Raw genomic sequence first — 72089 nt, 5'->3', positions numbered from 1 at the left:
TGCTGGGTTCTGTAGTTTTTTGAGTTTCAATTTGCGGCAAAATGTATATAGATCACTGCGAAAGTTGGGTAGAATGATGTCATTGTTGGGGCAAAAAGAGGGTCCTTATTCAACAATTTAATCTGATCAGGACTTAAAATTTTGGTAGAGATGTTGATCACCAAGTCCATGATTATTTTCTTTTTTGATTTTGCTTATTCTTTCCTCTTCCTTTTTTGGTTTTGGCTTCGTTTTCTGATTCTTCTGGTTTCGGTTTGTTTTGTCCTCTCCCCCACATGGTTCCTCTTCTTCTCCCTCTTTGTCACGTGATAATCTGGACTAATCGCATCTCCCCAAAAAAATCCAGGTTTGAGGTGTTAGGTTCTTCATCCGCTGAGCTTATAACGGAGCTGTCCAATGTTCATGTTGTTTCATAGCCAACACATTTACCCAGCACTGCTCCATTTCTGTACATGTCGTACTGTCTTGCGAATGTGTAAATCCATCACTTGCGTAGTCTATTTTGTCCCTGTTAAATGTATTCGCTTTCCATTTTTCCACTTCTGTTTCATGTTTGTTTATCTTTTTCTCCATTGCCTCTATAAGCTCTTTACTTTCCTGATTTACAGTGTACTTTTCTAGTTTGTCCTCTAGTTCCTTGATTTTTGTGGTTATTTTCTCCAATTTCCTTTCCGCGTGCATGTTCAAAGTTTTCATTATTTTAAAGGAGCACTAGTTTGTATCAGTTTGCCATTGTTTTATTAGTTCTAAATCCAAGTCGTTCAAAGTTGGCATTATCAAAAGTCTTAGACTTCTCGGCACTATTTTGAATTCAATATATTTCTCAAGGGTGGTCTTTTCCCACCATTAGTTACTTCTATTAGACGATTTTGCTGTAATTCTCTAATGTATAAAGAAAAAATATTAAATTGTGTGAGTGTGTGTCTAAATAAAAAAAAAGATATATATATATATATATATATATAGACACACACATATATTGATTATTTTTTCTTTTTTGAAGAGAAATCCCCACCCCACCCCTACCTTGTTTTTAATTTACTCCTAACCTCGCTACACCACTACCCACCCTTAATCCTAAAATGATCTTAGATACCTTTACTAATACCCATCCCATAACCCTAACATTAGCATATCTCTCTTTCCCAATATGCATTCGTGAACTCTAAATTTACCCTTACCTCTCTTTACCACTGCCCACAACTAAACCCTGAAATTACCCTTACCTCCCATTACCTATCCCTGAACCCTAAAATTAACCTTGTCTCCTTTTACCACTGCTCACCCTTGAACCCTAAAATTACCCATACATGCCTTTACCTATCCCACCTCCCTTTAGTGCTGCCCACCACATACACCTAATATTTGCATATCTCCCTTCACCAATACCCATCCTTGAACCCTAAATTTACACTTACCTCTCTTTACCACTGCCCAAAACTAAACCTTATTATCCTTGCCTCCCTTTACCCATCTCTGAACCCTAAAAATAGCCTTGCATCCCTTTACCACTGCCCACCTGTGAACCTTAAAATTACCCATACCTTCCTTTACCTATCTTTGAACCCTAAAATTAGCTTTACCTTCCTTTACCACTACCCACCGTGAGCCCTAAAACAACCTCCTTTTTCAAACTTTTACACAAAAAAAATATAAATACATAAATAACCAAGTGGTGGTTGTCACTGGGTAGTTATAGTCGAGTCAGTGTTTCCACAGGAAATGCCTTTTTTATTTTGCTAATAACTGAAAAGCCATTTAACGAATCTTCATGAAACTTTCCAGAAAGTTTCAGGGAGATCCGTCAAGCAAGGGTGAGAAAAGGGGCAAGGTCCTTAAATGCAAATCCTAATGCATATTCCATACACTTTTTTTATGAAGCTCTACAGCAAAAACAGAATTACACCAAATTTAGCAGGAAGCTAGATCTTGGTCCGGAAAGTGCGCGGTTTGTTATCTGGTGTAAATCCGTTCAGTAGTTATCAAGAAATTAGGTAACAAAAAAAATTGTATATCATGATGGTTGGGTTTGAGGCACTCTCGCAAAAGTCCCTTGAACCCATGGGGCATTTTTTCCCCTTGGGCCAATTGGCTCCCACAGGACACATGCTCCATGGGAGTGAACGCTTGAATTGGCTGTCTGCAAGGTAAATGTTGAAGGAAGCCATTACAGGATTAAGGAGCTTAGTCCCCAGTCCTGTGTTTAATAATAAAATTAATATATATACACATATGTATGGCATGGCAATCTCAGGGGGTTGGGTAGGTATACACTAGACTTTGAAAAGGCCAAAATATATACATATATTTTTTAAAGGTGTGATCCCGCTGGACTTTAAAAAAAAAACAAAACACATGCCAGTGTTTTCAATTAAATAATTTTGATCCCTGGTCAGGGCCAGGGCCTATAACATCCCAAGGGCAAAATGTTTATTAAAGTGGAAGAGGGTATGTTGCCACCCTCCCAAGCCCCAAATCAACCCTGGTGACCCCATACCCTGAGGCCAAATTGACAAAAAAGAGCAGAGGTGACCCCTCTCCCCGAGCCTGTTGGGCCCGGGAGCCATGCTTTCGGGGCAAAAAGGGAGGGAGGGGAGGCCACCCTGCCCCAAACCCTGAAGTGTGATACTACACAGTGTCACTGGGAGCCAACTGTGGTTTCCAGCCCAGGAGATTCCTCTACTTTGGAATATATACCAATGTAGTAGCTCCAAAATGTGAAGGGTATGAGGAATGGACTTAGACCATAAAGTCCTGCAGGACCAAACAAGCAAAATGCTGTTCCCTTCTGTCTTGGCTGTCAAGATCATAGCGTTTCACAAATAACTGCACCGATACACACGTTGCAGCCGGGCAGATATCAAGGACCGGCAGTCTGCGTGCCAACACAATTATAGCAGCCTTAGCCATAAAGGGATGTGCTCACGGTCATACCGGAGGCAGATTTTTGGCCATTGCATAGCAGATCTTAATGCAGAGAACCATCCACCTCAACAACGTCCTCCTCTGTACAGCCTTTCCTTTCTTCATCCCGGAGAACTCAACAAAAAGCTGCTGGTCCTTGGTATGATCAATGTAAAATCCTAAGGACCTCTCTCTTTAGAGGGGTGATGAGGTGCACAGCAAGTTAGTAGAGTGATGGATTGTCCAACGTGGAAAGAGTTCATGACTTTAGACAACAAATGGCCTGCATCCTCAGCACCAGTTTGTATGGAGAGAAGGTGGAGTATGGTGGTTGCACGATAGTGCCTGAAACTCACTCATGCAATGAGCTAAGTGATCACATAAAGGAAGATGGTCTTTAAGGTCAGAAGATGCAACAAGCAGCAATGCAGCACCTCAAAGTGTACACAGGAAAAAACATCAAGACCAAGTAAAGGTCCCACCATGGCATCACAAATGATTTTGGAGGGAACATTTCAAAACTTTCAATATATCGCAACAGGTGATTTGAACAAGTATGGTTGGTCCAATAAACGTAAAAGGGGCAAAAAGGTCACCAATTACCTTTTATAGTGCTCACTGAAAAGAATTGGTGAGCCCAAGACAACAAAAATAATAGGACATCCAAAGGCTTGGCTTGTGAAGGGTCTACCTTGAAAACTCCACGCCAGGCCATCAATTTGTCACAGCACCTGGCATAGATGAACTACGTGGAAGGCATCCTAGTCGCTAGGATGACATCCACCATTCCCGATCAAATGCAGTTAACGGCTGCTGTTCAATCTCCACGCATAAAGGTGTAGATTGTGCAGTTTTGAGTGAAGGACCCTGCCCTGCTGTTGTGACAGGAGATCCTCTTGATGCTCAGGAGGTCCAGCACCAAACTCTCCCAGCTCAATCTGGAGCCACTAGAATGACGTGGACCCTGTTGTTCTTGATCTTCTTCAGAACTCAGGGCAGGAAAGGCAGGGGTTGGAAGATGCAGAGGAGCCAAATGTTTCATTCAAGACAGAATGTGTCTTCTAGCGAATCTTTTCTCAGTAATTCCAGGTCTCCCCACTTCCAGAAGATACTCTGTGCCACCTCAGAATATAGACGCCAATCGTAGCTTGCCAGATGTTGCCGACTGAGGCCATTTGCTCGGACTCTAATGGATCCCACCAGGTGGTTCGCGACCAGGAAAATGCCTGGATGCTCTAGCTAACTACAAAGGCACAACACCTCCTTGCACAGGATTCAGGAACACACTCTGCTCTGCTTGTTGCAGTGCACCATGGCGTTAGTGTTTGCCATGAGAACCTACACTAGCCTCCGCTTGATGGACAGAAGAAAAGTCTTCAACACCAGGTGAATACCTCACAACTCCAACAGACAGATATGGAATCAGGTTCTCTGATCTTTACCTCCCTGATATGACCTCCGAAATCCAGTAGTGATGCATCCGCCACCACCATCAGCTCTGGATGCGGAAGAGAGAGGGGCCTGTTGCCCAACCAATTGCATTTGAACAGCCATCACTGCAGATCGGGGACAGTGCCTTCCAAAATCTGAATGGAATCCATAAGATTAACAAGGTGCTGGGTCCACTGGGACTTCAGATTCCATTGCCAAGCATGCATATGCCAGCTGACATTTTTTTTTTTTTGTATGTTCTTATATAGCGCTCAACTACCCGGAGGCATCTCGGCGCTTGCCTTGGGAACCCGTCCTGGCTTTTCCCTGTGAGATAGCCCCTAACGGGCATCCCCAAGGTGAAAGCCAGGCATCCCGCCGCGGGGGGCCGTTGTGGAGATTAAGCAAGCTTAATGCCCAGAGTTGCAGAGTGTGAACCCATGATTAGGTCAGGCACCGAAGCGAGAATTATCGAGTCCGTGGACATTTGAGCTCAAGACCCTGCCGCGTCGGGAACTGAACCCTGGTCCCGGGTCTGACCGCTGCTTCAGGGTCTGCCTGCTCTAACCAGTGAGCCACACTTCTCCACATTGTTTATTAGGAAAAGGCAGGAGGCTAAGCGGCCAATAAGACTCATAGTGGCTCTCACCAAGATCCAGGACCAAGGCTGAAACATTGGGATTTTAGCTCAAATGTCTTGGACTAGTTGCACTGGAGAGAAGGCAATGAATTGCACTGTGTCCAAGCTAGCCCCAATGAATGGCAACCTCTACAATGGAATTTTATGCCACTTTGACTTATTGATCGTAAACCCACCATCAAGAAGTTTGCAGTCGTCTGCAAGTGGCCTTCAGCTGACTTTGGCAAGCCCACCTTCAATAGTCACTTGTTGAGGCAGGGGGAAGACTTGAACTCCCAACTGCGAAGGTGTGCTGTGACCACCTCCATTACTTTCACGAAGATGCACTGGTGAGGCCAAAGAGGAATACTGCAAACTGAAAATGCAACTGCCCGACCATGAACCTCAGGTAAAACCAATAGTTTTGCAGGACAGGTATAGGAAAATAAGCATCCTGTAGGTTTAAGGAGAGCATCCAGTCTCCTAGGTCCAGGGTGGTTAGAATATCAGCCAGTGTTAGCACTCTGAATTAGTCTCTTCTGAGGAAAGCATTGAGATGCTAAAGGTCCAATATAAGCTGGAGGATTCCACAAGAAAATATTGAGAGCAGCAACACTCCTTTCTGATCCAGGAACTTCTTCATTGCTCCCTTGGAGAGCAACATTCACACCGCCTGCAGCAAAATAGATAGGTGCTCCTCTAAAAATTGACTGGATTGGATGAGGAGGCAGGGTGGAGCAGACAGAGTAGTATGCTGAACAGTTTGAATGAGTCATTTGTTGGACGTAATATATCGCAATCCTGGGAGGTAAAATGTAATCCTGCACCCACAGGATGAGTGTGTGCTGCTAAGAGCGCACCAAAATGGCATAGAGGCAGATGCTACAGGTGAAGGGGAACAGGAGGACTGGTGTAACTGCTGCTCTGCACGATTTCAGCCAGCCCCCGGAACACAACCTAAAAAGGACTGAGGTGATTGCTAGAGTGGTTGGTTTATTAGCGCTGTCTGTACGCCAATCATCTCAAATAGCCCTACATTTCTGAATTTGGTGAAGTAACTGCTTAGCAGAGGTCAACCGTCTCAGAGAGCATGCCACAGCTCTACTATCTTTGAATCGCTCAAGACCGAAATAAGCTATCTCGTCAAAGAGGTGAGAGCCATTGAGTATATCAATGGGCGAACCCTGCCCATCTCCTGAAAAACCTGTACAATGAATGCATCCATGGGTGATAGCGCAGCACAACTAGTGCCAACCACCCTTCCAAAACAGTCAATATCATCAAGGCCATCACAAATCTTGTATTTGGCAGTGTCCTGTCCATTTTATATTGTTTATGCCAGAGGCTTGAAGGTCTTCCAGAGCCTACAGCAAGATGTAGTTGTGTCCCATAGAGTATGCACATATAACAAACAATGTTAACTGATCGCAGTGCCAAATTGGCTGAAGAGAACATTTGTTTTCCAAAACCTTCAATATGTCTGAATTTGTTAACCTGAGGTGTCAAGGGGAAAGAATTTGCATGAACATTGCTAGTAGATACTCGCCACACTAATCTCTCTGGAGTAGAGTGCTTGGTGAGAAGGCTAGGGTCTTCAGGCACCAGCTTATGACAACTGGCCACCTTTCTATTCACTGGAAAACAGGAAAGTGGTTTGGACAAAGTCCCCATCAAAGAGTCTGTAAGGGCATAACTGAAAGAAAGCAAGTACTCAGACACAGCTGGCCCTAGGTCTAAGATGTCTGTAGGGACAATAGGTTTGGTTTCAACAGAGGCCAACTATCAATCCAGCACTTCAGCTACCCTCTGAACTACATCAGCAAATGATGCACTTTCCTCAGTAGGTGGGCTGATTGGCTAATCGATTGCTGTATCCGGGCAGGTATCAAGTCCACTGGTTTCTTGCAAGTCTTTGTAAAAAAATGTCCTCAGTATAATGGAGCGGTAGATCAACATCATCATCTCCTTGTAATGTGTAATGGTCAGAATAAGTACTGAAAAGATAATGGAGTGCCTTGTGGCATGGCTGCATCGGTAGAGGTGCCGGTGCAGAATCAGGCCTATAACGAATTGCGCTTTTGTTTTTTTATATAGCAACATTGGTCAATATATGGCTGAAGTTGGTTCAGGGACAGACATCAGAATCAGGATCAAATTATCTCCTGTTGCTGGACACAATAGCACCAGCGTCATGGGGTTCTGGCCCCGCATGGGTGTAGGTGCTGGGGTAAGGGTCAGTTGTGAATCCAAAATGGGTCCCATGGGGTCAGTTGGTGCCCGGGTAGGAACTGCTGGTAAAAAACCAACTGGAGGCCCCCGAAGGCCATCCAGATGGAATCCCAAAGCACCAAAAATTTGCAGCATGGCTTCTTTGAAGGCTTCCACTTGCCATGGCATTACTGATGGAATGGGGAATTTGGGGTGCTTTGGGATCAAATGGGAGATCAGGTCTGTAATCAGGGACCTCGGAGGAGAAAGGCTAGTATCATAAAGCCCTTACACCCTCTCCTTGGGCACCAGGTGCCGGGATGGGGACGTATCCCGCTACACCTGTGTTTTCTCTTTATTTTGGCCTTTGAAATACTGGATGACTTTGACCATGAGATGGACTTTTTGGGAAACCAACCCTAGGGGTGGGCTCAGGCCGGTAACCTGGATTGGGACCAATGCGGAGGCTTTGACTTCTGGCGCTCAGGGACATACAACTTTGTTTCCCGGTCCCAAATTGCTTTGGAATGCATAAGTGTGCACTTGTCGCACAACACATCATGTGGGTCTGTGACCAACATCGTTTCCTACACTCACAGTATGGCTTGAAGCCGGTCTTATCAGGAGGGGATATTGAGCCCTTACACCCTGATTTCATTGTTTTTTAGAAATTGCTAAAGCCCGCTAAAAGTAGGAGTGAAGTTCTGAATCCAAGGCATGGAAAGAAAATAACTGCTATGCGCATCCAGTGTTAGTAGTGCAGAACTGGCGCTTAACCACACTGTGCCACCTGGTGGCATGCAAGAGCATTGCTGAAAGCTTGCCAGATCCAGCCTGAGTAATATTCTAAAGGTGAGGAAGGTGTGGTTAGACGTATCCATCAGAAAAGCCTCTTCTCCCTCTTATTTAACTTTTATACTCTTTGGAAGGCGTGCCAATTTTATTTGTCCAGATGCTAAATGCTACTTGCAGTAATCCATTCCCAGGTGCTCACAATTCAGGGACCTCTCGCACAGGAATAGTATAACTCAAGGGCAACCGGAACACCGACTAGGCAATCAAAAGTAGCTGCCCTATTCTTGGACTTTGCTAGACAAGGTAGACAGCTCACCCTTTGTAGCAAAGCTTCTCCAGCTATTTTCTGCACCACAGCTCCTACTGCATGAAGGGGATGAAGCATGCCCAGCTCCTATTCACAACCTGAACTCTCCACTACAGGTGTTAGCACCCTAATTTCGGGAATGTCAGGAGCAGATATCACAGACCTGGCCTTTGCTCTATCAGTTGGAAATCTTAACTCCAGCAAAAGGAAAGTGGACCATCGAGTTTAATAGGGTTGAAATTACCTCATCTTTTCGCAGCAACTGAAAGCTCTGCAAATGAACCCGGTTGCCAGAGCATATAAAGAGGCAGAGATTCAGTCCACCGGCAGGCTGGAAAGTTGGGACAGGAAAGCATGTGGGCCCATGGAGAGGTACAGTGTAAGGGAGAGCAGTGCATTCGGCCCAGGTTCAAAGCGGATGAAGATGCAAAGAGCCCTGAAAACAAATTTCACCACTATTAAAGCAGCTCTGCAAAGTAGTAGACGCAGAGAAAGGGAACCTAGCTGAGAAGTGCATCAGGGAAGAGCACAAGGTTGGAGGGGGGCAACGATAGAGGTGGAAAGGCTTAATCACTAAAAGGGTTCAGCAAGACCCACAAGGTAAGTAGAAGATGAGATTAAATACTTGGTTTGAGGATTAGCAGAAGCTATCCAAGTAAAAAAAAAAATTGAAGCAAGAGAAACACGCTCATGTTAGGAAAACAGGAAGCTTTAAGCTGGTCTGAGGAGAGCTCTGGGACAATCTGTTCACCTGGCAGCCCTCTAACCACATCTTTGATTAAAGTTGGACTCAATATTTGTTGATACCTGGAGTGTTCCAGACGACGACTAGCCTTGGCCTCTATTCTAGATTAACAGTGATGCTACTAGTCAAATCAGGAGATGACCCATTAGAACTCGTTTATGTTAGTGCTGGAATAATAGTTGCCCTGTAGATCGGGAATGAGTCATTGACACAGCTTCAAGTGGATCTCTGCAATACCATACCAGGAATTGGAGACTTAAGCATTGTAGCGTCCATCAGATTTGGACTGTGAAAATGTAAGTGCTTACTGTGAGCTGCAGTGAATTTAAAGAGTATGCAGTTCCTATCTGATAGGGGGGACAGGCTTTTGTGGTCATGAATTACAGGTGTAATGGAGGCTCTTCCCATTGGAATTAGGGCCCTCACACACCCGGCTGCGTGTCATGCTTCATCATAGGGCGTGCTCCTCGTCAGGTCGGTGCTACAATGCCGGACGGGCTCCCTATGAGGGGCTCTTTGGCAGAGATCTTTTATTCCAAGTTGCCATTTGGTGCCGTGGGGTAAGGGGCCTTAAACAGTTTAGATGGAGTGAGTGAAGCCCTAATTCCAACAGGAGGAACACCCGTTCCCCCTGTAATTCATGACCACAAAAGCCTGTCCCCCTTATCAGTTAAGAACTGCATACTCGTTGTATTCACTATAGTTTGGGCACATATGCTTGACCTGTTAAAAGCCCTCAGTCCCTCCTTTGTGATTTATTGTGAGCTGCATCCATTTAATTTCCAACGACCATCTAGGTCAGTATTGACATTCTTTGTCTGGACCTTACCCCACCATACTGATCCTGGTTCGAGTGTCGACATTTTTGTGATTCTGTCCTTGTTTGCTCACCTTTCACCTTCCACATGTCCATTGTATTTAGAAATGAGGCTCACCAGCAACACCAAAGCCTCGATCCCAGGAACCATGGTAATATTGAGACAGTTTATTCTGGTCATATTGCTGTCTTAGTAATTCTTTACTTATCTTGTCGTCTAATCAGATGTCCAATCAACCAAGTCTTTTCCTACAGCACCTGGGAACACCTAATGTCAAATAACAACAATGGATATGAGCATTTGAGAATTATGTTGTCGCTATTCATGGAAAACTATTTTCAGCATAAAAGGAAAAAGCACTTTTATTCTGTGTTTTCTCAGAAGCAGGCAAAGGACATTTTGTACAATGTGCCTGAAATAGATACACCAAGAGGGCAGTTTGCAGTATGGGACGATTATAAGCAACCCGAAATTTGTTTGGAAAAAAGCTTCACCAAATAATGTATTGAGTAACATATCTCAAACTTGCGGATACTCACATCTAAGTGCAAATTCGATGACAATGTGGAATATTATTTTAGGCGCCAAATTGTCTTAAACTTATTGCAAAAAGATTCAAGAGAGACTTTTAGCATGTAGAAACCCTACGTTGAGGTTAAGTTCTAGACATTGCTAGAAGAACTGAACGTTCATTTATGTCTGAGAAAGAAAATGCTGTGGAAGAGACTGGACATTCATCTGAAGCGTGCTATAAATGTCAGAGATAAAAATTCTAGACTAACAAAAGAAAATTGTATGTTTCAGGTGTGGGTCAATGTCTAATTTCGGGAATTGTCCCACATGCTCAACAATGTGCTGTATTAGGTGCAAAACGTATGGACACTTCCGAAGTGTATGCAAAGTTATCAAGAATAATACCATACTCCCTTCAGTGGCAGCGAACTGTGAACATTGTGTTTTATTTTACTGCTGTATTTGTACAGAATCTGAGGGTGTTAGATTAAAATTCAATTAAAAAAATGAAAAATAATTAAACCATACTTAGGGTCAATACGGTAGAGGAACTAGAGAAGGAAGTTAGCAATTTAGTTTTGACTGTTGAAGATGCTACTCCCATTCAAACTCTGCATTATAAAGAACCACTAGGTTTGATTCATACTGAATATTGGCCTTAATGTCATGTCATATTCAGGCTCTCCTTTAACAGCTCTTTCGGATAGTACATTTTACCCCCAAAACAAATATCTAACTGGGTCAGATGTTCACCTAAAAGCTTTTGGAGAGCAGGATATTGACATTTCCGCTTATTTCCAAGATAGTTTAAAACTTATGATAGATACACATTTTACAAAGATATATGTTGCTATTGAGGGTCGCACTACAATTGATTGGTGTGATTTAGGCAAACTAGGTATCATTATGAGACTTGGTAGTGCTAACGCTTTTTCTTTAGGTGAGATGCCTGTAGCAGCAGTAGGCATTGTCAGTAACAAACTGTAAGCCATTTTAAACAAATATGCAGAAGAGTTCTAACCTACAGTAGGTTGTGTCAAAGGACTATAACATGGTATTAAAATGAAGGCAGGTGGCTTTCCTGTCAAGAAGAACGTGACTCGTGTTTATCTTAGCAAAAGAGATTAATAAAACAAAATGTGTCAGATTCTATGAATAAAGACGTTGTGATTGAACCACTGGATTCTGCAGAGTGGGTGGCAGCAGAAATCTTGTAATATCCATGCTGATTTGCGCTTGTAAAACAAAACATCATCAAAGACTGACATCCACTGCCACAAATACAGGAAATGTTGACGGCCATTGGAGGTTCAACTTTTTTTTAAATAATAGATGTCAAGTAGATGTCTGATCAGTCAAAAGTCATGACGACTTTCGTCACACTCAGACAACTTTTGAATATTTTAGGCTTTCTTTGGATTGGCATCTGCAGCCAGAGTATTTCAAAATTGCTTAGAGCATCATTTAAAGGTGTCACAGAGGTCCAGGCATTTGAAGGTGACATATATCTTGATATATGCCAAAAACGTACAAGAACATAATGAAATTCAAGAGCAGGTCCTTCATATCGTAATGGACAGAGTCATGACTATGTCTAGAGAGAACCGCAAGTTTAACTTTTCTACTTGGGTTACACAGTATCAGCAGATGGTATCAGACTCAAAGGTAATCTTGTTGATGCGATTAAGTGTGCACCACCAACCGTGGATAAAGATTTACTAAGATCATTTTAGGGTCTGAGCGAATATTACACTAGTGTTGTACAGGAATACACCACTGCTATTGAGCATTTAAGACGCTTTGTGTGTAAGAAAGAGGCATTTTTTGCGGTCAAGAGAACAGAATGATGCCTTGCTGAAGGGTAAAGACAAGATCATATCAGTCTTAGTTCTGCAATGGTTTAATAGTGTGGCGAAGCACTCTTTTACAGTCAAAGCAATTTCCAAAGACTTGGGAGTCGTGTTGGACAGTGGCACAAGGATAAGGAACATACTATCTCATTCATATAACACATGCTCAAAGATGCATATTTTGTTATGTTTCATTCTTTGTTCTTATTTAGAAGGTTCCCTATATATCCTGCAGAGGTGTTTGGAGAGTTCTCGGGTTCTAGGTTTGTCCAGTGTGGGCTCATTCACCCGAGGATGCCTGGACTGTAGCTGGATCTCTCTCTGCACTGTCCCGGGATTTATGTATGAGCAACTTTTCTTGATCATACTCTTCTTCAAATCATCCCACCAGATTCAGCTTATTGAATACGACAGATTCCACAAATATATAGCGACAATGTAGGCAGGAAGTAAACAAAAATATTAATTAATCATAGAGCACTTCAAAGCACTGTATTACAATTTTTCTATCACTCAAATCAATAATATTGATAATAAGGGAGTCAGATGAATAAAATTATGACACAAAAAAGGAGCCACCACTCCACTTGCATTTATACTTATTACTCGCTTGATTCACTTGAGCAGGGCAAATTAATCCACTGAACAACTCTGAAGCGGAAATTAAACACCCCAACTTATACACTCAATTGAATACAATTGGATATGACAGTACTCGAACGACAATTATTTCATGTTGTTGGAGAAATACACTGTCAGCAGAAGAACACATTTAAAGAAATTCAAGGTAAGAGAATTGCCTAAAATTAAGATAAATACAACAATATCAGTATTTATTTGTCTTGGTAAATGACCTGGATGAAAGCACTACATGAGACACCAGTGCATAAACAGACAACAGCAAGCGGCTGCTGCTCATTTTTCGATGTACAGTACCATTCAACAGAATTGACTGCAGAAGCACAATGTCTCATTTTTGTCAAACCTCTTTGGAGGAGTCTATTTACCATGTTCTTCTGACAGGAACAGTTGTTACTTTCTTTTATCTTTCACATTTCCATTAATTCGAGGACTTTTCCAGATCTTTTGTGCCTATTCTAGGCAAGGAAGTCAATTTTCATCCACAACGAAAATATAACTAGGCAGATTTGTGGTCATTGTTTGGAACAGAAAGAAGACGAGCCACCCACAGAGATTGCTTTAATTCCAGAGGTTTGGGTTAGCGGTCTTGCACTGACCTTGCAAATGACCTGCATTCGAGTTTTCTGCAGTCAACATAAACAAAGAAAGTGATCTTCTGATGATGTTAGCAATGGTCTATTTGATCAATGGCAGAAAACTTTACACACATCAAGTTTACTCCTCCAACCATCAGCCCATAAGTCTAACTGATGCAGCAATGGATAAGGTGACATATTGACCAGAGGACTTGCCGGATTCCAACCTTCAAACATCACGTCCTGCTATCACATGACGAGTATCTGCTTTCTAGAACTGAACGGCTTCGCGGACTCGTCCAAAGCTGCCCTATATTCCTCCAGTGTGGTCTGTGTAAAGGCTGGCGGTGTCAGCTTCCCTCGACGAATCAGCTGGCACAGGCTCTCGATCATCTCAATGAGTGCTTCTTTGTCTGCCCATCAAAATAAAAAACATACTTTCGTCTGATTTAGTTTTATATTTTGATTGTGTAGGTACTTGTAGATGGCTGTGTTAATAATTTCACATCCATCTTTGGGATTTCAAATTTTACCAAAGGCAGACTTGTATATGGAGCAATCAAGAGGTGCGGCAGAGTCACATTTCAAGCACCGTGTACAGGAACTCAGTCATTCGACGTTTACACCGTTACACAGTTCATGTGTGTGTTGTGTAAGTGATGACTGCACTGCTGTGTCCCTAGCTGTACCTATGTTGTGTGTGAGGGACACTTGCCCTTTCACTTTCCTCCTGTACTTGTTTTGTGTGTGACAGAGGTTGGAACTAAACTATACTTGTTTCCTGTGAGTGCAAAGCATGCACTGCAACAGTTATGTGTATACACACACAATGCTACCCAGCACTTAATTTTTCAATGACCACTTCTGCTCTTGACAGTTAACCCTGGAATGCATGTGAGGCTTTATGGGGGGGGGGGGGGGGGGTTAGGATGTGTGTGTGTACACTAGCTCCTTTTCTGTGATCTGCTGATACTCCTATTGAGTGTTCATAAGGGAATCTTGCAGAAGTGCTTTTCTTGCTGTAGCTGCTGGGAGGGGAGGGGGTGAGGTATGGGGCTCGAACAGCTGGTGCTCCTATGTACTTTTTTGTGTCTGTTTCTGTGTGTGATGAAAAAGAACTGTTGGCTTTATGGGACCAAATCCACAACAAATGACTTTACTTTCCAACAGCCAGCATCACTCATCACAATTAACAGAAACATTTCTGAAGGAACAAACACTCTAAAAATCAATTTACACATAAGGGGCAATCAAACTGAGGAGTGGTCCTCAAGAAACAGTTAATGTCAAAAACATTCTTGTTTTCTTTTCCATTTTCCATACCTAAAGTGGTACGGCACAGCACTGAATCCTTGGGCGAAGCAAGGGCCCATGGAGGCTTGCGGTTTGCCACTGTATCTATTCAGAACACTACATTTACAACAATGGGGAAGGTAAGCCACATCCAGTATGCTCACTCAGGGTATCACACTCACGGTCAGGGCGCAGTAAGTTAACTCGGAGAATACTATTCATTGCCCGGAGAAGTTAACACCTAACCAGTGTACTCACTCTGAGCATGGTTCTTCTTCCACTGGGTCATCCAGAAGCCTCGCAGGCTGATATCATTGAAGATCAATGCACTCTGTGGAAAGAGTGGGAAGGGGAGACAGTGGGAAGGAGACATTACTCTTTCACTGTAGGCACTGATGTAATTCCAAACGTGAACCATTTTTAGATAAAACTGGAAGACACCCACCCCTACTTTCCATAGAACTGAGGTACAGAATGGCCTATAGAGAAACTGTGTAATATTCTCATTGGCCGTACTCTGAAAGATCTGTTCAGCAGGGACAGAGTCAGCGACATGCAAGTGCCTAATATTTCTCAGCCGTCCTATTGTTTTTCAGTTCCTAAATTCTTGTCATACTGATCTCTGAAATGAGGGTGGAGGTTTTTGGAACTGGTCTTCAGTCAATCTTAGGCTGCCAGACTGAGGTGGAGGTGAGATGAGGTGAGGTGCAGATGAGCTGGATGTGGTGACGCAAATCCAGCAACTCCCCTCGCCTAATGAGTATTTTGAATAAGCTCAAATCCCCTTGCATTTATACATACCACCGGGACAGTGACGGGCTGTTTGGCCATTCCTCCATATGTCACCATTGTGCCCCCTCGCCTGTGGAAAAAAGAGGGCTCAGGGTAACCAGAAAATAAAGAGCTAATTAAGCTCCCCATTGCATTATCTGAATAGTGCTTAACACAAAGAGTGCTGTTGTCTCTGCCACAAATTGTATTTCCACAATTACATCCAAGACCAGATCACAAAAGAAACTTCACTGCCTCTCTTCTAAGACTCTACATCCCACAAAATCATCCGTTGCTCTGCAACACTTAAAAAAGTTGCTCAGTACACTGAATACCTTCACGATGAGAACAAAATACACAATTACTTAGTGTACAGATTGCCCATGCTCAAGAGTAACTCCAACTTCTCTTTTTCTGAAAAGAGAATGCTGCTGACCGGAATTGTTCTGCAGAAAATCTGCCACTGCAACAATCCTCAAGTGCTACTTTTGATCACAATATTTTAAGTGTAGAAGTGATAATTCACATTATGAGTCACAACAGTAGAAGGACTGACAGGGAGCTGTTCAAAATAGTTTTAGACTAAGCATGTCTTCTGCCTCGACCTCCCCCATCAAATGAATCTCAACCAGCCTGTACAAAACATCCAGTTTCTTCATCAATAAACCATAAAAACCTCCTGAAAAGCTAAATGAACAGAAAAAGCCTACAGCAAGTCTCCAAAAATAAAGCCAAACATGATTCAGCAACCATAGAGTACAGTATCCTCTGCTGCGGCAAAATATGACATCGCCAATCAAATGTCTCAGTCACTCAAAAGCCTTTTGCTATTGCTCCTCACTTAGTGATATAATTTCCACTGAACTCTTTTAAAAGTGAGCAGACAACATAGGGCCTCATTTAGGGCTTGGTGGAGTGAGAACACCATAAACTAGCAACCTACCTGCCGTGCCCCGCCAAACCTGCGGTTCGTCTGCCCTATTTACAGTTAGTGAAACTGCTGGGTTACAGTTGGCAGGCCCTCCATTGGCTCCACCAATAATACCCACAGAACCAGCAGACTGTCGACAATGGGGCCATTGGATTATATAACGGTCGCCCCGTCCGATTGAGGGGCAGGCTACTCTCACACAAATTCCCTGCTCGCGTCCAAAATATGAGCCATAGCAGAAATCTATTAAAAGCTCCCTTTCTATTGGGGCCATTTACTTTTTGTTCAAGGTAACAAACCCCCTCTTTAAATAAAAAAAAGCTTACCAAGTGGGTGCTTTAACATGGCGTCCCCTTGGCAAACCTTCAATGCTATAAAGGGAACTGCAGCGTTGGCGGCATAGAGATCTCCAAATATGGCAGATGGTCCTCTGCCAAGGTGCAACAGAATAAAGATCTTCTTGCATTACACTTCAGTCTGCTGCTGGGAATGTGAGGTCAAACTCTGTGGTTCTGTATCGCACATTCAACCATCTTGCCTGGGAGGTGAGGAGTGTAGTCCAGTTGTGCGGGCCTCCCATTTTCTGAAAACTAGATCAGTTGGGACCCACATGGGCTTCCATGCACTGGAAAGGGAAGTGGGCATTATTTCAGAAAACTGGCACCTAACTCGAGACTAAGTGCAATCCCAGATGAAGGCAAGAACAGCCTTTCTGGCGGGTGACTAGAAGAAGGTGGCTACTAAAGGAAATGTAAAAAACTTGCTCGAAGAATTCCATTTGATGCGATTGAAGGCGACTTGATTAATCACATAGTGGTACAACTGCCTTGATGAAGTAGAGTAGAGGAAAGAATCAGACATTTTGAGGAAGTCCAGCCATTAGAGGACCTATGTGACCTTATGGATCGATGAATCTCAAATTTGGGGAGGATGGAACAGGAAAATGTGAAAATATAGACCTCTGTCTTGTATGGGCCTGGGCTAGTCTGTAAATCAAAGATGGGACCTTATATATTTACTCAATAGGATCTCATAAAAGAAGTTACATAGGATACACTGACTGTAAAAATCCATAATTCCCCCAATAAAAGAACCCTCATCAATAAAATAATTTCTACAGGCTCCTTAGCAATTATCTTTGCTCGAAAGACCCTCTTTAATGAAGACAGTGGGAGTATAATTGTGTAAGGGAAGGATCCTCCAGGTGTTCCTTGTGTTGGGGACTGCCAAGAATTGTGAATTTGGGATTCTCTTGGATCCAGTCTTCCCCTTAGAGGTGAAATCAAGTGAGCTGGCAGAAGGTTGGAAATACCGATTTGTAAAAGACATGCCCAGGAAAAATGCCGCTGTGTTGAATTCTGTGAAGTTCCCTGAAATATACTTAAAATTTTTCATGAATAGGGACTAGTTTTGGAAGGTTATTAGAACGTGGTCATATTCCTGGAACTAAAATGTAATAGCCGTCTCTGAAATAATGAACTATGGGGAACATTTGATCGAGGTTTTGGCACTGTCACCTAGTAGAAAGAACTTTAATTTATCCCAACCTCACATGATTACTACAAACTGATTATGCCTTCTAAGGAGTAGGTGCGGGCACCATACCCATGTTACTGTTAAACCACAATACAAACTTTGCTATGATTGCAAGACCCCGTTACATGAATGGAAGTGGGTGGATCTCTATTTATACCCTCCTAGTAGTCCGGGTGATAAGGGTGGAGAACCAGGAATTAGCTCCGGTAGATCTACCCTGACAAGAGGCATCAGGCCTGGATGACCCTTCCCACATCTCATAATTGCACTAGTTATGGAATTATTCGCTTGTGCTATATGGGATAAGAGGGGTATCAGGGACCCCACCTGTGACAAGAATCAGTTTAAGTTTTCACTGGGGACAATATTTTACTCTTGATTGGTACCAATCCAGTGAATGTCAATGGTACTTAAAGAAACTGACTGCCATGGTAACATGGCTGGCCTAAAACCTAAATCAGTGTAAGCGACCGGACAGAAATGGCCCATGGTACGATGAGAAGGCACAAAAGTAGTCAAAAATGAGATTAACTATTTTGAAATATGGTTCCCTGCTAACCTCACTCGACTGTATGATGAATATCATTCTCTTCTCATCAAAATACTCAAAGGTGACCATGAGAGGTCGCACTGCACTAAAATTTCCTGGATGGTAGATATGGTATCATAAATGATTAATATATAGTCGTTTTTCACTTCCCAATGCTCTGGGTGGGTTTCCACTCCCAAATTGGGGATGAATTAAAGTGGGAAATCAGAGTTTACCAGTGGGAAATCAGGAGTTTATTTGGGTAAGAAATGACCATGAAATATTTAAGGATGCTATGCTGACCTTGTTTAGCTGAAAATGGAAGTTCTCCTTTCCTTCAGCTCTCGAGGTCAACTGTAAAAAACCTACACTAGTTTATTACCGTACCAGCCTTCCATTCCCTTACCTCTAGATCCATTTAGCAAAACATTTATTAAACAGTTTTGTTCTGAAGGATTGTTTTTATATGTATGTTTCATAATCCTCTACAGTCATTTGAAATATGTCCACGAGATTAGGACAGAACACGTCATTGGTAGTACTTCTACTCCATATTCAAGTAAAAATTATTAACATGGTGCTATCATTTAAATCAAAATTTTTATTAGGAGTGGAGATGGCCTAACGGCTAAGGCGGTCGACCTCGAATCTGGGGAACAGGGTTCAAATCTCGGTAAGGATGCTGAACATCCTGAGATTCTAGGCAAATCACGTAATCTCCCCGTGCCTAACAAAAATTTGTGTGTTCTCATCTAACGTAACTGGTGCTAGGTAAAACGCGCTGATACCCGATTCGGGTCAAGTTTGCGCTATATAAAACTGTGCCCCCAAAAAAATGTGTGTGCTGTCTTTTTAAAGGAAGGCTCCCATTCTTACATTTGCAGTCCTCAGTATCAGCATTCGTGGTCACATTCTCAGTGTGGGTAGAAAAGCATGACTGCTGATTTTTACTTGATTCTAGGCACAATTCTAGTGAAGTCAGTGTTCTACTCTTACCCAGATATCACCGCAAGTATTGTTGATCGCCATTATTCTACAGATACTCCTGCAACATTTGTGGGCATCAGTTAACAATGATAGTGCAGATACAAAGAATACACAACACAATCAAGACAGCTCCTCTTAGGCAATCCATCTCAGAAAGTCCCAGAACACCATGTCCTACCAAGGCAGCCTGCTTTTCAGGACACTCTGAATAATCACACTAGATTAATTAATCACACTAGATTAATCAACCCTTATGTTAAATTCCTTACAGCATGTACACAACAGGGCTGAATGTACATGCTGTTGCTGTGTGTTCAAAGTGAAGCAAGAGAAGTTTAAGTTCTTCTTTGTCTGTCACACAGAACTTGCTTGCACGTTTGGAAGCCTCAATCCAACTAACAGTGGGATCTTGATACAACTAGAATTTAAAAAAGGCAGATTGCACTCTAAAACTTACTCTAAGTGACGCAACATGTCAGTGGTGCTTTTTCCTCCAACACAATTCAGAGCCAACCGAGGTCTGTGGACACTCTGCAAAAGAATGAGAAAGTGATAGTTCTAAAAACGATTTATCAGATTTAAAAAAGTTTGGAGGACACTCAGCGAGGAGAAAAATAAGGTGATAATTCCAAAAGGGATTTGGGAACAATGCAAAAGAAGGAGGCGATAGCTGAATAAGGAGAGTTTGATGAGGATGTACTAGCTCATGGAAGACTATATGGTAACATTTTTCAAAGGGACAGATTTTAAGTACCTGAAGAAAGTTTGGGGACACTATTCAAAGGAAGAGTTTTTAGACTGAGGACACAATGCAAAAACATTTAAATTAAGCTGTAAGATTAAGCAAAATTAATGTACATAATCTGTACATTAAGAGGAAATGTTAGTTGGGTCACTCTGTCAAGGAAGAGGGTCTGTCAGCTGATTCAGTGGCATTTAGGGGCTTTCTGCAAATGCAGAGGAGCCATTAACTGACCGAATAGGGCTAGGGCTAAACTACATCCCTATCTTAAACCCAACATGGTTTTGTGTAGCAATGTGAGTTTTCATACCAGGGGGGTACGCTGTGTTCCATTCTTCCAGCTCTCCTTTTATAATGGAAAGTTACAGGTAAATAGTGATGTTAGACAACACGCAAGGCTGGCTGAACGTACTCCAACTTATATGTGAACTAAGCCCTTTTTAGGTGTAGAACAGATGTTTTGATGCAAGTTCAACAGCATCTTCCAACCTTAGGAAACAAGTAAAGGGAACATACCTTGAAGAGGTCCTTCATTTCAGGCTTCCTTAGCTGTTCCTCTGGGATGACGTGGTCGGCTCCCATGACAGTCAGTTTATCCACCAAAGTCTGCAAGTCTGGCCTGGGCAGGAAAAACACGCAATGAGGATTGGATGAGCCATTCTAGCCACCTACTATCCCACCAGACCTGACTCGGCAATGGAGACGAGGGGATTTTCTCATTTGAAAGAGGCTTAAGTTAATTTCTTCATAAGCATGAGACCCTCTACAGAACAGCCTGTATTTTCTGAAACTGGCTTTTGCTAATTTTGTATCGCTGAGGGATCCTGGCAACAATGAACATAACAGTGGTGCTGTGACAGGGCAGTACCTCTGGCAACACAGTAGAGCAAAGTTCGTTAAAGCAGGTTATGCTAGCATGACATGGGACTAAACTTCCCAGTCATAACAGATTTTCAGGTGCAACAGCCTGGTGAATTACTCTGGTTTCCTTAATAGGACAAGTCCAAGTTAGGATTTGTGAATGTTGATGTCTGATACATTTGATGTGATCACTTCACTAACACTAGGAGGTAAGGAAAGCAACAGCTCTTTTATCTTGATCCTGCTACAGAGATGGTACAGATAATAGGTCTTCTGCAGCAGTCATCCACTTGACTGTGTTCTGTTATTTATGTGTAAAGTTCATGGTCTGTACATGCATACATCACACATGGAAACATAACATAATCGCATAGTAGCAGGACATCCAATTGTGAGTGCTGGCGACTGCATGAAAGCATACACATAAAAATAGATGGTGAATTTAGAATGCATCTTACAGATGAGAGGGTAACAATGATACTGTACAGACAAGGGCAAATCAATGAACCTGTGAGGTCTGTGTATAAGCAGCATGCAAGAAATGAGTAGATATTATCATTTTGACCTGCTAGTAGTTCCATGTTTTGAAATTAGTACAAGTGTGTAACTGAAGCTGTGACACAAGGTTACCCAACCACAAAATGAACTATTTGTGGGCAATGCTCTGCATTTCAGAGAACCAAGTGGCATGGTGATGAAAAACCAGAAAAAATAAGTATCTAGGAGATGGCAAGAAATCCTGCAGTCTAAGTCTCTGCAGATAGGGTTTTAAATATTCATTTGGATTCCTACCTAAATGGACACATGCTGCCAATCACAGATGTATGACAGTGACGAACAGAAGGCAGACCTGCATGATATGGTGTATGGGTTGGCAAGTGTATGAGATCCACCTTTTCTGTGTGGTCACGCCAAATTCTTTGCCTTTTGCAGGATCCTACATTTTTGCCAGTTTTAGATCTCTATGCACTTTACCCCTGCTAATAAGTAGTAAGGTGCCCGTGCTCCCATTTTAAACATGGTCGAATTGGCATACTCCTAATTTTAATATTGACCTTGCCTGTAAATCAACTGTATATTGCACAAAATGGGTCCAGGGATGGAAGTTAAAAGTGACTAGTTGACTGAAGTACCTATTGTGCCTTCCACTAGAGTGAAAGTACAAATATGGCTTCAAGCCTATCAGTGTAGCCAGACGGTAGAAGTGTAAAAACTTCAATCCGACCTGCCAAAATAAACCCTATTGAAAGTCAAAACCACCCGTTCAAATTTTAATAAGTCAGCCCTATGTAGTCCTTATTGCCCAGAAACCAGGCTGCATGGAATTTAAAAGTAGGACATGTAGGAATGTAATATTACCCAAAAGCTATTTTTCAGCTGTCCTTTGTAGAACACCAGAGTACAGATTAAAATTCTAATATGGTATCTCAGGAATAGGACGAGCTAGAAAAATAATTAAACCATTTTTTAATAGTTATCAAAAATTCAATTCAATGGGGAAGAAAGATTTTTTTTTATAAATAATACGGAAATGTCACTTTTAGAAAGTTAGCTTTTCCCAAGCCGAAGTTCCTAGGGGCTAATTTTCATTTGCTCTCCCACTTTTTCGGGCCAGTAATTAGTATTTGAAGAGGTGTGAAAAAAGGTGTGAAATACCTTTTAGGAGCAAACAATAGGCGGACCTTAATGAGCAGGAGTCACTCCTCTGAAACTTTCAGAATATGGAGAAGGGGAGATGTGAGCATCCTTTTTGACATTGTGTCAAATCCTGCATGAACATCAAATCCTGCTTGATAGGTCTGCTGAATTTTACAAATAAACACTGGTGGCACACCCATAAGGAAATTAAATAGGATACCAAAACAATACTTGTCCATCTACTCTTTGGTTGCTAATAACCCATACTTTGGTCCTACAAGATGGGTGTCTCTGGCTATATTCTGGGTACAGTGACTTCCCCAAACTGAATTTTAGTGTGAGATGTGGAAGGACACTAGGTTACTATAGTACACTCCCCAAACATAACCCCTGCTCTCAGAGTCTAAGGTTAGAGTGGCCAAAGCCTTTCGACATCTTGAAAATACCCCAAGTGGGTAGAGTTGGCACTGAGACTTTAACCCCATTGGTTTGGGCATGCCCAGGAGTCATTCCCACTGAGAAGCTCATGCCAGGCATAAATGTGGCATATCCGAGCACCCACTAAAGAACATCCTTAAGAAGATCAGAAGATGACTAACCCTGCTTCTGCGACCCAAGAAGAGTCCCGAAGAACTCTACCTGCTCTTTCTTGATTCTAGGACAAACACGTTTAACCTCCTATTAAAGCTATACAGACAACACTGTACAAGAGGCTTTTTTCCTATAACTAGCTAGCTGACCAGTGGCAACTGGACCTGGACTGGATCCTATTGTTTGGCCTCTGCCTGACACCCTGTGAGTCTCTGAGTGCTGCCTCAGAAGTTCTGGGGGGCATTTGCACCTTATGCTTCTTGGTGTATTCCTCCTTAAAACCCTTACTGGATTGTTATCAATTTGGTGTCATTTTATAAAATTTTACTCTATTTTTCCAATTCAATGTAGGCTTTTTATTTTGCAATTTTTAACTTTATTACTGTTTTGGTAACAAATACATTCTTTACCCATTACCCTATCTTAAGCAGGTGGGTTGCGTGGTAAATAGACAACATTTTGGGAAAGAAATATTGTTTCAAGAATATCAAAGACAAAAATATAGTGAAGGTACGTTTCTATAGGTAAGCAAATGTTTACTATCTATAACACCACATACATGTACCATGACGATATATACAGTTACGTAGATGTGGAGTTAAGAACAGTAAATCTATACTTACCTATTTACACTTTCCTTTACAACATTTTGGTCCTCAATACTTTTGACATGGTAGTTAGTCCACGTGATATTTTTTGTTACCGATATTCTTTCAGTGATCGCTGGTCGCCATTGCTAGCAGAGGTTAAGCTTGGGTTAATTTAATGACTTTCATGGTTCACCTTGACAAGGGTTGTCATTATTCTTTGAGGTGGTTAGACAGTCATTCCAAATAATAATCCAATTTCTTACAGCTAGTACGCTTCAATACCTTAATCATGTCTCTCAAAAAGACATAAAATAGGCTTCAAATCGTAGGTTCAATCGAAGGCTAAAAATGTGCAGGAGGCAGCGGAGGAAAGGGGTATGGATCGGAACAGATGGCTTGAGGCTTACATACACACCTGTCTCTTACAACGTTGATCGTCTTGATCCCTAGGGCTGCTGCGATCTGGATCACAGCCTGCCCTACACCACTGTTGGCTGCGTTCTGAATGACAGAATCCCCTGAAGAGTGTGAAAAATCATATTTTTAAAATATAATGTAATCTCTTTAGAACTCTGGTCACACTTTCACCTCTAAGGTGATACTGTAGGCACCAATATCATATTTTCAAGGCTCTGGTCACTAAGCTCACAAATTCGGTGCCAAAGTCATGTTTTCAACCATTTACACTGCTCTACAGTTTTCATCACAGATGTCACAACTTTACCACCAAAGTCACACATTTAACACTGCCATCATGCATTTGCCACTGAGAACATAGCTTTCCCACAGAGATCATGCTTCTAACATTGCTTTTATTATTAAAATCTTGACATACGACATACTTCATGCCCAGATGTGGTTCCATACCTACTATGCCAAAGGACTCAAGCTATAACTTAACTGACAAGGTCTAAGGAGGCCAACATCGGTCTAAGGTGGCTTATTTCAAAGGAGATCTGACTTGCCAGTTAACGCTGGTTTGTTCCTTTCAGAGCAGGACCATGGATGTTTTTTATATAGGTGGTTTGTCTGGAGTGGCATTGTGATTGAAATATCGACTAGAATAATGCTAGTGCAATTGCCAGATTGGCAAACAATTAGCAAGCACTCCACTCATCATCTTTATGTTTTCCTCAGAGCAATGCTGTACGTGTGACAGGTTTGCTCAGACATTAGTCTTGTGCTTACTGAGCTACAGCCAGTGCTTAATAGTGGTTGCAGGTGGGGTTATTCCAACACTTATTTTTAACTTAACGGACTTTGATCCAGTAGAACAGAAAGAAAAACACAAACTGTGGAACGGAGGAGGAAGTGGAAGACGAAAAATCACAAAGGGACTAAGCAGAGATCAAAAGGAACCTGCAAGAGATAGATAAAAAGGCAGAGCGGGTCGGGTAGTGTATTAGAGGCATTAGATGTACTCAAGATTATGAAGCTTCTGTATGTTGCATGCCGACCTTCGATAGCACCAGTCGTGGGCTTCTAAGAAAATTTAGGGACCAAACTTAATATTTTTTAGTAAGCACTGGCTAAAGGGCTTTAGCTGTTCCTCACCGACTATGCCCAAGTAGGCCAAAGCCAGTCTGGGGTTGCTTGTGTTGATGTTAGGAGAAGACTTGGCTTGCAGTTCGGGCAGGGCTTTACTTGCTTGAACAGGACTAAAGCTGATTTGCTTTAACAGGTCTCTATCTGGAGTGCCACTGAGGGTGAAAATTATGGACTGGAATGCTGCCCTTAGCAATTGCCCGTGACTAAGACAAAGCCTTCACCCACCACCTTTATGTTTACCATGGAAGCCTCAAATTAGCTACTCTAGTTACACCTTTACCACTCAAATCATACCCTAACCAACTAAGTCACATCTTTACCACTGGGTTTGTAACCAGTAAGGTTACAGCTTCACCACTAATGACCCCCTTTACAACTGAGGTCCTTCCTTTAACATTAAAGTCTCCCTTTTGCCTTTAAAGTCCCTTCCACTGAGGTCACCAAGCCCTGTAGCATAAAGAATAAGTGTAGGAAATGCATCCTGTTGTGTGCTTGACCTAGATTTTCTGATCCTTCTGCATCTGGATAGGTGGTGTTTTGACCCCTGGGCACAGATGAACTGGCAAACAGCTCCTCACTGCATGTGCCTTTTTCATAAATATGGTAACCATTTATGCTATGTAAGCTGGGATGTAGATGTGAACGCAGCAAAATACCTGGGTGGACTCACTCCATCATAAGTGGGATGGGTTACTGGGTGTGGGAACACCGGACTAGATTTTATCGGCCAGAATATCCTCTGGTAAATGTGTGTTTGGAAGGTGCTGCATTGAAGAAAGGCCCTCAGCCCCTCCTTCTGAGCCACAGGGTGAGCATATAATTCTCCCACTACCAGACACATCCATCCCTTCAATGTCCCACTCTCAAAATGTCCTCTCCCACTTCCCGCCATTCACTAGCCTCCTCACACACAGTTACCATCTGCTCAGAGCAGGTAATAAGTGGGTGGGTTAAACCCCACAGAAGTGGGAATTCCAATGCACCCAGGCAGCTCCAGCTAGTGAAGGATGCCGACCCCCTGTCCTGCTCCACATTTGGCTGTAGAACAGGTGGGAAACATTGGTTAAATTAGGAGGTGGGTTCCCATTCAGCCAGCACCACCCCTAAGGTGGTGCTGGCGATGTGGAGCCCACTTTTCATTTTCTTCCTTTTTGGTTTAAGAGGGAATTAGCCCAATAGGACTAGGTTAGTGCCCCTTCCCACAGGAAGTGGTCACATAGAGGGTGTGGATACCCTCAAGGTAGGTAGCCCATTGTCTACTACCTGTCATCCCTATATTTAGTATTTAGGTGGCATGTCTGGACTATGAACTTTAGAATCAAGAGACACAGAGAAAATAAGGACAAAGAAGAGCTGCTGACCCGAAGACTAAATCCCTGCTTGCAGAAAATTGCCACCAAACCCTGCCTGCTGCCTTAAGGATTCAACAATCGTAGTGTGCTGTCTCGTCCTGCAACTGTCTAGCCTTCAAGAACTCCAGAGCACCTCCAGCCTTCGACAAATCACCAAAGAACTCCCTTGAGGTGGAGGTCCTACTACCCTACTGTCTGCGAGCACCGAACCCATAGAATCTGGTTTCCCAAACTGCTGCTCACCGGCGACTCCAACGCAGCACCCAAACCAAAAGTGATACAACAGCCCTGGAGGATCAAATCTGTTTACCCTCCAAGTGGGGAGACACCAGGATATACTGGAGCCGTGCCGCATCAATGCACGGGGTACCAGATCCTCTGTAGCATTCACCGAGACAAAGAGTCCAATCCGGACTTCAACTGGCCATGAAGCACGGATTCGTCGAGACCCCTGAGACCCACAGCGTGAGTGGACCAGCTGTCCCGGAATTGCCTCTTCAAGCTGCCTGCTTCTGAACCCGAGGACATCTTGACGTACACCACCTGGCAGACCTTACTGCTCATGCATCCAGCTCGTCCAGCATGGGTAGAGACAAACCTGGTGTGCTCCTGTGGTCCTGAGGCCCTTGTGACCTGCTCCCCACAGTGGGACACCTCGAACTTACCTTTTAGTCCCCTTGTGCTGTGTGTTTTCAGGTGGCTTCCTTCTTCATAGTGCACCAGCTACCAACGACCTGAGTACCCTGTACCCGGCTGAATCTAGGACGCTCCCGAGAACCCATTGGTGGAACTTTGGAACTGGCCTTGCAACTTACCTAAATCCCGAAAAGTGAATCTCGAAATCCATCTGTATGATTTTATATGCATTTTTCTATTTTCCCCCATTGACTTCAATGGTGTGTAATTGCGCACAAAAGTGATTTTGCGAAATTGAAAAAGTCATATCTCGAAAAGTACTTGCTGTAGAACAAAGTTCTTGGTCTGAAAACTTATATAAGCATCAGTGTTATTTTTGTAAATTGGTCTCAAATGTATTCTGGTTTGTGTGTATCATTTACTGCCTCTGTGAGTACAACAAATGCTTAGCACTACCATAACTGGCCTAACTGCTTGGCCCCACTACCACAAATAGAGTTTTTGTATTATCTACTTTTGCCTCTGTATACCAAACTGGGTCTCACTGGACACTCTGCATAGTGTACTTCATTTTAGTGCACTATATAGAGAGCCAGCTTCCTGCAGGCTGCATTTTAAAAAAAGATTGCTTTATTTAAAAGCAATATATCTAGCATGTGCCTGTTGAATCAGAGGAGACCTTCACAAACAACCCTTTGGGACAGTTTATAGTCATCACTGCTTATTTTCCCATGTCTACAAGAAATAGGGGTCCACCATACAGACCCTTGGACACACCTCCCTAGATCAAATTACATCCAAGTTATATATCAACCATTCATAGATCGCCACAATAGGTAAATTAACCCTCTACTGTACATTGTTATCAGAGTGGCTATTGTACGGTCGAGATGCAGTTCTACAGTAATTTTAATTGAATCACAAAATACAGTTCTCCAATAGTTATAATTAAATTACAAAGTGCAATGTACCTTAAAAGTTCATGCCCCTCTTTTCCACACACGCCCAACTACAAATAGATATCTACTTATGTTTTAAACCCTGGGCGGAGAAGTATCCATTTTTAGAATCCTTATGTTTACTGAATCCCAAATTACGACATATGCGGCGGATCCATTTCCTTCTAATATTAGAATAGACAGGACATAATAAAATGTGTGTCAGATTTGCCCCAGCCTGAAAGTTACACAAATTGCAGTTAGTGTCCACAGAGTGGCTGGTATCGTGTTTCCACCTCGATGCATATGCTCCAATTTGAAAAATGCCGTACCGAAATTTCATTTAGAGTAATTTGGCCAGTTTATTAGGTCTCGCGACCTATCAATGCGCGCAAGCGCATTAAGCGGAGCGAGAATTCATGTCCTGAAAATTCTCGTCAAACCAAGGGCTTCGTTCCTGCGGTTTTCTTTACGTTCACGTGGCCACAGGCACGCGCTTTGCAAACACAGCCTTACTTTCATTTCTCCTCCCCCTCCCCAGCCAGCTTCCCCCAGGCCGTAGCAGCACTCCTCCCACACCAGCACCTCCCCTCTCTCTCTCCCCGCAAACACATCCTTTACTTTAATTTCTCCTCCCCCTCCCCAGCCAGCTTCCCCCAGGCCGTAGCAGCACTCCTCCCACACCAGCACCTCCCCTCTCTCTCCCCGCAAACACTGCCTTTACTTTCATTTCTCCTCCCCAGCCAGCTTCCCCCAGGCCGTAGCAGCCCTCCTCCCACACTAGCACCTCCCCTCTCTCTCCCCGCAAACACAGCCTTTACTTCTCCTCCCCTAATTAATCATGGCTGGCCGGCCGGCCGTACTTTGACGTTTTTTTAAAGCATTATTCAAATAGGTGTCCACATTACTCCGTTTACCTACCTTGAAAGGATGAAAGACTGAATTGGCCATGATGCGATTCCAATAAGTGGCATGCAGCAGACGTCAGCTGCTAGTGTTTATTTCACTGAGTGTTCATGTCGGAGTTTGCTGTGGGCCTGCCAATTTAGATCTGCTATTCATTCGTAGAAGTCTTTTTAATCGAGAATGCAGGCGCCCATGCACACCAGGACGCAGGCGCCGCCAGCTCATGATGCACGAAGCACTATTTGTTTTCTGGGGCTGTTTGTGGCATATTGCTTTTGTGTTCTGCTTGCGTATCTACGTATGTTTAAAGTGCTGTAAAGAACACGCATGTCTGATGATTGGTGAACTGAAAGCCGGCCAAAATATTTCTGCTCAGTTGCCATCGATAGGAGAATTCCCTCACGATTGATTTCTCACTCTTACTACCTGCATCCACGCTTTTCCTCACCACGCCAATTCTCGCCATTTGTTAAGTAGCTTTCTTTGTGACTTTGAACGGTACTATATTGTACATACATTTTTTGTAATCGTCTGGTGCGAATAAAAGTGTCACAACATTTGCACAAACTGATGGCAAACTTTTTTTGTTTTCATCCATTGATTCAGTCCGTCAGACCCAACTGTTGACAATTAACTTAAAAGATAGTCGCATTTTGTGTCACGTGCCCCGTTTTCTTTTGCCCTCTGTGCCCCAAAGTCATTGCGAAATATTCTGATTTGGTAAAAAATCTGACCGTGTGGGTCAGATGCCGCTTCCAGTACGGCTGCGTCATAAATCGTCATCACAGATGAACAACACAGCCAGGCCAACAGAGGAAGGACGCAGTGTGCTTTGGTAATTTGTGCATTTATTTATTGGCGAGGCGCGGATATGAAGAAAGAGCCTTTGTACACAGGTGCACAGTGTCAGAAGGCAAGATAACTTTTCTTCCGAGTTCACAGCCTCCTATACTAACGTCAAATAGCGGCTAGTGGTTATTTGAGCTATAAACTCTACCAATAATACACATTTGCTTTATGGCAGAATGGCACTCTTCCTGCTTCTCCCTTCTTACACTCACCGTGTTTTTCTGTCTTTGTCTCTCTAGCTGTGCTGTTTCTGTCTCTTTCACCCTTGTCTATATCTATCAATGTCTTTCACTGCCTCTGTCTTTCTAAGTTTTTCTTCTGTCCGAATTTCTTCCATTCTTTTTATTCCGATTTTACCCTCACAGACAGTTTTATGTGTTTGTCTGCTATTCTTTCACACTGACTTCCAAGAAGTCGTCTCTAGGCGCTCTGCAACAGGCGTGCGAGATCTCCAACGGGTAGTAATGTCTTTAAGGCTTTTGCTGAGGATTGACATATGTCAAGCACTCTGATGCGCGGATAAAACAACAACAGGCTACGATAATTTACATAGCGCTTGGTGCCTCAAATGTGGCTTCGTAGCGCTATAAAATGACAGAACTGCAACTCTAGGGCCCATTGTACAGTTGTCGGATGAACGATCCAGCAGTCAAAGTATCCAGGGGCTCGCGGGGGTGTCACTGAAGTGAAAGCACCGCAATCTATCATAGTGTGTGCTCGCTTTCCCTGGTCACTAAATTAGACAAACAAGTACATACATACATGCTCTTCGGATCACTTCGCATTAGCAATTAGTTTGAATTATACTTCATATGGAACAGTAATAAAGTATATAGTTTACATATATATTTAAAAAAGTTTTATCTAGGAAGTACTGAGGTACTTAAAAAAAGAAAAGAAAAAAATAAAATGTTTAAAAAAATACTTTACACACTATATCTCAGAAATTTAGTGTACTAAAGTGTATTTTTTTTTTTACATATTTAATTCTTTAAACAAAATGTAAGGAGTACCACGGAAATACATAGAAAATACAGCGCTACTTAAAAACACTTTTAAACAAAGGTTCATTTGTTTAAAGCATGGTACTTTCTAGGTACTAGCGCAGTACTCTGTAAGCTTAAACAAGCACTGGCGTTGCCAATAGGTCTCGCAGTAGGAAAGTTGGAGCTATTACAATTGCAAATAACAATGCCTTTTTTTTTTGTTTTCATTTTAAAAACATAAAGGGCTTTGTCATTTACAAAACCAATAGCTCCAACTTTCCTACTGCGAGACCTATTGGCAACGCCAGTGCTTGTTTATTTATTACGGATTTGTAATGCGCATGGCTGCCTCAGCAACGAGGCGTTCCAGCGCGACCGGAGACATGAGCCTAAAAGTGCAACAGAGTGATTAGACAGCAGAAGAAGGAAAGAGACAGGCTTTTCGAAATGCCAAATGGTTCGGAGTAGCTCTAATAGGTGGCGGGAGCGAGTTCCAAAGTTCCGCTGCCAGACAATGGAACGGACGCCCCCGGCCCTAGCTCTCTAGACTCATGGGGCGCAGACCAACGCTAGGTCGGCAGATCTCAGCGGATGCCCAGGCACCTAGGGCTCCAGCAAGTGAGAGAGCCCTAATGGAGCCTGGCGAGTCAAGATCTTATGTGATATGCACAGCACCTTAAACTGAATGCGCTTTTCGACCGGCAACCAGTGGAGTTTGGGGAGCACATGCGCCACTGAGCAGGATCTAGGCAGTGCAACCAGAATCCGGGCCGCCTCATTCTGGACCCTCTGCAGGCGCTTGATGCTGGCCTTATTGGCGCCCAAGTAGAGGGAATTACCATAGTCCAGTCTGGACAAAATTGACGCCTGGACAATGGTCTGGCGCACCTTGGGAGGGAAGAAACCAAGAAAAGGTTTTAGGCCTCGCTGAAGCCCGAAACAGACCGCTGAGACGGCTTTCAACTGTTTGTCAAAGGTCAAGCCGTTGTCAAATGACACACCCAAGTTCTTCACAACCTCCTTAGGGAGTGGGGCTGGTTTGAGGTGATCCAGCCAGCACTGCTCGGACCATAGCTCCCGGTCCTTCCCGAACAGCAGAATCTCCAATTTACTGGCGTTCAACTGTAAACAGTTTGCCGCCATCCAGTCAGAGACTGCAAGGAGATCCTCTTTGAACTTACCCAAATTGGTATCGCATTTCTTCGATAAAGCTATCACCAATTGGGTATCGTCGGCATACAACACCAAGGACAGCCCCCTGCCCTTTGCCACCTCCACCAGGGGTCTAACATAAATGTTGAACAAAAGTGGGCTCAATATTGAGTCCTGCGGCACCCCCTGATGCAGAACAAACTCGTGTGAGTGAAAAGGTGGTACTGAAACTTGGAAGGACCTCATCTCCAGAAAAGACCGGATCCAGTCCAAGGCCTCATCCCTGATCCAAATTTCTTGAAGACGTTTGAGAAGTATCTCATGGGAGACGGTATCAAGCGCGGCACTTAAGTCCAAAAGGACCAAGACTGCAGAGTCCCCAACATCCAAGCTACCCCGAATGGCTTCCGACACTACCAATAACGCGGACTCTGTACTATGCCGAGATCGGAAACCATGCTGTGATGGATCAAGGATAGTATTCTGCTCGATGAATTTAGACAGAATCAAATTCACATGCAATTCCGCCAGCTTGGCCAAAAAAGGCAGCTGGCATATAGGCCGATAGTTGCCAGGATCGACAGGGTCCAGTCTCGATTTTTTTTTTTTTGCAATGGGATGACTTTAGCGTGTTTCCAAGGGAGGAAAAGATGACAAGCTGTAACCCCCCAAGGAGTCCCCCACTCCTGGTGCCTCCCATCCATTGGCAAGGTCGCCTTTGGTAGGCCCAGGTAGATCTGCTCTACTTTGTTGACAAAGTACTGCGCCAGCTCGTCGCACTGATGGTTAGAGGCAATGGGAGAAACCCTAGTATCACCCGCGCTCTTCATGCCTTTGAGCAGAGAAAAGATAGTCTTAGCGGGATAAGGGCTGGCCAGGATTTTATTGGCCACAAACTCCGCTCGTGCTCTTCGAATGCTCTTGTGGTACTGCTTAACAGCCGCCCGGTATTCTAACTTTGCTGAAGTTGGGGCCGTACATTGTCCAGTAAGGATTCAAAATGCGGGAAATATTTAAAAAGTAGAAATTGTATAGCTAACCTGCCCAACCTAGGATTATAACCCATTATAGTAGGTCTCAATATATGGCCTACCTCATGGGGTAGGTCGAACTGGGACCCACTATGAACTGGTAGTTTAAGAACAAACCATAGGTCGGTTCTCAAAATACCCATGGATTATTTAGAAGTCGATGCACAAATTGCTACCACTTCTAACAAATTAATTTTGTACATTCCATTTAAGGAATAGCAAATTGTTATTTGTTTGCAATTTATGATTCCTTAAATGGAATCTTTGTATAGGAGGACCATTGTCTCTTAAACAAAGAAATATTGTATTTAAAAAAACAAGCAATCGCATAGAATTTCAAAATATCAAATATTCAACAGTAGATGAAAAAAAATGTTTGCAACTTATAGCTGAAACAAACCCTAACACGTGAGTTGGAAAGCAGTCCAGTAAAACTCTGCGTAGACCTGAGCGTGGAATTCCAAAGTGAACCTATTTTTGCAGCTGAAATGCTGTAATTACACCATGTAAGCTGTGTTAGGTTGCATTATAAAAGTGGGGTACAGCTGTATAGTATTTTTACATCTAAAATGTAAGTGGTAGCACACTTTCCTTTTGAAAAGGATTACATGAAACACAGCACCAAGTTACAAAGTGAGGCCACAGCACTTTACACATTAGTAAACCAGCTCAGTTTTCTATTTCTAACATTCTGTCAGAAAAAGATTATGGCGGGAAGTAATCATAGAAATATAAACAATTAGTAAACATTTCGTTTTTTTATGTTACAAAATTTACTTTTATAACATAGCCACCGTTCTGTTCTTTAGGGTTGTAACTGTCATGTCTGTATCTGTTGGAACCCTCTGCAGTTCACCAGTAATGAGTATATTCCACACATTCACTCAGCCCAGGAGAGGAGTAAAACTGTCAGAGATCTCAGTTTTGCCAGAAGCAAAAGGCTTTACCCATTTTAGCCCCCTCATCTTTAAGAGCCATCTGTCAAAAGCAACTTGCCTTGATCAAAGCCATGCTCAAAGGGCTGCTGGCTTGTTACTGCCTCCTACTTTGGCCGATCATGGGCCAGTAGGCGGAGCATTCTTTAATTTACAAGTCCAACAATAGCTTCCTATCTGACTCTGCAATTATGATTAAGCAACTATTAATGAAATGTGAGTTACGACATTGGGCCTCTCTTTAGGCACAGCGTTCTCACAGCCATAAGCCATGTGAGTGAGAAGGTAGGGAAGCACACAAAATGTGTTTGGTATTGATAATAGTAGGCCCAAGCAGGTTGGCTTTGGAAGGAGCTTGGTGATGGAAAGAGAAACCTAAGCAAGGCTGAACCCAGTCATGTTGCAAAGGTGAGACATAAGACATTCTGGGAGTAATTGTGCAGGAAGACATTCCTTGGATCCCGGAGTGGGGCATAGAGCTAAAAAGTAAAGGAGGCGCATGTGTGGGAATTCTGCCATGGTTTACATAGGGAAGCGTGACAATAACTGCTGTGTTAACCGTATAAAAGCTGCCAATTATCACTCTCAAGTTGGAGTGCTACTTGGGGTGTAAAGTCATCAGATGACTTCCTGTTGGAAGAATTCCCATCTACCTGGAGAAGGTGTACGGGTCTTGCTTCCACTTGCATGCCAAACTGCCAAAAACTAGTCTGAGTTTCAGGAGAGGTGATATTTTGCAGACTCGACAGACAAAAAGAGTCCAGTATCTCCACTGAAAATGTCTGTTCTGCTGTGGCACTATTTTTGAGAAGGGAAAATTCTGAGAACAGTCAGCTGTATCTTCGGGGAAGAAAACAAGAAAGATCAGCTAGGAGTGCACGTTTGGTTGTGGCTCCTGACTGGAAGAAGGGAAACCCTTTTCCTAACTTGAATGAAAGGAAAGAACTGGTTTCCTATAGGCAGCCCCTGGAATTTTAGGAGAAGTTCTGAGCACAAAAAAAGTTGTGGGGAATTTTTGCAACTGGTAACCGCAGAATGGTGATGTGGAGACCCTGTCTGAAAAATGGGCCTTCATTTATTAACTACATGCTAAACAAGGATAGTTGTTACACTGACAAAATAATTTTTTCCAAGAGATGACGGTAACGCAATGATTATGGGTGCAACAAAAACACATCTAGACCCTTTGAGAGTAACACTTTACACAGCGACTAGACTACTTATGTGAGAGAACCACTTGGACCACATCACTTCCCCTCTCAGAAAACTCAACTGCCTATCAAGCGAGACAAGAGCTATACTCAAAACCGCTTGCATAACTCATAAAGCCCTCTACAATGAAAAAAACAAAAGAGGCCTCTCTGAAGCTCTCGCAGTCTTCTCTTGATTCTGCCAAAATTTAAAAAAAGAGAAATCTCACACCAGCTCCTTCTCTAGTAATGCACCCAGAATCTGGAACTCACTGCTTCAGGATTTTCGTGACGATCAACCATTCCCTCACTCCAAGAAGAAACTAAAACCTTTCTTCTAAAATATCTAAAACCTCCACCCAAAACCATATGACAGGTCTGTTTGCTCCCACCCATACCCAGTGAACACATGAACAACTTTGGACAACAATACCGTGGGGAAAACTGCCTCTATTCTCCGCACCTACTTTCTTTGATACCTCCGGAGGTTAAGCACCCATCGATTTCACTGTAGCAAATTTCCTTTATGAATGGTTTTATGATTTGTATTTACCCCACATGTAGCTTGTGCACCTACTGATGTGCTAACTCTGTAAGGCACTATATACATTTAGAATTCAACTACTCCAAATGCATTCTTATTTATAAACACTGTCTCTAACTCAAATAGTCTATATGTACTACTGTTACATCACACATTTTTCTTTATATGTTGCCATTATGTATTACTGTATTTACCCACCATGTAATCTATGCACCTGCTGACGTGATAACTTGGTAAAGCACCTTATAGGCATGAAGGATGTCTGATATGCACGTTGCTTTCTCTCTATCACTTTGTTTTTATTTTTACTATAAACGTAGCTCATATTAGGTGCTATGCCAACTCTGTAAAGCGCTCTGATACCTTCGGGTCAAGTTTGCGCTATGCAAAACTTGAAAAATAAATACATTTTCCCAAAACTATTCATTGTAAACTGGAGGTATTATTTCGCTCAGTGCCCAAAAAAAGAAGAAATACACTTGTGGTGCCCTCGAGTGTCCGTGTTTTTTGGAGTATTGATTTTTGTTGACAAAAACGTCCTTGCATTTAAAAGCAATTCAATGTTTGAAAACCCCTGGTTTCTACATCAGATTTACTTTATTTCTGTCTCAGTTTAATCAATAAAGTGATTTTTTTTTGTTAAGTGAATCGGTTTGGGGATTTTGTAATGCCTGTTTCTGAACTGTAATGTTTTGGTGTTACTGTACATTTATCGCACGCAGTATTGTCTCAGATAGGCCTTACTTCTTGCGCCAAGCAACCATATGCAAAAGTAGGAAATATTTACTAGGCATTAGATTGTTTGGACTGTATGGAAGCTCAGTGCTAACTCGTTTTAACACTGAAGCCTCTCTCGTCACTATAGTCCAACAATCCAGTTTAATATATCAAGGCTTTACCAAAAGACCGACATACGCCTTTACGATGAATATGACATCTTCACTAAGAAAGTAACATCTTTACTAAAGTCCTGCTTTTAACAAGAAGTGCATACCATGTCCAAGAAAGTGAATCCTTAACATACAATTAATGTAGTGAAAACACGAATACATACTAGACTCGCTCTCTGTGTACGTACTAGTTTGAACTCGTATTTGGCCCTTACGTTTGTTGCTTTCTTCCTTTTTGCCTCCTTGTTGTTCTGTTCGGTGTGTTCGTGGTTGGATTCGAATATATTACTTTATTCCGCATGATATACCATTACAACGCATTTTTAAGTTCGCTAATTCCATAACTCCGCATTTTTATAACAAAGCAATGACAACTAAAAATCTATTTTAACATGTATAACTACATTTAGTTTTACATGTTACAATATAAACACTGGAGGCAATGTTTATTTTCACAAAAAATTACATGCACTTGCCTGTTTTGAGGAAAAGCGTTGTATTGAACCGTGTTTATTTTCAATCATAAATACAAACCCTTAACGTTTGGAATGGTTCTTTTCCCTTCATTTCCCTATGTAACCTCTATTCCAGCTTGCGGAGTAACAGTATTGCGTGCAATACGTTTGCGGAATGAATGTATATGCGGAGTGAAAGTATTCGAAATAAATGTTTTTGCGGAGTGAAAGTATGCATGATAACAGTAAACGTAATGAAAAATTCGTAGTAAAGGTTCATTACCTTGGATTCTTGGGGTTCTTAGTTGGATACCAGGCTTGTTTTCCAGCCGGTCCAGTTTGACCTATCCTAACACAAAGGTCGCATTGTGCTGTTGACTGAATTCAGCAACAGGGAGCGATTTTCTATCACTGTAAGGAAGTCCATCTCTGCTGGCTAATGCAGGTGTTCAGGGATGGCAGGGGCTTTCAGCGGATCTACAACTTTGGAATCTGAAATCTTCCCCACTCAGGATACACCTTTACCAAGACCATGATACCATTACTACAAAAGATCTTTACTAAGAAGGTCAGGTCTGCACTACTAAAACCAAACCTTATGGACCTATAGGAAAAGTAAATGTGATATGAGCGGCAGTCAGATCAGTCAGAACAATACAGCTATTATAAAAGCTTTATTAAAACTATAGGCCTAGTTTAGAGTTTGACAGACAGGTACTCTGTCACAAGCTTGAGGGATAGCCTGTCCACCTTCTTAAGAGCACATTAGGATACAATGAATTTGTAATAAGGTGGAAGAGTTATCTGTCACGTTTGTGATGCACTGGCCCTTCTGCTAGACTCTTAAATCAGAGCTTCTGCCCACAAACGTGAAAGATAACTCTTCCACCTTATTACAAATTCGTTGTATCCTAATGTGCTCTTAAGAAGGTGGACATGCAAACAAGCTACCACTGCGTTAGAGCATTTCTTGATACTCCTAAATTGAAAAGGTGTTCTTAGTAATTTCCTTCTTGGTGGACACAAATCCTGGCAGATGCACTAAATGGGTCTCATTGCCAGAACTGCAGGGGCGACAGCTTGTGTTTACCAGATCATGTATTTGACCACAGCGAAAGCTAAAAATACTAACTAAACAAAAATGTATTCTTACTAATCTTCTCTTTCCTTCAGTGCCCGAAAAATGCACATGCTAAGATTCATCCACATATTCTTCCTCGAGTCTATCTCTTGTGGATCTTCAAGATACAATATCAGCTTTGCCTGCTTCATATATCATAACCAAACCTTGAGAGTGTGGCAATGATTTTTTCCGGAAATAAAGCACAGGTTGTAAAGTGATGAGGCCAAATACACCTCTGCCAAGGATTATTGTTCCTTAACCCCTTCGATGCTTGTGACAAGGTCAACTCGTCATGGGCGTTACATGCGCTGTGCTTATGGCGAGTTGACCTTGTCACATAACAAGGGATTTTTAAAATTGCAGCACAGCACGGGAATGTGCTGTAGCAATGATGCGGTTAAGGAAGTGTTGTTGCCTTTACTACACAGCACATTTTTCAGCTTGCTTTCATAAGTAGATCTAAGATTTGCACAGTATCAAACAGAGGAGGCCTTCTGATTGTGAGTTTGTTTGTACAGATTAAATTTAAAGAGTGTTTGGACTAAGCAATCAGATAAGCAGTAGAGATTGCAATTATAGCAGGATTGCGCAAAGTCTGCCCAGCTGAAGAGCCTCCGATGAAAAGTCCGTAATTTAAAGTTGCGATCAGTTTGCTTGAGATCAAATGTAGAATTGGAGTTAAGAAGGCGACCTGATAACTTGTTGCTAAATTGAAGAAATAGGAGTTAAGAGACAGTGCAGTTGAGTACCGTACCACTTGGTATATTTATTGCTTCCCTGTTCTTTAAGCCAAAGATCCAGGCATCTATAACCATTAACTAACACAACCTTTATGCAAGATTACAGTGTTGTCTGCATACTGTAGCATAATGGAAAACCAATAAATTTAAGAGGACACGTTTCCAATGCACAATGCCACACCTACATTTTCTATGAGTTAATAATAGGACTAGAACACATTCCTGTTTCAGACATTTGTTTGTATATATCTTACTGGTGGTGTGTTGGAACTGGGGTCACCAGCTCCCGGAGGGTAGCATGGCACCAACATTTCATCCAGGAAGTAACCACTTCTCTGAGCAGAAGTAAACATTTAATAACAGGTAAACCATGCATAAGGCCTAGGCTGAGCAGGACACTAGGCGAAATAGGGATAATCCCTGGGTTTGGGCATAGCCCTCACTAGCACTCTTCATCCTGGTACTGTAGGCATTCTATTACATCCTCTAATCAGGGGTTAACCTTTTATGAATTGAGGCCTATAAACTGTGGGCCTGGAGACCTCTAAAACAGTCCAATACCAGGGTAAACACCCCCTTAATCTAGTAGGGACCTATCATTAGGAAGTATCCTGTTCGACGGTGAGAACAACATTTCATGTAGAGCCATTCATATTCTCATTAGCAGTAACTTATTTCAATAAAGGTTAAAACGTTACATTACCCAGCATTAAACATTTCCTGGAGTTATACTTAAGGAACATTGCACTAGGCATATAACCCTTCCCTATGCAGACACATTTCATTATATAAATGTAGGTGTTTCAGAGACCCTGGCATCAGGCAGGAGTAGAAAACACTTCCTTAAAGATCAGGCAACATGTCATTATGCAAAAACCCACATTTCATTAGGCCAGGATAACCTTTGCATTTAACTGGGGGTCAACATTTCATTATGTGAGCAAAGGGAGCAAGTTATTAATCCCTGTAGCATCAATAACCAATTCATCAGGAATAAACATTACAGCAAGGAGATATTGCATCAAGAATAAACCTGGCATCAAAGATAACCATTGCATTAGCCATCACTAACCCGGTATAAGGCCAAAATGAGCACTTACCTTTACTCCCAGGCCGGGGTTAACCTTATTGGCCCAGCAGCCCCTTAACTTGTTAACCCTTCTCAGTGGCAAGAATCACCAGGGCCATAATAGACCCTTAAACGGGGGTTAATTCTTAAATGGGACCAGGCCCAGTTCAGATGCTTTTATGGGCCTGATCAGGGCAAACAGGGCCCAACTACAGTTTCTCCTCATAGCACACACTTTCACAGCACTCGCACTGGCTGAGGTGTTCTGGGGCATAACAGCGCTCTTCCTCACAGTGCTCTCCACAGCCTCAGCGCTCACACTAGCGGCAATGATCTTGGGCACAGGGCGCTTTCTGACACAGCGCCAGACAGCAAATTCAGGTCCTGGGCCCACAGCGCCTCGCTGATGCAGCGCTTGAAATTAATGACAGATGCTGGATGTACAGCGCTTCACAGTACCTCAAGGGTCCCCAGCAGCAGCAGAGCTCACAGGTTCACAATGCTTCCCAGTCACAGCGCTGGTAGTGGGTTTCAGGGACCAGGTACACAGTGCGACCCATTCACAGCGCTGGTAATGGATTTCTGGTGTCAGTTGTAGGGGAAGGGAATATGGCAGTCCTGGAGATAGCGCTTCTCTGGTACAGCATCGCAGGGGCCCTTCCCATAGATAAGACAGTTCAGTCGGCACCGGCAGGACAGGTAGTCCAGGATGCTAGCTCTAGGGAATAGGGGCGCTTAGCCAGCACAGTTCATTTAAGTTGTAATCAGATCAGCAGGACTAACAGGACAGGCCACACAACAGTGGCAAACCAGCAAAAGGGGTCCCAGGTGGCGTCAGGGAGCGCAGTGAGCGACACAGCGCCAATACCTGGTTGATTTCTCAATAGTCCTGTGGTGGTTTGGTTTCTACTTGGAGCTTTAAGTTTCTTGCACCCTTGTAAATAGCTGTCTCTGGGTTCCTTGAAGGGGGGGGGGGGGGGTAGAGGGAGGGGGGTTGAGTTGTTGGCGGATATCAAATTTCCTCAGCCAGTTCACTTCAAGTGGTCCCTGGGTTCCTCTTCCGCCGGGCCAGATCAGGGGACAAGTTCAGGATCCCTCAACACTTGGTAGGCAGCACCTAGGCCCTGTCACTCCCAGTGTCATAGGTCCCTGTCTAGGCCCCACTGCCTAGAACTCCTGCGTAGGTTCTCCCCCAGGTCAGTGTTCCCTCAATCTGACAGGAAAGATTCCCTCCCTTTCCTTATATAGTGCCAGTTGACAGTTGGCAGTGGCAGTTGGTGTCACCTCACCTGTTCCAGAAGGTTCCAGGAGGTTCCACCATTCTAGCGATGGGCAGGCTAGTATAGATACATTGTCTGCGGGTTCTAGCCAGCTCCTGGCTACTAGAATGCGCCCACAAAGACCGCGCTGCAGTAGCAGGGGTCAGTGGAAGCCATGTTAGGGGAAGGAAGTACCTGCACCTTAACATTAGTTTGACATTACACAGGGCTTTCTCCACTACACAAGGCCTATACCATTTTATTACTATGGGGGACATCCTAAATTAAGGGAATAAAAAGCAAAACATTTCTGGGGAAAGGGCCAAGTCCTACACATCTCCCCCCCAGCCAAAAGCCAGGATAGACCGATCTTCACCTTGATGGGCTTCCCTGCTTGGGGCGGAAAAAGGTGGACGCAGGCCCTTTACTTCAATGGCATCCGCCAGTTCTTCACTAATCAAACCACCCCACTGGTGTTCCCTAGTGGGATGCGGCCAGGACTGACCTCTAGACAATTCAGAAGCCTCTGGCCCTTGCTTTCTCTCAGAGTGGGGGGCAGTGGTCCCAGGCCCGTGGTACCTTTGGACCACTCTTCCTCTCAACATAGAGTCTAAACTCTTAGGTTGAACTGATGACAGGGGCGAGTCCTTCCTCTCCCTGCACCCCCTCTCAGAGTTCTGCACCCTCCCAACTGGAGTAGTACCCCCAAGAGTCACAACCGGGGGGACTCTGATTACAGAGATCCCTCCCGCCAGGTCAAGCAACCCCTGAACCTGGCCACCCAACCCGGGATCTGCACCCTGTGGCTGGTCCAGTGCCAGAGAAGAGTCCTTCCTCCCTCCGTACCCCCTCCCAGGGCTCCGCACCCTCCTACCCGGAGAGGTACCCCTGGAAGTCACACCGGTAGGGTCCTTAGTTACCGGTACCCCACCCTCCAGGTCAGGCAACTCCTGAACCTGAAATCCCAGTCCAGGTTCTACACCCTGTAACTGGTCTGAACCCCGTACCTCTGGTACGCTGCCACCATTAGGAGTACCTGGCGCACATAATTCCAAGGCTTTCAGCTCTAACTCTGTTAGCTGAAGCTGGTGCGCCAGCTTCCTTTCATCCATTGCAAAGCTCTCACTCTCCCTCTCGTGCTCTAGCATCTTCGACGACGCACACCCCCAGATACTCTACTCCCTGCCCTAGAACATCTTCCCGGTAGCACATTGTCAGACACAACAATGTTGAGTAGGCATGGGTCTTCTGGTGTGCCCGCCTCCCTGGGTGTGACCTGCCCCTCCTGTTTCCCATCCCCTCTCCCCTCTGGGTGGGCTCCTACCCATGCCCTCAAAGTAGTACGGAGTTCCTTCTTCCCGGTTCTCCGTCCAACTGGCACCCCCATCCCCTGACAAAACTCCATTATGCCAGATGGGGACTCAGATAAATCTGGGAAAAGATACCAGGACATGGGTGACAGGATTAGGTCTAACAGATCTTGATACACTCTACAGGCTAGACATTGGAGGGGTCAATTAGTGCAGCTTGCACACACAATAGGTGTGTCGCCTAACTGCAGTGCACCCTGTCCCACTGGAGGGTGCTGCATGGTCACAGGTCCTGGATCCCACCGCTCGACACCAATGTGTTGGAACTGGGGTCACCAGCTCCCCGAGGGTAGCATGGCACAAGCGGGTAGGCATCTGAAAGCTTATGTGTAAAGCGACCATACAGCAAAGAACATGTAAATAAATAACTGTAGGCTTCCAGTAATGCGGCACTAAAGGGGAGAAAACATTTCATTAAGGATAAACATCCCCTTGTGCGGGTTTAACCATTTTAAGAATCACTCCCAGCAGGAATAAGCATTAAGCAGTTCCATAGTTGAAGTAGAACTTTTCATTAGTTATGCACCAACATTTCATCCAGGAAGTAACCACTTCTCTGAGCAGAAGTAAACATTTAATAACAGGTAAACCATGCATAGGGCCTAGGCTGAGCAGGACACTAGGCGAAATAGGGATAATCCCTGGGTTTGGGCATAGCCCTCGCTAATACTCTTCATCCTGGTACTGTAGGCATTCTATTACATCCTCTAATCAGGGCTTAACCTTTTATGAATTGAGGCCTATAAACTGTGGTCCTTGGGACCTCTAAAACAGTCCAATACCAGGGTAAACACCCCCTTAATCTAGTAGGGACCTTTCATTAGGAAGTATCCTTTTCGCAGGTGACAACAACATTTCATGTAGAGCCATTCATATTCTCATTAGCAGTAACATATTTCATAAAGGTTAAAACGTTACATTACCCAGCATTAAACATTTCCTGGAGTTGTACTTAAGGAACATTGCACTTGGCATGCAACCCTTCCCTATGCAGACACATTTCATTATATAAATGTGGGTGTTTCAGAGACCCTAGCATCAGGCAGGAGTAGAAAACACTTCCTTAAAGATCAGGCAACATGTCATTATGCAATAGCCCACATTTCATTGGGCCAGGATAACCTTTGCATTTAACTGGGGGATAACATTTCATTATGTGAGCAAAGGGAGCAAGTTATTAATCCCTGTAGCATCAATAACCAATTCATCAGGAATAAACATTACAGCAAGGAGATATTGCATCAAGAATAAACCTGGCATCAAAGATAACCATTGCATTAGCGAGCACTAACCCGGTATAAGGCCAAAATGAGCACTTAACTTTACTCCCAGGCCGGGGTTAACCTTAGTGGCCCAGCAGCCCCTTAACTTGTTAACCCTTCTCAGTGGCAAGAATCACCAGGGCCATAATAGACCCCTAACCGGGGGTTAATTCTTAAATGGGACCAGGCCCAGTTCAGATGCTTTTATGGGCCTGATCAGGGCCAACAGGGCCCAACTACAGTTTCTCCTCATAGCACTCTACACTTCCACAGCACTCGCATTGGCTGAGGTGTTCTGGGGCATAACAGCGCTCTTCCTCACAGTGCTCTCCACAGCCTCAGCGCTCACACTAGCGGCAATGATCTTGGGCACAGGGCGCTTTCTGACACAGCGCCGGGCAGCAAATTCAGGTCCTGGGCCCACAGCGCCTCGCTGATGCAGCACATGAAATTAATGACAGATGCTGGATGTACAGCGCTTCACAGTACCTCAAGGGTCCCCAGGCAGCAGCCGAGCTCACAGGTTCTCAACGCTTCGCAGTCACAGCGCTGGTCGTGGGTTTCAGGGATCAGGTACACAGTGCGACCCATTCACAGCGCTGGTAATGGATTTCTGGTGTCAGTTGTATGGGAAGGGAATATGGCAGTCCTGGAGATAGCGCTTCTCTGGTACAGCGCTTCGCAGGGGCTCTTCCCATAGATAAGACAGTTCAGTCAGCACCGGCAGGACAGGTAGTCCATGATGCTAGCGCTAGGGAATAGGGGCGCTTAGCCAGCGCAGTTCATTTAAGTTGTAATCAGATCAGCAGGACTAACAGGACAGGCCACACAACCGTGGCAAACCAGCAAAAGGGGTCCCAGGTGGCGTCAGGGAGCACAGTGAGCGACACAGCGCCAATACCTGGTTGATTTCTCAATAGTCCTGTGGTGGTTTGGTTTCTACTTGGCACTTTAAGTTTCTTGCACCCTTGTAAATAGCAGTCTCTGGGTTCCTTGAAGGGGGGGGTAGAGGGAGGGGGGTTGAGTTGTTGGCGGATATCAAATTTCCTCAGCCAGTTCACTTCAAGTGGTCCCTGGGTTCCTCTTCCGCCGGGCCAGATCAGGGGACAAGTTCAGGATCCCTCAACACTTGGTAGGCAGCACTTAGGCCCTGTCACTCCCAGTGTCATAGGTCCCTGTCTAGGCCCCACTGCCTAGAACTCCTGCGTAGGTTCTCCCCCAGGTCAGTGCTCCCTCAATCTGACAGGAAAGTTTCCCTCCCTTTCCTTATATAGTGCCAGTTGACAGTGGCAGTTGGTGTCACCTCACCTGTTCCAGAAGGTTCCAGGAGGTTCTAGGAGGTTCCATCATTCTAGCGATGGGCAGGCTGGCAGGCTAGTATAGATACATTGTCTGAGGGTTCTAGCCAGCTCCTGGCTACTAGAATGCGCCCACAAGGACCGCGCTGCAGTAGCAGGGGTCAGTGGCAGCCATGTTAGGGGAAGGAAGCACCAGCACCGTAACATTAGTTTGACATTACACAGGGCTTTCTCCACTACACAAGGCCTATACCATTTTATTACTATGGGGGAAATCCTAAATTAAGGGAATAAAAAGCGAAAAATTTCTGGGGAAAGGGCCAAGTCCAACATGGTGCATATGTTGGACCAAGTTTAAATTTGCACCCATGTTTCCGAGAAGAGAGCAATGACTGCTCTCAGAAACTATGTGGGATGCCCAAAGTAGTAATTTGGACTACAGTTTACCTCAATCAACGCAGTCGAAATCAGTTTAACAAAAATCAATAAACGCCGTATGAAATAAAAACTGGTTATGTGAGATGTGCGAGTGAGTAAATACCTTATATTCTATACTGTAGCAACACTAGAATACAGTTTGATAGAAAGAGCAGGTTTTTGTTAACCCCAGTTTATATAGAAGAAAATTAGCAAAACCATGGCCTTCCACATCAAGCAATGCTATGAGGTTGTAGTTGGCAGGTGAGTATATAAGCAACAGAATAGAACCCTTCCACTTTCGGGGACGCTATTTGTTTCCCAGAAATGAGCAAAGAAAGGAGTTAGATTGCCAAGAGCTGATGTTGGATTGAAAGATGGCAGCAGACAGGCCACTTTGTCCTGGAGCACCACAGGAGTGAGTGACCTTCAGGGATTTCGAAGCCTCATTTGTAGTGATCAAAGTCCGAATGTGGTTTGAACTAGTAGCGAGTGGAAAAGGGATATTCAGAATAATCTGGTTCTGTACGCCATAGAAATGGCGTCTCGATCTCGTGCCCTCGGCGATGTGGATGTGGTTTCACTGAAGGTACTCTTTACTACTCATTTATCACTCCGCACACTTATTCACCACTCATTGCGCACAATTAACACACAGTGCTCTCCTATACTATTCAGGACACATCTTTAACACTAAGGGTACACCTTTATCACTCACGGTATACTTTACCCACTAAACTTTGTCAGTCTTCACCATTTAAGTCAAACCTTTATCATGGAGTTCACACCTTTACCAGTCAGGTCAAGCCTTTAGGTCACCTTTAACAAAACCATCCCACTCCATTATGACTACAATCACATCTTTGCAACTCTACCTTAACTCCTTAACCGCAGAGCGAATTTCGCTGCGGTGCGGGAGTTTTATTGAGTGGGCGGGGCCACGTCGGCCAGTGGACGTGCGCAGCACTACAGAGGTAGTGCTCGCGACGGCCTATGGCCGACGCGCGCACGCAACGGGTTAACCATTACAGAAATGCACACACCACTAAAGGCAGGTCTTTAACACTGATGTCTTCCCATTAATTGCTAATGGCTTTACCACTAGTGTAGGAATCTGACTTTCTATGTAGTGAACCAAAATGAAGTACACTATGCAGACAGTCCAGATGACCCTTATTGGTCTACAGGGCTTAAATTAATAATCCCAAATGCTCTCTTTGTGGTAGTGAGGGTTAGCAGTTTAGGCTGATCAGAGGGTAGTATTAAGCATTTGTTGTACACACAGAGCCAATAAATGAGACACACTCAAGAAGAAACTTGAGACCAAGTTAGAAAAAAATAACACAGATTTTTATATAAATTTTAGACACCAAAATCATCAGAATCAGTTAACTATTTTTGATGTTCTAGATTATTACAGGTAAAACAGTAGAAAATCACAGCTATCAGATTTGAGGCATAGCCTCGAATGTTATCCTATGGGAGAATCGTTTACTGCATAGGCACACTTACAAATGATTCTTAGGGTTGTTATGTTATGTTAAAAGGTTTTTTACCGCGCACGGTCACCAATTGGTTTCATGGCGCTCACCGGGACTGGTGCTTAGGGGCTAGGTACAAAAAACCACTATCAGTTCGGATTTATTTACCTGCCCTGGTCTGTCCAGGTGCAGAGGTGCTGGTCGTGAACAGGGGCTCAGTTCTTGAGGGTCTCTGGAGCAAGGGGGCACCATTGGTTGGCTTTCATTCGGGCTGAAGGGCTCGGGTGCAGAGTTTTTTTGTCCGCAGGTCACTTGCATTGGAGGCTCTCACTTCTTGCTGTTGACCTGGTGATCGGTGGGGCAAACAGGACAGCAGGGCCACTTTCGATGCTGGCCTTGGTATTGCCGACATCTTTTATCGGTAAGTCGGTCTTCACAGGGTTGGGGGTCTGGACTGGACACTTAACAAGCCTTGGCTGCTGCAAGGGCTCTGGTACCCAGCGTATTGGTGCTGGGGGGGAGTCCTGGAGGGTCTAGTAGCTCAAAGCTCACTGGGGACACGTGGTTTACCTCTGGGAGCCACAAAGTCCTTCCCCTGAGCTGATGTTTCCTCTGTAGACCCAGTGGTCAGCAGAACAGTGTACTGGTCAGATACAGTCGGTGCCTGCAGACAAGTGGCTTCTCCACTTCAAGGAAGATGCTGACTGGTTAGCGAAGTGCTGGCAGTTCTCCAAGACTTTAGAACGACTCACAGCTGCTGGACGAGTCGTTTCTTTGCAATTGTTGGGACAACAGCAGACAGACAAGGTTTTGCGCCAAATTTGGGGCTGGTCCACAGTTCTTGCATTTTCGGCTGTTCTTGGTCCTTCTTCTGTTCCCAGCAGATGAATCCGGGTTCTTGCTTTCAGAGGGCCGCATAAATACTTAATTTAAAGCTGTTAGGGGGGGTGTACACTGGTAGGGCCACCTCCCTCTGGGGTTTCTATACCCCCTATATAACAACTTCCTGTGGAGAGTGGGCATAAACCTGACCCAAAGCTCTTAGTTTCACTAGAAAAACAAGATGATGGAACCCATCTTTCGTTGCTCACTTAAGGTACCTTGGCTTAGGGGTGTGACTAGACTGAGGGTGAACACACCTTCTGAATAGCTAATTTTCCCTCCTATCCTCGTGCCAAGTGGGCCTCAGAACAGGGGGTGGCATCCCCCAAGCCTGGGGGTAGCTGGGTTCGCATATCAATGGCCTTGATATTCTAAAACACTAGCAATGCTGCTGGAGGAGGCATGAACACCTTCCTTTGGCGAAGACATTGTTTTTGACCTCAGAGAGCATGGGCTCTCGCCTGCAGGGGGTCAAAAATGTGTCTGTGGTGGCAGGCTGGATGATACCAGCCAGCATGCAGACTTAAAGACTAGTAGGATTCAGGGGTACATGTCAGGACACATCCATTGCTGGCATCAGTTTGTATTTGTCAAGACGAGATGTTTGATACCAAACACCAATATTTTCAGTGAAGGCCTGTATGTAGCTAGGTAAGTCATAATGGCCAGTGCCAAGTACACTCACTTAGGATTGCTTCCTGAACACTTGCAATGTTGTGGCAATGGAACTAGACATCACAGGGGCACATCTGCTCATGCAGATCAGTCTTCACATATATTACAATGCAGCCTGCGTTGGGGCTTTAAAGCCTGCTGTAGGGGTGACTTACAGATAGTATATGCAATGTGCAGAGAGTGTGCCATGTTGTGTTTTCATAAAAGCTTGCACCATTTCACGCAGCTTGCAATGGAAGTCTGCATGCAATTTGGGTATGGGTCCCTTAGGGTGGCATAATACATCCTGCAGCACTTAGGGGCCCACTTTAGTACCAATGCCCTTGGTACCAAGGATACCACTTACTAGGGACATACAGGGGTGTTAAAGGCCTTGCCAATTGTGGTACAATTAGACATTTACTTTGTTTTCAGAGAAAGAGCACTGGCACTGGAGCCCAGTTAGCAGGGGCCCAGTGCATTTTCAGTTGAAAAGCACCAGCACTAAGGCAAAAAGTATAGCTGACCATGTCAAAGGGAGGCACTTTCCTATAACAAGAAAATACTAGTATTTAGGTCACACTTTTACACCTTAAGTCAGACCTTTACCACTGAGGTCATGGTTTTATTCTGGCAATCACATCTACACCATAGAGGCCACATGCTGATCAATGACGTCATGTCTTCACCACGGAGACCATGTCTTCAAAAAGAAGGACATGCCCTCATTAATAAGGCCACACATTTCCCACTAAGAAAACACATCACAACCAAGGTTACCCCTTCTATGCTAACATCACACCTTAATTACAACAATCATCACTTCAACGTCGAGAACATGCCATTACCATGAATGTCAAATATTTATTACTGACATCAGACCTTTATCACGAAGGTCACCCCTTCATTAATAAGGGCACGCCTTCATTACCTTCACCATAACGATCACTCACTTAATTCAGAACTGAGGTCTCTCACACCATCACTAAAAACCTTTTGCGTCCCTACAAAGCACATGCCTTTACCAGTAAGGTTATCCCATTATCACTATTGCCACACCCTCTCTACTGAGGCCGTACTATTGTGTTACCCCCCAATTATTGCAGATCACCCTTGTATGTCAATTAAGTCCCAAAAGGTACATGCAGCCTACATGGAGAAAAGGAGAACTGCCAAGTGTCTATCAATTAGTCTTCGTTGAGGTAAGTTTAAGTGGAAAGGAGTGTTCATGATCAGACAAACCCGTCAGAGAATCTCTCTTTCACAGAAGTATATACATTGAATATCTCATCCCAAAATTAGCATGCACCCACAACAGTTTATATTTTAGTATATGATTATAATTCTCTATTTGTCTACAAATCATGTACTTTAAAATGATTGTAAATATTATTATCAGTTCAACGATAATTATGCAAATTAGGGTAAAGGTCGAATATGCCACCTGCATATATGACTTCACATCTGTGCCCTAATAGTCTTACCTAAACTGGTTGCAATTAGCCTTCTGAGCCATAATTGAGTGAGTTTTAGTTACACATTGATAAGCTAAAATGCCAAGTCAAACAATACTACCCTGTGTCAATGTATAGACACTGTGGAGTCTTCTTCAACCTGGCTTAGCCCGAACGTGGAGGAGTGCAGTGCCTGTGAGAGGCAATCCTAAAAGGGAGAAATAATTTAATGAAACCCGCATTAGGTATATAGATCTTCGACAAAAGCAGGCAACCAATACTGGTTGTTAATAGGAAGGTAGTTCAGGATGTACTGAAGAAAACAAAGAACTGGAGAACGTGATTCCCAGTAGAACAATGGACTTTGACTGCATTGAAACTAAGGGGAAAGCAGCTCTGGAGCTTAAATACAGCAGGAACAAGAAGTTGTCAACGTAAGTTCTATACCACTGTCAACAGTAAGTCCTTCCATCTTGGATAGGAAACTAAAGACTCCAGACCTTTCTAGGTGTTTAGGTATGGTACACTGTAAATTGCCACTGGTCACTTAAATTCATATTAACTTCAAGTCGTAGTCTTCAGGCCTTTTTAACAGTTCTCCGGGATTTGGGCGGCCCTGGAATGGATGGATACAACTCGCTGATTGGAGCAATTCCTGAGTTGAGTGAGAATGCCCGCAGGGACTTCAGTCTCGAAGTAGGAATAAATGCAGCCAGTCTCTGTGTTTGTTCCAAGTGGTACAAAACACTGCACACACCTTTCAAGCTCAAATTTGGAACTCCGTGGCTCAGAATCCACTGCAGCAAACATCTGTTTTACTAGATCCACCCTGTACCAATACCTTCTATAACTTTTCTAAACATAGTATTCAATAGAGCGAGGAGGGATTGGGTCATGCTCGGCTCCTGTATCATTGATAGGATACTGGAACAAGTCATTTTGCTCCAAAGTGTATGCTGAAGCTTACTGGTGCTAACCCTTTCTTCCTATAGGACAGAACACATACAGTCATCTCCCTCAAAGCTATCTTCACTTGTTAGTATCACAAACAATGCGTGCACAAGAGAAAAGGAAACTTCCGTTCTGTGTCTTGTTACCTAGAGTTAGAAAAAATAAGACAATCCGAGCACACATTTATTAGCTAAATGAAATAAAGCAACATGCTGGCCTGATTTCTACTTCTAGGCCTTTCAATTGCACCTCACATGCACAAAATCTGAATGCAAAAAGCAATATTAATGCAGCAAGCTTTACATGCAATCAGGCCTGTATTGCAAGCAGCACGAAAAACCCAAAGTCCCTGTCACACCAGTCACACTTTCACCATTAAGGTCATCACACCTTTCCTAAAGAGATCAGAGCTGCACCACCAAGGCATCAACTTCAATAATGATGTCTCACCTTCAGAATTAGGCAAACCCCTTCACTACCACGGTAAAGCCTTTGCTATTGAAGTCACACTTCAAATAAAAAGTTCTCGCTTTCATCACTTGGGTCATGCCTTAACTACGATGACCATCGTAATAATCACCAAGATCATCCCTATACCCCTAACAACAAGTCTTTACAACAGATGTCATGCCTGTAAGAAAAATATATCACTTTCATTGCTTTGGTCATTAATGTGACGAATGAACCCTGAGAGGGGGCATGCGGAGAACAGTATCAGACAGAATACTGCAGGACATAAAATAGTGCTTTTGGATGTCCAAGGTATATTAAACAGTGGTTTTGTGATGAGGTCTGGGGTGCATCAGCAGACACACTTGTGAGAGGAGTATTAGCCGAGGATGTCACAAGTCAAGATTGAGGTGTAGAGAAGAGTGGGACTGTTAGCAGTGGGTGCCGGTGCTATGTCGTGTATCGATGCAAAGAAGGTCAGAGCTGTATTTAGATGTAATGCTACAGGCAGAGAATGTGGGTGTGCACACACTGAATTTGCAGGGAAATGCCAGATCGGACTGTAGCTCGCTAGAAAAGCTCTACTTATCAATCATACTTAAATGCACTAAATGACTCAGAATTGTGTGCACTGTGAAGGATGGCCTTTAGTAAATAAGGCTCTTACCTGGCCTCAGTGTCTCGAAATCTAACAACATCCTATAGGCTGTGCAGGGATTGACACTCAGGGTGGCTGCGCTCTCCACTGGGATGTCCTTTGGTACTTGAAGTAGCAGGTCCTCCGCTGCCACCATTTCAGTTCGCCAGGTCCCTGGTAAAACCATAAATGTAGGGAAATTTTATTTAGGGGGCAGAATCAGGAAACATGTTTATTTTTTTTACAAGGGCCATCCATGTTCCCTTCATAATGTAAATGCAATAAGAGCGGAGATAAGTGCCCATTATTTAGCTTAGGCTCTCACTGTGAGTTTGGGGTCGGCCACACTCGGGGGTAAACACCTTAAAGGAATATTTTCCACTATCTTATCTCGCTGGTGGAGCGAATATAGATTTTCTGCAGAATTTAGCATTGCCTTCAGAAATCAGAGGAGTTTTCAATACTGACCTGCATCTGGTTTAATATTCCATCTGCCTGCTGCCCCTTGTAAACATCAGCCCAGTCTCACCCTCTCTGTGGCGTACCGTGTGAGTGGGTTTAGGGCCATCCCTCAATCAGCTTCACTGAACAAGGTGCAAGGCCAGCGAGTCATCGGGGAGCTTTGTCTCTCTGCAGCAGTACCCTCGCAAAGATGCCCATTCCTCTTTCACCCCTGTCCTATGGGTGAAATATGGCACCCTGTACCTGCTGGATGCCAACTACCATTTGGCTAGACCACACTCAACATTCAGGCGTTGGACTTCTGCCTGGCTGAATCTTTTTCAAGAATAAATTGTTTTGTGACCTCTGTACAGCTTGTAAAGTTTAATCACCTATATGATAAAAAAAATCACCTGTTTAGCCAAGACTTGTGCCAACTCTCAACATGACTGTTCCGTGGACCTAAGAGTGAAATTCTTTATCTTTTCCTACTTCTACCTACGCATGCTCCAGTAGATCACCCCAGGTCTCTATTAATAAACTTGTGTTACCAATGCCTTGGACCCGATTTGCTCTTGCTTAGTACATGGGAATTAACCCTACCCAGAGGGTCCAAGCGTATCTTCCAAACCAATTACAGATGGTATATAATACATGGGACTAGAATGACAGTGAAAATATAATGTGATCATTGCTCTGATCACTCGATGAATCTAAGCTGGCTCCCCCTTACCAAAACTCAACACTGAAATGCTTAGCTATGTCCATTGTGAACAATACAGCAAGATACCTTTATTCCTAAAGACAAAACTTTGAAGACACAATCCTGCTCAAGCTCTCCATTCTACTCACCCGATCATATGGATTCGTTCCCACAGTTTGAAAGCAAAGGAAATGAATGAGATCTATTTCAATAGTTGTCCCAGCCTCTTGCCCTGTTCAGCGGAACCAAATTATTCTGTTTTTGCAAAATGCAAAAACCACATATTTATCTCTTCGGCTCCTATTTCATAGTTCTTCATATTGTTATAAACCTCAGGGCGATCTAAACAATCAGTCTAAAGAAACCACATAAACATAGGTTAAAATAGATAAATCTTTGCCTGTGCCAGGCAAACCCGGGCAAGGAGAATTTGGGGGTCTTTCATTCTGCATCCTGACCCGACTCTTCCTGGATTCCCAAGTTTCTATGATGTCAAAACAACCTGTATATTGGGAAAGAGAGGACAGCCAAGCAGTTCTGCTCACTTAGCAGTTCTGCTCACTTACTTTTCCTGACCACATCTTGCTCTCTGACACCCTTATGTTTAGCCTATACGCTGCACAGGTACATGCAACTATCAGGGGTGGTCTACACAGAGAGGGATAGAGGTGGAAACAGAATGTTCAGTTACTGTCTGCCGAGACACAGAGAATGGCATCCCAGCTGTTCATAACAGGTCATGACCCTCTAGCTCTCATTGAAAGGGCCATATTTCTCTTTCACCATTCATCTGTCTGTCATGTGCCACTTTTCTACCATCCCCTCTCTTTGCTCTTGGGGTCTCCTCTAGAGTGGAAGTTTTTCTGAATAACCATGCCAAACTGAAATCCCGAAAACTTAACCTCTGTGTTGTCCCTGAGCCACAATACACAGCTAATCAAAGCAATGACAATACAAAATACAAACCAATGATCAGGCTGTCAGGTCAGTCCAATAGACAAACCATCAGATAGGGCTAATTGTGTCACCAGGCTGCTTCAATCACCAAATCATTAAGTTGGTGAAGTTTCTTTTGCTCGGTTGAAAAACCTTGAGGAACAAAACTCTAGAGGGAAGGAAATTACATGTCCAGAAACACTAGAATAACAATCTTTGGGGAAGTGTACAGATAAATGTTAGTTGTTAGGGCTTGAATTGGTGTTTTGAATAGGTACTGGGGTAGGGACACAGATTGGAGTATTAAACTTGTTATTTGGGCTACTGCAAGGTTAATGAAGACTATTAAAGATATAATTATAGGGTATAGGACAGGATTAAAGTAAGGTTTGGGGTATGTTTTAGATTTAGGGCATTGCTAAGGGTTAAGTTTAGGGCTAGTTAGAAGGATAGACCATAGCTTACAGTGAAAACAGTGTATGATTGATGGACTCAAGGAAGGCATAGGGCCAAAAAGGAATAATAGATTTAGGGAAAGAGGGAGGGGGAAGAGAGAGAGGAGGATATCCCTGTTTAAAAAAAGACATAGTATGATTAAACTTAGAGTTCTCAAAAAATGGTCTGAGATTTTCAAAGAAATAATGAAAGAAGAGGACTCTGACCTTTTTTCTCCCAGAAAGTCCCCTCAATATTTGTTTTCTCCAGAGGAAAAGTCACATGGAAGCCAGCCTACCCACCTTTTTAACTCCCCAGCGCAAACATTAGGTGATCATGCCAGATTCACCACCACACCCCATAAGGTCAGCAAACCAGAAGCAAAATCCAGAGCAATGAGGAATTGACTAAGCTAAGCTCAACACCCGCCACACTAGTGGTGCTGGGACCAGCCACCAGTGGTGCAGCGGTCTCGCACCGGCAATTAGGATGGCACTGCCACGGTAGCATCCCCATCCACAACATTTTGGTGGGCGGTGCACACAGCACCGCCGGCCACACTGCTGTGGCTGCACCTTGTGCATTTGCATGCACAATGTGGCAGGCACCGTTCGGTGCCTGCCACGTTGTGCATGCAAGTGCAGGTGCACCCCCACCTTCCTATTACCCTGGGGGCCCACAAAGGGCCCCTACATTCAGAGACTGCATGCCTTTCCATGTCAGCAAAGCTGCCATGGAAAGGCACTTCTCCGCCTGATTTGTAATATGGATGGTTCGCCACCATATACAGCCCCTTTTCCGCCCGGTCGACAGGCGGATGGTCTTTCCGTCCGCCGGGGTCCCCTCTGCCATCGCAATATGGTGGGGGGAGGGAGGGGAATGGGATGCTGGATGAGGTAAATGTCGGGCGATCCGCCCGACATAGTAATAGACCCCCAAGTTGTTACTCCAGCTCACCTATCATTCAATCCTAGTCACCATAGATCCCCCAACAATGTGCACTTCCCATTCCATCATAACATTAGTCTAGATAAGCTACCACGAGGATAAGCCAAACCACAAAGTAATACCACCACTCCAAAAACCAATAGAGGATGTCAATCCAACCTCCAAGTCCTTAGACCATCTCAACCACCAAACCAGTGGCCCTAACCACCAAATCATTGAACCTGACCAGTCACCAAGCAACCAGGCCATCCAACCATGAGGCCAATCGAATTGCCAGGTGATCAGGCAATGTAAACCACTAAGTCAATAGGCTGTAACATCGACAAATCAATCAATCCAACCCATGGCTAAGCTTTTACACCAGCCATCCTTCAAATTATCGACCCAGCTGAACTATAAAGTGACCGTGACCCATAAACTTCCAACACATTATGTTGTTAGTCAATTCGCCAGTTTAAGCTGCCATCATGGCAGCCTAAATCCCAAATAATCAGTTCAGCTATAATACAAAGTCATCAGGCCTATGAAACCATCAGTGTTGAGGAAACATATATATCTTGTACGTATGCACTTAATACACATCTGACCTTGCCAAGACAAACTTCAACAGCTCTTCAGAACTAACTTAGAGGTCACTTTATTTTCTGACTACCATGTTAGCTTGCTCATCATATTGTTTATTTCGGCTTACACTGTATGTCTGTATTATAATTGCCAAAGTTTATAATTGGTACAGTGCCGATCTGGCATCTCTCTGTTGACCATATATGGCACCATGTACTTTTTAGTTCTTCAAGGGTTGCATTACTAAGTGTACATAGGACCCAGAAACCAGTCACTCAGGGAAGAAGCAGGCTGAGAGCACCAGTGTGTGCCCTGACTTCATCCTTGATGGCCAACAAGAATGTAAGAACACAGACAAACACATTTAATTTGTTCCTGAGCAAACTGCAGAGTTGTGTGTTGCTTTCATTGCCCCTGGGACGGTGCAAAAGTATTTAATTTACATAACAAACAGGTTTGTCCTAATGTGGCCAGCCCAAATACAAAGACACTATGCCACCTTCCCCCGCCACTTCACTTTGAAAAACAGGGTATGGAGCAAGCCTGCACATTAGGTCACATGTTCGGCCAGCACTAAGTCATCAGCCAGGCCCAGCCACAAAATCTGTGGGACAGAACTATCAACTATCAGTCGAGTCCAACCATCCACCAAGAAAAGAGAGCAATTCTCCAAGCTGTTGTGCCAGCCTACACACAATATCCTCAGACCACCTAAGCATGAAGTCATCAAACTAGTCAATCCATCATGTCTTCCAGTCAGACTAACAAGTCTTCAGCCCTCTCCGCGAACCAAGCAATGAAACTTAGCTCACCAACATAGTTTTTGGCCAGCCTAGCCACGAGGTCATGTGGCCAGCCCAAAAAACATGGCAAAAGGTTAATTAATAACCAGGTCTTCAAGTCATTGCAGCCACCAAATCCTCTGGCCAGTTCAGCCACAACGCCACAGAGTCATCGTGCCATTCTATCAATCAAGTCGTAAGCTCAGGCCAAACACACAAACCGGATAATCCAAACACAAACACTCCTCACAAGTCTAATTACGATGTTATCATGCCATCAACTCTTGCTGGGAATTCTTTAAGGTTTACAAGGAGCTGACCTCCACCACCCACTTAGCAGCACCAGAGGTGGGCTCAGAGGGACTCTGCAACCAGATCGCGGAGTTCTTCTCCGAAAAGGTGGAAAATATTTATTCCACCTTCCCGGAAGGGGCCAGGGGTGGTGAGATAGGAATGGCACATGGAGAACCTGTGGTGGAAGGAGCTGGGTTGAAGGAATTCTCGATACCCCCCCAGGGACAACTGATTAAAATCTGCAGCAGTATCAAGTCCGGCTCTCCTAAGAATCCGGCTCCCCCAAGAAGGTTAATGGGGAGCTTGGAATGCCTAGAGCCTTTTATTAAGCACTTAGTGACGACCTCTTTTGATACATGTTGTGTCCCTGGCTGTTGGAAGGAAGCTGTGGTCCTGCCGCTTCCAAAGAAACCGCACCTGGGGTTAGAGCGTTTAGAAAACTTACGCCCTATCTCACTTTTACCATACTTTGCTAAGGTGGCGGAAAAAGTGGTCAATATACAACTAACAGCCAACATTGAAGAACATGAGCTTCTGCACCGGACCCAGTCTGGCTTTCGACCCAGATACTCGACAGAATCAACTCTGCTCTATGCCACTGAGTCCATGCGGCGATTGGTGGATGCAGGTCAAACGGCGGCCTTAATTTTGCTAGATCTGAGTGCCGCCTTTGACATTGTGGCCCACCACACCCTGGTGCAATGTCTGCGGAAGGGTGGGGTGTCGGGCAGGGCCTTGGGCTGGCTAAAATCTTTTCTGTCGGGGCGGTGCTTCCAGGTGAGACATGGTGAGCACTACTCCCGGGTCATCAAGCTGAACCAAGGAGTGCCGCAGGGATCGACCCTGAGCCCTACCCTGTTTAATATCTATGTAGCACCTGTGGCGGAGATTACGGAGAGGTTTGGGGTCAGGGTCGTATCCCATGTGGACGACACACAGCTGGTGGTCTCCCTAACCCAGGCCCCGGAGTCAGCCGCCCTCAGCTTCAGAGCATGTATGCAAGAACTAGCTACTTGGATGGCTTATAACTGCCTGAGGCTGAATGGCGGCAAGACAGAGGCTCTGGTGGTGGGGCGGGCCCCAACTGTGTGGTCATCGGCTTGGTGGTCTCAGGACTTGGGGGCGACACCTATACCATTTGCACAGGCAAAAAACCTGGGAGTCTGGTTAGACCCTGACCTGTCGTTTGACTACCAAACAAGGCAGGTACGTGCTTCGGAATTATGAAGGTCCTACGTAAAACCTGGGATCACCTACCCGTGGCAGCTAGAAAGACACTGGTGCATGCGCTGGTGACATCCCGTCTAGATTACAGTAACATCTTGTATCTAGGGGCTCCTGCGAGATGTGTGCAGCGCCTGCAGGGAGTGCAGAATGCAGCCGCCCGCCTCATTCTGAGACGCCTGAAAAGATCATCAGCCAGGGTAGCACGTGCGGCGCTTCACTGGCTCCCAATTAAAGAAAGAGTCGCCTTTAAAGCACTTTGTGTCTGCCACCGAATCATGCAGGGCAGGGCCCCGGCGTACCCGGCAGAACTTGTGTCCCCACACCTTCCTGCGCGGCAGTTGAGGTCGAGTGGGGTGGGTTTGGTATATGTATCAGCTATAAAAAGGGTCAGGATGGGCAGCCGGTCCTTTAGACTGCTGGCAGCCAAACAGTGGAATGCCCTCCCGGTGGAACTCCGGATGGAGAGCCAAGAGAGATGCTTTAGGAAAAAATTGAAAACATTTATTTTTCCTTAAGTTTGAGTTAGGTTCGATCTGGGTTTGATTATTGGCTGACTTACTGCAGCGCGGGGACACACTGGCAATAGTGTAACCACGGCACTTTATAAGTGGACATATTATTATTAATATCATCACAAACATCAGTCAAACTTGAACCCTAGGTCATCAATCTGGCCACTATAATCATGGAGTTGTTGGACCCCTTCAACTTCATAGCGACAATGCCACATCAACCATGAAGCCATCCTCCAGGCCAGCCTGACCTTTAAGCTACTATAATATCCATGTTCATAAGGTCCTTGCAACCACTAAACCACTATGCCTCCAGAAATGTGAAGTTACCTACCACTCTAACAACTAAGTCTGCACACAAGTTGAGGTCACTCTTCAAATTTATCAGCAGAGTATGAATAAGGTGATAGCAAAGTAGTAAAAAAAAAAAACTCATTAGATTTCTAAACTGTGCACAGAAGAACTTCAAAACATCAAAAAAGTCACTGTTTTAAAGAAGCAGCACTATAGGTGAAAAATGTTAGCTAAGGATGCGCTAATACTCACCGAGGCCTGCATCTATCGGTATCACCCAGTCACCAGGTTGCAGGCCAGTTACGTCACTGCCAACTGCCAGCACCTCCCCGACCCCTTCATTACCACCAACAGCTGGCAGATCAGGGAGCAGAGCATATGTACCTGCATAAGGAAGATGTTCAGTTAGCAGACACAAATGATTTGGGAGGATTCTCCTCACACAGTCCATTCACAAAATATAATTCAAACTAAACCGAATACGGACAGCCTTATATACTACTCTTCTAAAACAGATTCCCTTCATCACCAACAGGTCTCCGAACTAGCTCTGTCTGAGCGGCATGAGACAAGATCATTCTAAAAACAGCAAACATTTAAAATTAAAGATTTGAGACATGCATGCTGCAGAAGGAAGGTCACCTTGGATCATGTTGAGGTCAGACGGGTTGATGGGCGCGGCCAGCATTTTCACATGAACCCCAGCATTTCCAAGATCCGGAAGCTTCCATCGTTCCAATCTAAGAACACATGGCGGGTGTAAGTGTTAAACTTTTATGTGGCTGTACAACTTATTGTGCCACTCCCTTAAAGGCATGTTAGCAAATACAGTGTTAACTGATGACTCCATGCCACAATGTTAGCAGTCATGGGCTTTTATAAAATCAACAAGGTGTATTCTGTGGGTTGTTAAAGTAAATTAGACTACAATATCAGATAGGTCAAATCCTTAGGGTTCTCTAGAGATTTCGGCATAATGCCACTCCGAGTCACTGCAATCGGTCGATATGGATTTGACGTGACCCAGAGCTGACCTACAATATTTTTCTTCTTAACCGCCCTGAGGAAGCCCCAGGCCGGATGGCCATGTACAGGGGTGAAAACACATGTTGGCTGTTCTCTCACTCACTATCACGGACATAGTGACTAATCAACTATATAAATACACCAGAAAGAAACCTATGTGCGATTGGAATTTTTCCTCGAATTATATTGAATACAAATATTGCCCAGACAATTATGTTCTTAACCTTATTCACATTAGAGGGATAGGGGTTTCCCCAATCAAGGGCAAGCAACCAAGAAGGATTTAGCTCAATATACGGTCTGTGAGGGATCAGGACCTGTTTACCCCTTCTTTTCTCAAAGTCTAATCAATGCTAACACTTTCTCTATAGTATTAGGAATTTTTCTGCACTGTGGCAAACCTACTGACTGGGATATTAAGGACCAGTGCTAAAAGTCGCCAAAAGGGCAGACATAATCAACAAGGCAGCTTTCCTTTTGCTTACAAATCTTCAGGCACCGTTGCAAAGACTTAGAACAGTTTCCATCTCATGTTTGGGTCAAAAATCCCAATGAACTGAAGATAAGAATTTATGGGGGTTCTGGGAAAATGTAAAGCTGTCCAACAACCACTTTAAATCTAAATAACACTACTTAGTTCCAAAAGTCTCCGTCTACCCTTTGGGGATACCAAGACCCAACCCTTCATCATGGAGAGATTAATAAGATGTATTTTCTCACTGAAGCCGCAATCTTCTTGAAGCCTGTATATCTCATATAAATGCTTAGCACGTTCTGCACCCACATTATCTCTAGGCCAAAAGGACAACACTATCAATTATTTCACTCGTCTCTGACCAAACAACACTTCTAAATGTTCCTGCGAGACAGAAAAAGATAAATGTTTTATCACATTTGCCCACTACCTCTGGAATAGCACCCGCCTGGACATCTGCAATGCTACAATTTCGTGCTATTCAAAGCAAGATTAAAAACTCCTCTTTTGTGAGTTTCTCTGGTGGTGAAGCACGAGCATCTCAATGGTGAGCAATATCTCTTCATTGCTCTGATGTACAACACTAATTAAAAAAAAGAAGACTTTTCTGGCTTTTTAGCTTGAATTCATGTGGTCAGTCATGGTAATTGAGATCACCTGTCATCAAAATTAAAATCCACCACAAAGGCAGCTATACATGACCTACTTCTCTAATCATGTGAAAACCTTCTGCTTCTAGATGAAAAGAACTAATCTTTTATTATTGAGTTCCATGAGCGAGGTGCTGCAATCTTAACATGCGGTATCCTCTTATAGCGGCAACAGAACACAATCCAGATCTGCATCGCAGAGGTTACCAGATGATTGCATATCAAAAAGGAAGTAGTTATACACACCTATTTGATTTAACAACAGACTGCATTCTGGGAGGTTCAATTTACCTTACACGCCTTAAAAACAACAAATTGTAAAAGAAAAGTAAAGGACTGGAGCATTTTGTCTTTGATAACTTGTGATGATCTGATAACGTCATGCAATCCCCCTCGCATTTCTCACAATTATCTAACTTTCAATGTCTCTCCCACCTGGCAGTTTACCTTGTGCCACGACTAGTAAACTCACACCAGCAGCCAACATTCTGCATCCCTCCCAAAATGCACTCCATTTAGTCCAATTTCTAATGCGGCAGTGCATCCCCATACTCCAGCACTTGGTCTGATTGAATGCTATTGTAGTCCTATTCTAAAACTGCCGAATTGCTCCCTGTATCTGTCTCCTTTAGCCAGTCCTGGTTTTTTGTCAAGGGCATTTCGGGTGACGGGAGTTTTGAAACCAAAACTTACAACGTTAAAAGAGAAACTATTGGTCCCACAATTAAAAATATTGTGTTGATAAGAAAGACATGGTTGTTAAAGGGCATCACATGTCACCTAGAGTCCTATTTCTAGATGTACGTGGCTAAATTTCTGACTTGTCACTTTTAGCTACGTGTGTCATGAAACAACACGGAATTATTACTTTTTTGGAATAGACAACGAGTTCTCTCCAGACTATATGACTGAAATTAAGTTTCTGTTGGACTGAAAATGCCTATAAGTCTCAGACCTATTATAATCGTTCGTCCTTCTTCCTAGTCTATTGTTTATGTCGTAGTTAGCGGCCACCTTTGATGGGGTACCACTTGTTACTAAAATTAATCGAATCTGAAGTGGGTTGAATGCGCCTCTGAGCCAGTTAAGTTCTAATAGTCTGAATACAAATGTCTCCCTCACCGCAGGCTGAGCCGCGGGTCCCCGTGCTTCTCGTACACAAGTGCCTGGCACCAACTGCTCAGGCAACGCCGCCTTGAGCCGCCAGGTACACGACCCCAGAGCCCTGAGGACACAACTGCGAGCCACCGCATCCTCACGCCGACGCGCCTCTAACACGTCACGCCATTGATCGTAGGAGGAGGCGGGGAGTTAAGTGACGTATGACACATAGTTTATGTAGATAGTTTCATTTTCAGACAGCGGGCACCACCTGGTGGCAGATTGAAGAAACTGTAATTCACTTTGTCCTGCAAATTCTCAAATTCTCCAGTCCGTTAATTTACGTGGGTCACCCACTCCATTTGGCTATTCCCGTGTCGTAACATTTATTTTAGTGCTAGAAAGCAGTGGTTAAAATGGAAATATTGCTGGTGCTCACTTTTTAAGAGTGCCTGTTTGCAGGGCCGCCTTTTGCACTGGTGTCCAGAGGCGTAGCTAGAGATTGTGGCGCCCGGGGCTATCCCTCAGATTGCCGCCCCTGGGGGGGTGCTGGGTGTAAAGATGTATATTAATGACAGGCAGCAGGTGTGGTTGATCAAACTTGTATTTATTAGTCATACAAGTAATTAATTCCCGAGGAGCGCCGGGCGGCGCTCTGCTCCCTGCAGTTCTCAGCGCGCACTGAATGCGCGCGCATCCGGCGCCAAGATGTCTGCCGCACGTCACGTACGCGTGACGTGCGAAGACTAGACCGCTACATATCTCCCCCTTTTCCCAATGTCTTAATTAGTCACTTACTCTTCGTTGTCCAGCTTAAAGTCTCGGAATCTGGAAGGTCTTACCACCTGCCTCCCACTTCTGGTTACCTTACCAGTGTTCTCTTGAGTGCCTTGTAACTGCGTTCCGGTTCCTTCCATGTCTTCACTCACTGCTCCATCACCATTGGTATTTCCTCCCGATTGAACCCTCTCAGCTCCTTGATTCTCCCTCGCTTCTTCACCTTCTCGTGTCTCCACTGCACTTGCTCCATCACGTTGCTCACTTTCCTCTTGCCCGCTTTCCACGTTCAACTCATCCATGTCTTCACTTCCCATTCCAGTTCGTTCCCACCTCAGTACCTTGTTGCACCAGGCCATGCGGTCCTGTGACCACACATTTCCGTCGCTCAGCAGGGCCGCCCGATCATATACTTCCTTGACTTGTAACGGCTTGCTATATTTGCTGTCTCCTTTCTTTTGTAGAGGGGCTAACTTTACTCTCACCCACTCTCCCTTTTCCAGGCCAGTCTCTTTCACATTCCTCCGTTTGTTGTAGTGGTCGGTGTAGATTGTTTGTGCTCTTTCCAGATTTGCCCGTACTACTGCAGGGGACCACTCACTGGTTATCACCTTTTCCTTCCAGACCCTGTTGTCATGCGTGAAGGGTTCACGTCCTCTCAATATTTGAAATGGGCTGTACCCCGTGCCTGTGGGAGTTATTCTGTAGGCCCACACCATGTTCTCTATCGCTTTTTCCCAGTCTTTATTGCTGGATATGGCCGCTTGTATGGCTCCCATCACTACCCTGTTAAATCGTTCAACTAGGCCGTTTCCCGCTGGGTGGTAAATTGCCGTGTGTCTGATGTTGATGCCATTTCTCGCCATGAATTGCTTCCATCTGTCTGACGTGAATTGTGGCCCATTATCGCTTAAGATGGACTTGGGGATTCCTTCCCTTGTGAACGTTTCAGACAAAAACTTCAAAATGTTCTCAGTGTCCATGGATTCGCTCACCTTTATCTCTGGCCACTTAGAATAACGATCTATGAGGACACACACATACTTCTGCGTGCCCTGGTCATCAAGCACAGGTCCTAAGATGTCTATGGACAACTCTTCCCACGGGTTGGAGGGAGTATCGAACTTTCCTAGGGCTGGACGTAGTGGTCTCAGTGTTTTGTCAGCTCCCTGACATTGTGGACACTCCCTGACATGCCTCTCTGCTCTTATGTCCATACCTGGCCACCAATAATTTTGTTTTGATCTGGCCTTAAGTTTTCCGATGCCCAAATGGCCTTCATGTAATAAGTCCAACAACTTGTGAATGAGGTTCCTTGGTGGAATCACTTTGTCTCCTCTGTATATGAATATCCCCTTATCTCCTACTGACAGTTCCTCCTTTACTTCATAATATGGTCTAAGGTTCGTCTTCACATTTCTCTTGTCTGGCCATCCTTGCATGATATGCGCTCTCACTTCCTTGATATCTGTATCTTCCTCATATGCTTCAGTCCATTCTTGTTGGCTGATTAGCCTCTCTTGGTCTTCTATGAGAGCTACCATCTCTCCTCTGTCTGCCGGGTCTTCCTCTCCAGGCTCCATGGCCGCTGCTCTACTCAAGTAGTCCGCCACTCGGTTCCTGTTTCCTGGGATGTACTCCACATTGTACCTGAATTCTAGTAACTTTAGGGACATTTTGGATATCCTGGGTGTGGCGCTTGCATGTCCGCACGATGTTAATACCTTCACCAACGGTTTGTGATCTGTCTTGAGCAGGAATCGGGTACCCCACAGGAATTGCCGGAACCTCGTCATGGCCCACACCACCGCTAGCATTTCCTTCTTGATGACGCTGTATTTGCTTTCGGTATCCGTCAATGCCCTGGATGCGAAGCTGATTGTCTCCATGTCCCCTCTTCCTCGGTCTTGCATCAGTACAGCGCCCAGCCCTTTGTCGCTGGCGTCGGTGGTAAGCACTGTGGTGCCCTGTGGGTCATACCCTTGGAGCGGTATGGCTCCTGAGACCTCCTTTTTGATGGTTTCAAACTCTGCTTGGGCTTCCGGTGTCCACTGAAATGCCGTGCTCTCTCTGGTCAGCAACCTCATGTTGTAGGTTTTGGAGGCAAAGTGTACCACAAACTTACTATAGTACTCCGCCATTCCCAAGAACGACCTGACTTCTTCCTTGTTCTTGGGGGGCGGTGCTTCAGCGATGGCCTTTACGTTCTCCGCCTTTGATGTGACTCCTTGTTGTCCGATTTCGTGGCCTAGGTATGTCACCGATTGCAGGCCCAACCGACATTTTGACCATTCTGCCGTAAGGCCCTTGACTTCCAGTGTTTGTAGCACTTTCTCTAGTTTCCGGTCATGATCCATCCTATCACACCCCATCACTAAGATGTCGTCCTGGAAGTACTGGACGCCCTCACAGTCTCTGAATAGTTGGTGCATCATCTTCTGAAAGACTGCAGCCGCCGAGGCCAGTCCGAACGGCATTCGACAGAACCGATAGCACCCAAACGGAGTGATGAATGATGTTAGGCTTTTGCTGTCCGGATGCAGTGCTATTTGGTGGTAGGCCGAGGTCAAGTCAATAGTGGAGTACCACCTTACTCCTCTGGTCTTGGCTAGCATCTCTTCGATTCTGGGAAGGGGGAATCTCTCCACTATGATGTTTTTGTTCAGTTCTCTCAGGTCCACACAGAGTCTGACATTCCCGTTGGGCTTCATCACGACTACCAGGGGCGCCAGCCATTCCGCACAGGTGATGGGTTCTATTATGCCCTTCTTCTCCAACTCTTGGAGTTCCGTCTGGACTGCTTCTCTCACTGCTATGGGTACGTTTCTCACCTTGTGTGCAACTGGGGTGGCTCCTTCCTTAAGCACGATCCTGTGTTGGAACTTTTCCATTCTGCCCACCGTGCCTCCGAACACCTTCGGGTAGTTCTTCTTCCATCTGTTCATGTCCGGCCATTCCTCCTGTTCCGTGAGTAGAATTTGTTCCTTCCCTCCGGGGTCTAATTTTATTCCTAGGTAGCCCTGATCTAGCCATCCTAGAACAGAGGGTCCTTTTTCTGCGACGTATAGTTTGCACCATGCCGATCGGCCTCTGAACTCAAACAACAGGCGTCGGAATCCCAGCATGGGAATGCGATCACCATTGTAGGTGACCGGTCGAATGTCTAGTTTCTCCAATTCTGGGCCCAGCTGGGGTTGGAACTCTACTTCCCATACTGCCCGTTGAATAATGGTAAATGGAGATCCGGTGTCTGCCACTACTGTGATGGTGATGCCGCCCATGGACATGTCTAGGACAGGTTTGGTCGATCTTTTCCCGTCTACACTTAGCACCTGGTCGTATATGCATAAGACGGTGACCACTTCTTCTTCTGTGACTTCCTCTTGGTCATCTTCTTCTTGGTCGACACATTTCACCGTTCCCTTCTGTTGTTTCTTCCGGCACACCTTCTCGTAATGGCCTATGATGCCACAGTGTAGACATTTTGCTCGGAATGCCGGACACCTTCTGTCGTGTGCTTCATGGGACTAGCTTCCGCACCTGTAGCACGTTTTCCTGCTCTCATTGTTCACCTGCTTCCCTTGCCATCTGTTGGTTCCTTTGGTCCCTGGCATCTTGCTTCTTTGGTCTTTGCGGTGTTCCTCTTCTTGTATTCTGTTTACCAGGGTCGGGGCGGCTGCTTCTTTCTTGGTTGCGTTCGCACACCTCCGTGCGAGTTCCGCCCTCTTCACTATAACCAATACGTCTTTAAGTGTGGTGTCGCCGCTCGCCCACAGCTTGTCTTGTACATTTGCGCTCGTCGTGTGCATGACAATCTGGTCTTTGATGAACTCGTCCTCCCAGAGCGCGTATTTGCACGTGGCCGCTAGTTTCCTCAGTGCCGCTACGTATTCTTCGATGGTTTCTCCCGCCTTTTGTTTCCTTTGCTGGAAATTGTATCTGTCCACTGAAACGCAGATGTTGGGACGATATCTTTCATCTAGGTCTTCCACAGCATGTGCATACACATCGTCGTCGGTGTCTTCTCTCTTTTTCGGTACCAAGCTTTTGTAGATCCTGAGTCCCTCCGGACCCAGATTCAGCAACAGAATACGTTTCTTCCTTTGGGGGGTGAATTTTTCTTCATTTTCATCCTCCAGGACCCCTATGAAATTGTCTATGTATTCTTTCCAGTCTTCCCACTTCATCAGTGGTTCTCCAGGTTTTGGTAGGAATTGTACTGGTGCTATTGCGTACCCCGCCGGTGTGCTCATTTTCACTTCCCTGGTGACTATTGCGTCAGTGCTTTTGCCGGTGTGGCTGCCTGGGGTGTTGTCCTTGAACCCTGTACTTGTATCTTCCCGGGGACTCTTGGTGTTGGTCCCCCCTTGCTCCTCTTTGGTAGCCAGCGCTACACCTCCCTGGCGTCGGTCATCAGGAATGCCACACGTGTGTGCTGTTGCCTTTGGGGTGGTTGCGCTGCTGCTCAGGCCTATTCGCCGCTTCTACGCTTAGCTGTGGCACTGCCACGCTCCTCGGATTCCCCTCGTACCTCTGATGTGTCCTGCTGTGTCTCCTCACTCCGTTTCGTCGGCTGGACGGTGTCAGGTAGTTCTTGCCTGTGTCTGGGTAGGCCAAGAGGCTGTGTCTGGGTCTTTTGTACTTCGTGGCTGCCACGTGGGGCCGACGATTTTTTATAAGTCCTTTGTTGACGTCTGGCTGTACCTCCCGACCTCGTCGCCACTGTAAAGATGTATATTAATGACAGGCAGCAGGTGTGGTTGATCAAACTTGTATTTATTAGTCATACAAGTAATTAATTCCCGAGGAGCGCCGGCCGGCGCTCTGCTCCCTGCAGTTCTCAGCGTGCACTGAATGCGCGCGCATCCGGCGCCAAGATGGCCGCCGCACGTCACGTACGCGTGACGTGCGAAGACTAGGCCGCTACACTGGGGAAAAAGGATGGCGAGCACTAGAAAGATGTCCGAGAGACACGTAGTATTGCCGCTAATGGTTACCTCGATCATGCAAGTTACATGCACATACCTGACACAGTCAAAGGCTAGACAGTTGAATATACCGGTGACTGGCAGTACACAAGAGAATACACAGACTGCATGATCTATCTGGGGACTCAGAAAAACCTCATGTGACATCCATCAGAGAGCACAATGGAAAATTTGCTAACATTCGTGCCAAGAATTTTCAATTCTATTAAGGACAGGAGGCGAGGATTATGCTTACTCAATTTCTTTACTGACAAACACAGCAGCCAATCAAAATGCAGTAAAGAAACAACAACAATACCCAGAACACCAGGTAACCATAGAGTATGAGAAGGTATAAATAGGGTCATAGAGGTGAACACTTCCTCTTTCTTTGTCCATAGTCAATAATAAGAAAAATCAACATCAAGGTAACAGTCCATCAAAGGAGTCCCCCGGAGAGGTCATCGTCCGGCTGACGTGGAGAAGGAACTTCAAAGAACCAGAGGAACAGCAGGAGACCAATCAGGAGAAGAAAAATCCCGGCACACCTCATTTAAGGTCGGAGCCTGAGGGAAAGAGACAGAGGCCGTAAAAACTGTTCCCCAAAAGTTGAACATAGTAACCATTACAGGGAGGGAAACATTTCATAAAGAAGAACCAGAGTTATACAGTATAAAAGCAAGATGCATTATAAAGACAATCATGAAATAAGGGTGGGATAATCCTCGCCTCCTGTCCTTAATAGAATTGAAAATTCTTGGCACAAATGTTAGCAAATTTTCCATTCTATGGCAGGACGGAGGCTCCGATTATGCTTGTTTAAAGCTTCGCCACCACAACAGATGCAACATCAAGAATAGGCTTAAAGTAATAAGTCTTAAACACAGTTTCAGAAGACCAATCTGCAGCCTTCATGATGTCTTGAAGGCTGGCACCCATGGAGAAAGCTTTAGAAGCCATGGCTCCTCTAGCAGAATGAGCACCAAACAGAGAAATGTCAATGCCCGCTTCATGCATGAGCCAACGTAACCAACGTGCCAAGGTAGCCGGAGTTACCGGTTTGTAAGGTTTCTGCAATGCAATAAGCAATTGGCCATGTAAATCATGTCGAAAAGGCGCCGTACTTACCTCATAATCTTTAATACACTGAACCACACACAACTGAGGATTGTGGGGAAAAGAAGGGTAAGACACAGAGGGCGTATTACACTTAGTCCTTCTTGAAATAACAAAGGTAACACCTTCAGGAGAAAAAGATCGACCGGCGAGATCTAAGGCCCGCACATCAGAAACTCGTTTGCAAGAGACCAAGCACAAAAGCATAGTGAGCTTGGCTGACAGTTGTTTGCGTGTCAAAAGAGTGTTGGAAGGCCAGGCTGACAGGAAGCGCAAAACAACCGAGACATCCCAAAGGGCTACATATTTGGGACAAGGAGGTTTTTCCATCCGGATGCCCCTTAACAACTTAGAGATCAGGGGATGTTCCCCCACTGGTTTACCATCAAAAGGCACATGGCCTGCAGAAAGTGCTGAACTGAAGTTATTAACCGTTCTGTAGGCTAGCCCAGAGGATGCCAAGGACACCAGAAAATTAAGAATTAAAGAAAGATCCGCTGAAACGGGATCCACCAACCGCTGTGAGCACCAATCACACCAGCGCTTCCAACATGATGCATAACGCTTGTGTGTGTTGGGTGCCCAAGCCTCATTGATAAATCTGGTAGCGTCGCTCGATAAGCCCTGGATTTGCCAGCGTCCCCCGAAATTCTCCATGCTACCAGAAGGAGTTGACCGGACAGCACCAGTGGGTGAGGCTCGCAAAGCGGATCCAACAGGAGGTTCCACATGTGAGGAAGTAGAAGTGGCGTCGAGTAGCTCATTTCCAGAAGAACTGGAAACCACGCTTGAGCCCTCCAAAGAGGGGAGATTAGAATCAATTCCGACAAGAATAGACGTGCTCGGGCCAGCACCCGGGGAATCATGAGGAACGGCGGGAATGCATAACACAGATGGCGAGGCCACGTCTGGAGAAATGCGTCCGTGGCAAGCGCCTCCGGATCCGGACGCCAGCTGTAGACTCGGGGAAGCTGGGTGTTGAGGCGGGAGGCAAAAAGATCCAGATGACAAGTCCCCCAAAAGCGGGACAGCTTGCGGAACACACGAGGATGGAGTCTCCAATCGCTGAAATCTCTCAGGTGACGAGAGTTCCAGTCCGCGATCAGATTGCGAGAACCCGGCAGGTATTCTGCAATAATCGTGATCTTGCGCTCCAGACAAAGGTGCCAAAAATCCTTTGCAATCTCCGAGAGAAGCTTGGATCTGGTACCCCCCAGTTTGTTCACATAACGAACCCCCGAAACATTGTCCATTCGGAGAAGAATGCAACAATTCGTCTTCTGAGGGGCGAGGCACCGAATCGCGAAGGAGCCCGCCAGCAGCTCTAGGCAATTGATGTGTAGGGTCAATTCCTCCGGAGACCAACAACCCCCGGTTGACACTGATCCGCAACGGGCTCCCCAGCCCCAAAGGCTGGCATCAGACTCTATCACAACATCGGGAGTCCTCCCAAACAGAGCCCGGCCGTTCCAGGAATCCATGTGGTCCAACCACCACCTCATTTCCGTTTTGGCGTCTTCCGAGAGGAGGATGTGATCTGAATAACGAAGACCCTTCTGCAAATGACGGATTTTGAGGCACTGAAGAGCCCGATAGTGCAGAGGTCCTGGAAAGATCGCTTGGATGGAAGACGATAAGAGACCTACAATCCTGGCTATTGACCTGAGCGAGAACGTCTGTTGAGCAAGAAACGATCTCAAGTCCCTCTTGATGGACCTTATCTTCTGACCTGGAAGAAGAAGCTGACAAGAGACCGAGTCTATCTGAAAACCTAGGAAAGACATAGATTGGGATGGAGAAAAGTCGGACTTCAGGGGATTGATAAGAAAACCCAAGGATTGCAGAAGGTCTATGGACCAGTGCAAGTGAGACTGCAGAAGAACAGGACATTGAGCCAAAAGGAGAATGTCGTCTAAATAGACAATAAGACGCACTCCGCGTGACCGCAAAGACTCCATCACTGGACGTAGGAGCTTTGTGAAGCACCACGGTGCGGAGGATAGGCCGAAAGGAAGTACCTTGTACTCGTACCACCTGCCCAACCATTGGAACTGAAGGAATCTGCGATGCGGAGCGTAAATCGGTATTGAGAGATAAGCATCTTTTAGGTCGAGACGAACCATCCAATCTCCTTCTTGAAGAAGATCTCGCAGAAGATGGATGCCCTCCATCTTGAAATGGCGATAAACGACATTGCCGTTGAAGTCCTTTAAATTGAGGACCAAACGAGATCCTCCCCCTTTTTTCTCCACGAGAAAAACTGTGCTGACGAAACCTTGGGGATGAGGAGAGGTAAGAGTGATGGCTCCCTTTGTCAAAAGAGGAGACTTCCGCGGAGATGAAGTTCTGATCTTGTTGGGAAAAAACAAGAGGGCGAGGCCGAAGATCTTGGTGAGGGCGAGAGTAAAATTCTATTTTGTACCCTTTCACCGTCTCCAGAATCCAGGCATCGTTTGAGATCAAACGCCAATTGTCGAGAAAACATTGAATCCTGCCCCCCAAAATT

General features: G+C 44.6%; 1 protein-coding gene across 2 annotated transcripts; it reads right to left on the bottom strand.

Annotated features, from left to right (window-relative positions):
- Window positions 1–12224: 12224 nt before the first annotated feature.
- MECR (mitochondrial trans-2-enoyl-CoA reductase) lies at window positions 12225–62915 on the bottom strand. 2 transcript variants are annotated; one of them, XM_086957513.1, is made up of 10 exons: window positions 62745–62915; window positions 60114–60211; window positions 59724–59855; window positions 52366–52509; window positions 24292–24394; window positions 20713–20815; window positions 19912–19985; window positions 15502–15562; window positions 14959–15031; window positions 12225–13820 (listed from the first exon to the last, which is right to left on the bottom strand). In XM_086957513.1, exons 1-10 carry the CDS (start codon window positions 62873–62875, stop codon window positions 13657–13659), a joined length of 1083 nt encoding a protein of 360 aa, XP_086813639.1. In that variant the 5' UTR covers window positions 62876–62915; the 3' UTR covers window positions 12225–13656. The 2 variants fall into 2 exon arrangements, with proteins under 2 accessions (XP_086813639.1, XP_086813640.1); XM_086957514.1 differs by lacking the exon at window positions 52366–52509 and having other exon boundaries at window positions 62745–62899.
- Between the last annotated feature and the right edge of the window lie 9174 nt (window positions 62916–72089).

The sequence above is a fragment of the Lissotriton vulgaris genome, chromosome 2_1 (genome assembly GCF_964263255.1).
Source record: "Lissotriton vulgaris chromosome 2_1, aLisVul1.2, whole genome shotgun sequence".
NCBI classification, from domain to species: Eukaryota; Metazoa; Chordata; class Amphibia; order Caudata; family Salamandridae; genus Lissotriton; species Lissotriton vulgaris.
Note: the sequence above shows the minus strand (reverse complement) of the source record. Positions and strands in the feature narration are given on the sequence as shown.

What these genes read in the sequence shown, in the direction of transcription:
- MECR (XM_086957513.1), bottom strand. Translation starts at nt 62,875, where the DNA reads ATGCGGTGGCTCGCAGTTGTGTCCTCAGGGCTCTGGGGTCGTGTACCT. An exon ending in ATCAACGTTGTAAGAGACAG is followed by an intron (nt 20,816 to 24,291) that starts GTGTGTATGTAA and finishes TTTCCTGCCCAG; the next exon opens with GCCAGACTTGCAGACTTTGG. An exon ending in AGCCCGTCACTGTCCCGGTG is followed by an intron (nt 15,032 to 15,501) that starts GTATGTATAAAT and finishes CTCTTTCCACAG; the next exon opens with AGTGCATTGATCTTCAATGA.